General features: G+C 41.9%; 4 protein-coding genes across 6 annotated transcripts in view; 3 read left to right on the top strand and 1 right to left on the bottom strand.

Moving 5' to 3' along the window:
- Positions 1 to 11456, bottom strand: part of kifap3a (kinesin-associated protein 3a) — a 35028-nt gene extending 23572 nt beyond the window's left edge. The window contains exons 1-9 of the mRNA XM_080430058.1: positions 11324 to 11456; positions 9559 to 9690; positions 8944 to 9089; positions 8487 to 8545; positions 7690 to 7831; positions 5173 to 5272; positions 3996 to 4120; positions 3603 to 3701; positions 2468 to 2646 (exon numbers count right to left, since the gene is read on the bottom strand). Of these exons, the coding sequence (XP_080286184.1) occupies positions 2468 to 2646; positions 3603 to 3701; positions 3996 to 4120; positions 5173 to 5272; positions 7690 to 7831; positions 8487 to 8545; positions 8944 to 9089; positions 9559 to 9690; positions 11324 to 11364 (1023 nt within the window). The 5' untranslated portion in view covers positions 11365 to 11456. The remainder of the gene's footprint in view (positions 1 to 2467; positions 2647 to 3602; positions 3702 to 3995; positions 4121 to 5172; positions 5273 to 7689; positions 7832 to 8486; positions 8546 to 8943; positions 9090 to 9558; positions 9691 to 11323) is intronic.
- A 7305-nt stretch (positions 11457 to 18761) lies between these two features.
- On the top strand, positions 18762 to 30411 carry ntmt2 (N-terminal Xaa-Pro-Lys N-methyltransferase). Its single transcript, XM_080431164.1, has 4 exons — positions 18762 to 19171; positions 22262 to 22434; positions 27193 to 27445; positions 28713 to 30411. The coding sequence occupies exons 1-4, from the start codon at positions 18901 to 18903 to the stop codon at positions 29042 to 29044; spliced, it is 1029 nt and encodes a 342-aa protein (XP_080287290.1). The 5' UTR covers positions 18762 to 18900; the 3' UTR covers positions 29045 to 30411.
- Positions 30412 to 57763: 27352 nt separating this feature from the next.
- gorab (golgin, rab6-interacting) lies at positions 57764 to 63943 on the top strand. Of its 2 annotated transcripts, none has more exons than XM_080430235.1 (5): positions 57764 to 57964; positions 58536 to 58893; positions 59403 to 59504; positions 59656 to 59796; positions 62395 to 63943. In XM_080430235.1, exons 1-5 carry the CDS (start codon positions 57910 to 57912, stop codon positions 62855 to 62857), a joined length of 1119 nt encoding a protein of 372 aa, XP_080286361.1. In that variant the 5' UTR covers positions 57764 to 57909; the 3' UTR covers positions 62858 to 63943. The 2 variants fall into 2 exon arrangements, with proteins under 2 accessions (XP_080286361.1, XP_080286362.1); XM_080430236.1 differs by having other exon boundaries at positions 58536 to 58878.
- Positions 63944 to 70965: 7022 nt separating this feature from the next.
- prrx1b (paired related homeobox 1b) overlaps positions 70966 to 72089 on the top strand; it is a 12246-nt gene continuing 11122 nt past the window's right edge. For both annotated transcript variants that reach the window (XM_080431154.1, XM_080431155.1), the window contains exon 1: positions 70966 to 71617. In XM_080431154.1, the coding sequence (XP_080287280.1) occupies positions 71368 to 71617 (250 nt within the window). In that variant the 5' untranslated portion in view covers positions 70966 to 71367. The remainder of the gene's footprint in view (positions 71618 to 72089) is intronic.

Here is a 72089-nt window from a genome sequence, read left to right on the forward strand (position 1 = left end):
GTGAGTTGACAGTAGCTTATTTTTGTATGCTACTGTATGTAAAATCATACAGTAGCATGCAGAGCTTTACCCCCTCACCTCTCCCTCTGCCTGCATTAGGACCTCCCATCAGTTTGAACTGGGCAGTGGTCTACCATGCAATGCACATTATGCCAGCAGTTGTCGAAAGGAGGGAACAATAATTCTTAAACTTAAGTTTCGACATCAAGCTGCACAAAAATGTTGATTGAGCTAAGAGATGAGATTTTTATCCTGCCTTGCTAATTTTGCGTTTAACTGTGGCAAAATCTAGTGACAGTGCATTATGTGAAGTAAGGCGCCCATCTCAGCGTAGATGCACATGACTTACAGGTAGGTGGAGGTGTTGAGCTGATGACACCAAAGGAGGCTCTAAAAACCACATACACATGACTAGCAATCTCCGGCAGACTGGAGATGCTGTCATTAATATATGAGAGTGTGAGTGGCTTGGAAGTGTTTAGGCTACAGCACATCCACATGCTGTCATTGAGTCCATGTGTTTGTGACTGTCTGTCTGTCTGTCAAGTCTGTGAGTGTGACAGGCAGTGCCAGTCCAGCGTTGCTTGTTAACATGTCTGTTTCCCTCTCCTGTGGTCTCTGCTCAGCCACAGCCAGACATAATGGGGACACAACCTGCTCCCAGTTAAAAAAAAAAAAACGACTAACTGCTACTGTGTGCAAAACCAGCTCCAGTCACATCATTACAAACCCAGGCCTCGTGCTGTATAATCAACTACAGCCCATGTCAATTATCATTGACATTCCCATTCCATTAGTGACAGGGGTAGAGAAAAAAAAAAAGCCTTATCGGACTATCTTAAAACCGTTATCTGGTTGTGTGTGTGTTTGTGGGGGGAGGGGGAGGGGGGTGGCCGCAACATGTTTACTGTCTAAATAAAAGCGATGACAGATCGCTATGTAATAGCTTTTTTTTTGGGGTAATCAATTAAACGTTTACAGGCTAAAAAGGAAACCATTTTCCCTGGTGTAAACTGATATACCCGACTGAGTAAAAGTGTTGAAACCACTTTTTCTTCTCTCTTTCTGCTGGACACATGCCCGAGTGGGTCTAAAGCCCTAAAGGCTTCTTTAATCTGAGTCAAAGATACACTAAGGGGGGAACAAGGAGATAAAACTGGGTCCTAACTGGGTCTGGCTTTGATAAAGGCCCACAAACCGGCTGAGATTGGATCCAGGTGGGAGTGGATTAAGGGAAAGTTTTGAGCGGTAAGGTTCCTGTAAGAGCACAGTGGGATACGCAGCTAACAACAGAGCCTCCAGGCATTTGTTTTTTAATTGAAATTTGATAAGCGTGGCTTCAGCTGGTGCCCTGCTCAAGGTAATGGCCATTCTAATAAAAAAGTGTTTTATAAAATGGGTTTGCTTCTATAAAATTTTGACTCTGAGAACACTATGAAAATAATGTTATTATTGTCTTTAAGAATTGAGATTATGTGAATACATAGCAGCTAAGACAGTTTTCTGTCTTGAAATAAATTAATGACATAAGAGGACAACCTGCACACAATGTTGCTTTCGCAAACAGACCTCTTCCTCTTGTAAATACAGTATATACCATCCACTGGTATATCCTCATTTACAATATCCAATTGGTCCTCCTCACCATTATTACTTTTAACAAAAGGTATGATGGAAAAATAAAAAAACTTTCTGTGACAGTTTGGCCCTCAATCTTTCTGTCCTTTGATGTTCCATCCCTCTCCTCATCCCTCACTCCTTCCTTGTTTGTTTGTTGGGGAGGCCATAGCTTAGTGGGTAGAGAGGCCGTCTGGTAATCAGAATGTTGCCGGTTGGCCCCCGGGCACACCTAGTAAACCCTAACGCAGGGGTGGGCAACTTTGATGATGGAGAGGGCCACTATGTTTCCACACTCACTCCAGAGGGACACATTGCATATACTGTCTCTCCGTATTTTAACTTTTTTCGCCATTCTATGTCACACAAAGGTAGCAAAAATAGCAGATCTACAAGCTCAAAACGCGTCGAAGTGCGACGCGTTTTGAGCTTGTAGATCTGCTATTTTTGCTATTTTTGAATTGGAATCCAGAATTTTGTTTTTGCCATTTTTGAATTGGAATCCTGAAAAGTAAAAAAAATACTTCATTTCGTATGCATGTAGTTATACTTTATGAACTTCTAATACAAAAATACATTGGACATAAATAAGATAATAGAATTTTAATACTAGTCATTAAGCTACTAATATGGATTGAAGTAATTAAAGCGGGTGATGTTTGCATGTTTGGAATTGTAACAGCTGAAATCAATAATAGATCAGTATTCTGATATCAACCTGTGGGCCGCATTAAGTGAAGGTGGGGGCCACATGTGGCCCCCGGGCCGCCAGTTGCCCATGTACAGCCCTAACGGCTCCCCCCTGAGCGCTCATCATGACCATCTGAGCATCCATCTTTCTCACTCTCACCATGTCATTTTTGTTCTCCAGGAAGATGGACAGCTTCTTGAGGAAAGAGACCACCAGCACCAACAGTTCCTGGTCCTCCCGGTCCAGGGTCTTCACCAGCATGTGGACAATGTTCTTGTTCCTCATCTTCAGCTCCGTGCGTGTGTCCTCAGCCAAGTTCATCAGCAGGAACAGAGACACTACATACATGTTCACGCAGGAAACGCAGAGAATACAATTGACCTGTGTTCTAATAGGGCTGTGCAGTATACATACAATGCTTTAAATAACAGCTGGGTGACATGAATATCAGCATAGTTATGTACTAAATGTGTATTTAATATGCCTCCCTATTTGTATTATCACATTTCTCTAAAATGTCTTAACACAATTCAACAATGTACCTCCATGCTTTATGTGTCTTTAGTTTAAAGGCCTAATCAGTGATATGAACATAAACATATGGGTAGCACCACCTTCAAACATTTAAAACAGCAGTGGAGAAATTGTTTTTAATCTCTAGTTGATTGATTCAGCACTACAGACAACAGATGAATGAGTCTGAACTGTATTTGCTGTATTTCAGGGCTGTAATAGTTTGTTTACATTTTTAATTCTAACAATTTAGTTTGTAAATATTCGATTGACTGGATTTATGATGGGGTGGAAAGTTCCAAATAGCATATTTTCCCTCTAACAATCCAAACAAATCTGGTTTAGGTCTTCAAAGAGGAAGCACCAGAGGGGTAGAGATGATTTTGTTGAATCATTTTCATTTACACTGTTGAAAGTTAACAAAGTAAGTTTTTTTGACATACTTTTGCTCAATATTGAATTTTTCATACTGTTCGTTAAATTATGAATGATTATATAATGTCAGGCCATGGGGCCTGAAAGTAGCAACTAGCAACAGTAAATGGGGGGTACTTGAACAGTAAGCTGCTGTACTATACATAATATTATAGTTCTAATATTGAGGGTTAGGTGGCATACATCTGCATTGCTTTTTGCTAAAGAAATGGCTCAAAAGTGTAAAATCAACATGTACTGTAAATCCTTGCAGAGTGAAGCTCTTCTACAGTACAGCTCCATTGCAGTAATATACAGTAGGTACAGTACAGTACAGCTCTTCTACAGTATACACTAGGTACAGTACCTCGGAGAAGCTGCTCTTGCTTGACCAGGAGGCTCTGGTATTTTTTTAAAGCTTTTTCCTGGTCCTTCTTCAGATTTTGGTTCTCTGGGTCTTCGTCGCGTAAAATCAGTCAAGGAAATTCCACCAAATACAACTCAAAAGAGTGCTTTGTCCTGTACTATGAACATCATATCCAAGGTAAAACATCCCTTAAGTTATTATGAGACAATAAAACGGCTCAAAACTTAAGTGTTGACTGTGGGCTGTGGCCCTTTTCTTTCTTTGATATCACACACAAAAACACCACAACAACTTGCCGTAGACTTTATATTTCCATTCACCAAAGGTGACAAGAAGTACAGGGATTCCTAAACGTGATGTTGTATATGAACTTTGACTCTCGATAAAGGATATAAGCCTTCTTCTTCTTCTGCAGTTCCTCTTGCCAGAGGTCATACCTCTTCAGCTCATGTTCTATGATATTCATACACAGGGCCCCAATCTTGTAGTGGGTGACCAGGCCATGGAACTGGGAGAAACTGGAGCGGGGGAAATGAGGCGAGGGGAGAAGAAAAAGACCTCCATTTATTCAAAAGTGGATTTTCGATGCCGAAATCAAATTTGGGATCCCAGGTGGGAGCTCTGACTGAAATGACCCTCTCGGTCACCCCAGAAATAGTTCGCAAAGTAAACTGTCAAACTCAAAACATATTCAGTCATCACCATGCTAGCAGTAGTATCTCCTGGTCCAACTTATAATCAGACCAACTTGAGTCGTTTCACAATCCAAATAGCATAACATTGAGCTGGAGACGGGCCAAGAATGACGATCAGTTTTCAGACCTGCACACGTCCTCCTGCAGCCTAAATCGGCCCTGACAAGACGTTTATGTATTATTCTATCGAGGGGTAATTTTAGGGTTTCCGAACTGCCAGTCGGGACGTGAGGTTTCAATACCGAGCGTGCTGACAAAGTTGCATGACTACTGTCCAGAAGGGTGAGAGCTGAAGCGTGGAGAAGAGAGGGAATGTTTGGATGAAGCCGCTGTCTACGGGGTCAGCAGTGTTGCTACAATAGAATCACCGCCGGGGCTTGATGACCCGCTTTGAAAGGACTAACGCTCTAACCTGGTAAGCCGCCCATTGATTGCACAGGATTTGATTTTTGCACACAAAGCTGTCACTCTTTTGCTCTCACCTCCTTTCAGTCCATCTTTACACAGTTAATTTAACCACATTTGGTGTGAACATTCTGCAAAGACAGAAGACCTTCAAGCTCACTTGTTGTGAGCTTGTAGATAGGCTATTTTTGACGAAGAGATTTGGCCTAGTATAGACCCCTGGGGGACTCCGGTCAATGAAGTTATAGGGTATACTTTGTGTGATTAACTCTGAAAAGTGTACAAATGGAAATGAACGCTCTAGATTTTGCTGTGTATATTTGAAAATGGAAGTCAAAATATATCAGTATCAGTAACGATCTGGAAGGGCAAAAGAAAAATACAGATGAGCTACTGACAGATGACTGTCTGTCCATTAAACTCCATAAAAGAAGTAAATAATATTCAACCTAGGGTTTTTGGTTGTATACCTGGAAAAGCAGAAGAAGACATAGATGATTGTGGTTGCCAGGTCAACGCTCTGCTTCCAGTCCTCCCTCAAGACCCTGGCAAGGGCTCCCAGGGCCGTCTCTGATCAGACACAAAGACATACAGAGGAGACCAGGTTAGAGGGAGAGAAGAAAGTAGAAAGGCGGAAGGAAGGAACATACACAGGAAGTGCAAAAAAGGCTGTGTAGGGGAATGGGGGAAGGCAGTGGAGGCTAATCTAAAGGAGCATGGGGGGAATGCAATGAGGTCGGAGGCTCCCGGGGGCCCGTGAGCTATGGGTGATGCTCAACGTAAAGACGTGCGTCCCAGGGTTCCTCTCGTCTTTCCAGGCTGACCCCGGGGTCCTGCGGTTCACATGAGCGCTCGGCTCTTATCAAGATTCGAACCACCTGATCCTCGGCGACAGACAAAGTGTACGGACGATGCGTTGTGACAGTTACAAATGAAGCCGTGCCATCGCACGACGGCCCGGGATGGATGACGGCTCCGCGCTGTTGTGAGAGAAAACATCGGCGTTGTCACGGAAGGGAATAGGACTTTGGGGCTAGGCAGAGGGTTCTTGTGCACGGGGTGGGGTGCTTGGAGAAAGAGAGGATGAACTCAAGTGACAGCGCTCAGAGAGAAGACAGAGATAATTACACAGTTCCATAAAATGAAAAACAACCAAAAAAAGTAAATTAAATCCATGCTACAAAGTCATTTTAAGTTGTTCTTCAAATATACCCGAGTAGGTCTGCATGGCTATTGTGGTTTGTTGACCTGTCAGCAGTAAGATAGGGACTTTAGGCTGAGGTAAACTAAACTATTTTGATCAGTCGAGGGTCCATCACCATTAAAATCCTTTTATCCGTTTGAGTTGAGTATTTGTGGTTTTGGATCCAAATGGCCGTGCAAGATATCAACAACAGCTGCATTTAAAATGTTTAGTACTGTTTGTAGTGTTGCATGATCATAGCCCTTGCCTAATTCTGTAATTAAATCCCAAATGTGTGGAGAAGAACATGATTGTGTGTGCAAATCTTGCTCATGTTATGCTGTGATATGGTATTCCTCTGCCTCTCTACAAGGGGCTAAAAAACTTAAGAACATTTAGCTTTCCATTCTATGGATGTAATCAGGACAACACTAAATCAGGGAAACATGGTGAGGGGAGCAAGAAAACAAAAATAGTTGTGAGTGTGTTGTTATGTTATACTATATATATACTGTATACTAGGGCTGCTATCTCACGATTTGATTCCGATTATTTAAAAATCAAAATGATAAAAAAAAAAAGATTCTCATAGACCAATTATTTGTTTGCCAACATTGAGACGCACAGGTGATTGTTTCATGCAATCAATTCCCAACATATTGTTTCGGGGTGCGCTGTTTTTCAGTACATTCAACCTCCTCTTGTGTGTTGGCTAGTGAGGCGTGTCCTAGCGAGACATGACAGAATGGGTTTCATTTGGTACCGGCCTGCGCACGCATACTGGTTCTTATCAGTGTGACGTCGTCTGTTAGACAAAAAATCCCAATCAGTTTTATCTAAATTATTTCAGTCATTGTTTATAGTGTAATCTAGTTATTTCCAACAGCTCAAACATTTTTTTTTATAATACTAGAGAGGGTCATGTAAAAATGCTTGGCTTTGATAGAATCTTAGATTGCTTTGATGCAAGTAACATTACCGAATGTCAACGAGCGTCAGCTGGGGATTGACACACACACACCTCAGCTGTGCTGAACTGAAAGTGACTGGAGTTAGTTTTTAAAAAAGCCCTTGAATATGACAAGTGATTATGGTAAGCTTACATTTCATATCACAAACACCATAGAGTAAAAACTCCTGTAACTTTAACCAGAAAAAAAAGAAATTTTAAAATCTTTTTTTGGAAATTGGGAATCGATTTTGAATCGTTGATAATAAGAATCGCGATTCTTACATGACATTTTAACACCCCTACTGTATATACTGTGGTATATTAACCACATTGACAATGGCATTCCTATTTTGGGCATGGTATTGTAGATCAGCAATTTTCAAATAGCCAAAATACAGAATAGTCCTTGGTCACATACTCCTATATACTTCGTTCACCGGAGTCCCCATATTAATTATTTTCCTTACCTCACTAATTACAGAAAGAGATTTTGCTGTTGTTAGTTTGGACTCTCTCCTGTGACCAATCCGGTGTGATTAAACCTGTCAGGATCAACCTCCACCAGCATAGGACTCAGGGTCAAGGGCACAGCAAAAGGAGAGGATAGGGGTCCCCCAGGGGTATTTACTTGGTCCTCTCCTTTGTTCTCTAGTCTACAGCAAGTCTCTTTGCCGAAAATATCCGATTTTTGGCACAACACGTGAGCTTGTAGATCGGCTGTTTTTAACAAATGTTTGCGTATGTTTGCTTTATTCTGGGCATGCCTATTATGAAATGGACAGAATAGGGTTAATGTGGTTAAGCTTGATAACAAAAAACCTGAGTAATCCTGAGTAAAGCAGAGGAAGGTACCATTCTGCATGAGTTCCTCCAGGTTATCAGAGGTGCGAGCCAAATGGAGTATAAGGGTGGCTCCTCTGATCTTCTCTGGGATGTCTTCATAGAGCAGTTCCACGTAGTCGTCTATGTTGCAGATATTGGCCTCCTCATCCAGCTAGAGGGGGACACCATACATTTGTGAACCACTGAACTCGGGGTGACGAAGAAATGTCATGGACAAAATCAAATATCACAATATTTTGGACTAAATACATCATCAATATTGTGACGATAATATCGTATTGAGTGCATGTGTACATGGTATGTCTGCTTACAGCATTGTCAGAATGACAATGCTTTATTTTTAGCGCAAGTAGCCTACGCCGGTAGTATGCCACATCATGATATTACGATATCCAAACTCCCTGACAATATCTAGTCTCATATCAAAATAACAAAATAATATAATATTGCCCAGCCCTATGTACAGTATATAGACATACTGTACTGTAAGCAATCATAATAATGTACACATGTATTGTATATGAAAAACCGGCCTAAAACCGTTTTTATTTTGGAAGGCCTTTTCGTGTTAAATTGTTATGTAACAACTGTCAGTTAAACCCTGCTTTTAACTGCTTTTGACATTTTAAACCCAGCTTTTAACCTTCTATGATTGATTATATGTTTTAACCATGTAGCACTCTGAGTTTCCCTGTGAATGAAAAGTGCAAAACAAATACCATGTTTTATTATTATTATTATTATTATTATTATTATTATATGAAGCACACGCACATCCATTGATTTGATCTTCCTCTAGTACCTACCTCCATTCCTGCATATGTTGTGAGGTCTCTAGATGAGATATGTTGCTTCTCATGCTTGTCTGTGAAAGGCACACATTTAAAAATCATTAAAGTTAACAATACTATCTCCATAGCAATTCATTTTCAACCAGACAGTCAAAACCTGTATTTATGCGAGGTGTGCACTTAAACCCTATATAGTTTGTTGACTGGAGTCCCCCAGGGGTCTATACAGTTTTTTCCCCTCTCCAATCTCTGCAGAAAATAGCTGACCTACAAGCTCACAACGTGTTGCGTTGCAAAGCGTTGTGAGCTTGTGGATCTGCTATTTTCAGTGAATGTTAACCTATTATGACATGCCCAGAATATTGAAGCTATGGTTCATGTCGCTAAACTGCAATGCTTTCTGTAAAAGAGAATTATCAATTACTGGTAAAATACTGAACTACATCAGTTTTTTAAGTGTTGTAAACATTACCATTTGTGTGTTTGCGGTTCTGTAGGTAGAACAGAAGCTGCTCCACCTCAGGGAGTTTAGATGGGTGGATCAGCCTACATTCCTCCACCACCTTCCTGGCCAGTGATGTTATATCAGTGTTGGCATGTAAGCTTTTCAGCCGAATGCTGAGAACAGCGTGCAGACACAAAATAACAATATTAAACATCTTTGCAAGGCAACATATCATCATCATCATCATCCATGCAGTACAGTTGAACCAACAACAATATACCATCATTTGGTTTGATAATGTCTTTTTTTTAATGGTTTAAAGTTGCCATTTTATAAAAAATGTTACATTAATATACATACATATATATATGTATCTATATACCTGTACATAGAACACTAAACGTCAGCAGTGTATAATCCTAATAATTAATATAATACAAATAAATAATGACCATGTTATTACAGGCTAATACTACTACTACTACTACTAATAACAATAATAATAAATGATAATCTGCTATACATACACTGTAGTGCGCAACAACTGTCTGGTATCGCAATACGGTCAGACTTAATTTTTTTCAATATTCAATATTTTTCATATATTTATTTATAAATATTTTTAGATATAATGTCACTAACATTTTCTGACACTCCTTGCGCTCTCCTATCATGGGATCCCCCAGTTCTCCCAGGATAGTTGCTTCCACCTCATAGTGAACGACCAAAGCTCTCTCTGTAGGATGGACATCCAGGCTGCCCCCCTTCACTTTCCTGTGGATTAGTCAGCAACAGTGGTGGAAAAAGTATTCAAATTTTTTACTTAGGTAAAAGTATCAATACTGCAATGTAGAAAACATACTCTGTTACACGTTAAAAGTCCGGAATGAAAAAATTACTTGAGTAAAAGTACAAAAGTATTGGTATCAAAATGTACTTAAAGTTCAAAAAGTAGAAAGTACTCATTATGCAGAATGTCCCATTTCACAAGTTTTCAAATGTATAATTATGTTTAAAAATCTTGATGCCACGCACTGTGAGCATTGTGAGATTGGCTATTTTCAAATGGCCTAAATGTATACAGGGCTGAAGTGGTTAATGTGTTTTGTAGTAATAATCAAAATATACAAAGTAACTAATAATTGTAGTGGAGTAAAAGTACAATATTTGCCTCTGAGATGTAGTGGAGTAGAAGTGAAGGCATTGAAAATTGGAAATACCCCAGTAAAGTAAAAGTACCTCAAGACACTTTAGTAACTTGAGGGTGAGCTACACAGATGGATAGCACCATTACGCATAGATATCAGACGTCACGTTATATTACAATAATATGTCATTACAGTCGGTATCGATAACATTGGAGATAACTGGTTGAACAGATGATCAGTGGCTCCTCCTGGCTCAGATCCCATGAGGTAACAGGATAGGTGGGCACCAAGGAAGAGTGGGCTCCTCTGTGTTAAATTGGCAATTTTTTTCCAATATGTAAAAATCATTAATATTTGGAAAATGTTTTTAAGTAAAGTAAAGTATGCATGATTAGTAGAACATGCTTAAACATTCGACAATTAAGGTCTAATATTTCTACAATTGCCACAAAACCTGTATATCCAGTCATTTTGGGGCATAAACAAAAAGTTGAAGGATAAAAGTCTGATAATGATGTACAGTCAGTGCATGTTCACATCATGTATATTTTACATTACTTATAAGGCCATTTTTCAAATATTTTATATTAACATTTTGGACAAAATAGCCAATTTTACATCGAGGTCCCCAGATGTCCCTATAGTGCCCACCTATCCTGTATCCCAGTGGTTCTCCACCTTTTCAGGCCATGATGACCCCCCAAAATAATCATATTAGAACTGGGGACCCCCCACCCTGACAATGACAAGCGCTTGGAATGTAGGAGTTGAGGGATTACATTTAGTTTGACTCGGTTCCACAGATATACATATTGTGAAAATAGCAGATCTACAAGCTGACGCGTTGTGAGCTTGTAGATCGGCTATTTTCACAATTATATTATTTGACCATTGGGCCAATATTTGACCAAAGTTTATAGTATAGTTTGTTGATTACTTTTTGATGTAATAATTGTCTTTTCTTTCTTTCTTTTTTTTTTAAGGTATTAAAAAGGTCTTAAAAGTCCTTAAATTGTCACTTCACTGTCATCTGTGGACCCCCCAAAATCATGTGGGGACCCCCCTGGGGATCCCGACCCAGAAGTTGGGAACCACTGCTGTATCCCATCATGATTCAGCCCGTTCATTTCAATGGCCTGCTGCCAACAGCTGGGACTACATCACAACATCGGATCATCATCAACAGCATCTCTCTCTCATCATCATAACAAAACCCGTTATTATGAGCCTGCACAGCTTTACACAACAGCGATCATTACCTCTTCAGATAGCGCGCCTCCTCCGCCTGTAACTTTTCCATGTTATAAATGTAAACAACGCTCACATTGACGTGTTTAATGTCATCAGAACGCTGGATGTGACGGTGCGGTGCGGATCGCTTCTACTGTGTGCTTTTGGGTTGCCAGGGCTGCGAGGCTAGTGTTGCCATATTCTGTGAGAGAAACAAGCAACCAGGTCTGTGAAAACAACGCGTCGCCATGCGACACGTTGTGAGCTTGTAGATCGGCTATTTTCAAATAAAATGAGGGAGGGGGACATTTTTGAATGTTTTTGAATATTTTAACATTGCAAATCTTGTATGGGGGACCCTGGCACAAAATATTTTCAGATGGGGGTCCGCAGCGCAGACTAATGCATATTAATCTGGGAGGCCTGGACATGAACATGTTTGAGAACCACTGATTTAAACAACATTTAGATTAGAAACAAGCCAAAATAAGCAACCCGCAACAACCAATTTTTACTTTACAGAAAAAGAAGCCCAAATTCGCTTATAATAATCTGACATGGCAACGCTACTGCGAGGATGACAGAATCCCAGCATGCAATATCAGCACACAAACGGACAGGGGGAGATCTAGCGCCATCTGTGGGCGTGGAGGTAATAATAAATGTTATTGTGCCTTATCTTTATTATTAACTTTATTCGTTTATGTATAGACCAATTATTTGTTCACTAACATTGAGACTGGATGCACAGGTGATTGTTTCATGCAATCAATTCTAAACCTGTTGTCCTCTTGTGTGTTGGCTACAATGGCTAGTGAGGCGCGTCCTAGCGAGACCTGACAGAATGGGTTTCATTTGCAACCAGTATGACGCTTGCAACCAGTGTGACGTCGTCTGTTAAGGGGTCTATATTATGTGTTTTGTCCGATTTCTGTGTTTAATGGCATATGTCTTTGTATACTTAGAAAAGTGCTATATACATTTTAGATTATTATTATTATTATTATTATGATATACAGTGGAGATCAGGCCTGGAATTTTATCATTTTAGGGGCAAGGCCACTTGGCCATCAAATAAAACAAGATTTTTGTCCATTGAAATAATGAATTGAATTTAAGGGTTAAGGATAATTTAAACATTATATATAGACTATCTGCAGTGAAATAAATAATGGTAGTTACAATCTGATCCATATGCTCAGCCCTAGCCTGGTAAACCCCTCCTAGCTCAGCCCTGCACCAATCAAAGTCACTGGATTGGTTTAAAGATGGGGACTCAGGGGAGTTAAGAATTCAGAATCTCAACAACAGACACTGGTGTCTACATGACAAGAAAGAGACACTGGTGTCATTTAACAAGAAAGAGACAGAGGAGAAAGTGGTACAGTCAGCTGGGGCATTTAGGCCACTGTGGCCTCAGGGAATGCACTTTTTTTGAGGGACACAAGGCCCACAAGGTTAAGTAAAGTAAAGTATGCATGATTAGTAGAACATGCTTAAACATTCGACAATTAAGGTCTAATATTTCTACAATTGCCACAAAACCTGTATATCCAGTCATTTTGGGGCATAAACAAAAAGTTGAAGGATAAAAGTCTGATAATGATGTACAGTCAGTGCATGTTCACATCATGTATATTTTACATTACTTATAAGGCCATTTTTCAAATATTTTATATTAACATTTTGGACAAAATAGCCAATTTTACATCGAGGTCCCCAGATGTCCCTATAGTGCCCACCTATCCTGTATCCCAGTGGTTCTCCACCTTTTCAGGCCATGATGACCCCCCAAAATAATCATATTAGAACTGGGGACCCCCCACCCTGACAATGACAAGCGCTTGGAATGTAGGAGTTGAGGGATTACATTTAGTTTGACTCGGTTCCACAGATATACATATTGTGAAAATAGCAGATCTACAAGCTGACGCGTTGTGAGCTTGTAGATCGGCTATTTTCACAATTATATTATTTGACCATTGGGCCAATATTTGACCAAAGTTTATAGTATAGTTTGTTGATTACTTTTTGATGTAATAATTGTCTTTTCTTTCTTTCTTTTTTTTTTAAGGTATTAAAAAGGTCTTAAAAGTCCTTAAATTGTCACTTCACTGTCATCTGTGGACCCCCCAAAATCATGTGGGGACCCCCCTGGGGATCCCGACCCAGAAGTTGGGAACCACTGCTGTATCCCATCATGATTCAGCCCGTTCATTTCAATGGCCTGCTGCCAACAGCTGGGACTACATCACAACATCGGATCATCATCAACAGCATCTCTCTCTCATCATCATAACAAAACCCGTTATTATGAGCCTGCACAGCTTTACACAACAGCGATCATTACCTCTTCAGATAGCGCGCCTCCTCCGCCTGTAACTTTTCCATGTTATAAATGTAAACAACGCTCACATTGACGTGTTTAATGTCATCAGAACGCTGGATGTGACGGTGCGGTGCGGATCGCTTCTACTGTGTGCTTTTGGGTTGCCAGGGCTGCGAGGCTAGTGTTGCCATATTCTGTGAGAGAAACAAGCAACCAGGTCTGTGAAAACAACGCGTCGCCATGCGACACGTTGTGAGCTTGTAGATCGGCTATTTTCAAATAAAATGAGGGAGGGGGACATTTTTGAATGTTTTTGAATATTTTAACATTGCAAATCTTGTATGGGGGACCCTGGCACAAAATATTTTCAGATGGGGGTCCGCAGCGCAGACTAATGCATATTAATCTGGGAGGCCTGGACATGAACATGTTTGAGAACCACTGATTTAAACAACATTTAGATTAGAAACAAGCCAAAATAAGCAACCCGCAACAACCAATTTTTACTTTACAGAAAAAGAAGCCCAAATTCGCTTATAATAATCTGACATGGCAACGCTACTGCGAGGATGACAGAATCCCAGCATGCAATATCAGCACACAAACGGACAGGGGGAGATCTAGCGCCATCTGTGGGCGTGGAGGTAATAATAAATGTTATTGTGCCTTATCTTTATTATTAACTTTATTCGTTTATGTATAGACCAATTATTTGTTCACTAACATTGAGACTGGATGCACAGGTGATTGTTTCATGCAATCAATTCTAAACCTGTTGTCCTCTTGTGTGTTGGCTACAATGGCTAGTGAGGCGCGTCCTAGCGAGACCTGACAGAATGGGTTTCATTTGCAACCAGTATGACGCTTGCAACCAGTGTGACGTCGTCTGTTAAGGGGTCTATATTATGTGTTTTGTCCGATTTCTGTGTTTAATGGCATATGTCTTTGTATACTTAGAAAAGTGCTATATACATTTTAGATTATTATTATTATTATTATTATGATATACAGTGGAGATCAGGCCTGGAATTTTATCATTTTAGGGGCAAGGCCACTTGGCCATCAAATAAAACAAGATTTTTGTCCATTGAAATAATGAATTGAATTTAAGGGTTAAGGATAATTTAAACATTATATATAGACTATCTGCAGTGAAATAAATAATGGTAGTTACAATCTGATCCATATGCTCAGCCCTAGCCTGGTAAACCCCTCCTAGCTCAGCCCTGCACCAATCAAAGTCACTGGATTGGTTTAAAGATGGGGACTCAGGGGAGTTAAGAATTCAGAATCTCAACAACAGACACTGGTGTCTACATGACAAGAAAGAGACACTGGTGTCATTTAACAAGAAAGAGACAGAGGAGAAAGTGGTACAGTCAGCTGGGGCATTTAGGCCACTGTGGCCTCAGGGAATGCACTTTTTTTGAGGGACACAAGGCCAAACTGAGGGGCAATGACGGCCATGGCCTTCGTGGCCTCCCTGAAATTCCTGCCCTGGTGGAGATAGACAGGAAACCCGGAGAGAGAGACGGGGAGTGACACGCAGCAAAGTTCATCGGGCTCGGGACTCGAACCCACGACTCGCTGTCAGGCTGCATTACAGCCTATATGTGGTATGCGCCCTATAACTACTAGGCCAGCGGCACCCATTCTGGAATGCTTTTCACAGTGTGAACTCCAGTGAACTCATACACAAATTCTGAACATTCTCCTGAAACTGATAAGACATCTATTATATAATAGAGCTGTTTAATGTACTTTTTTTGTTTTTCTTTTACAAAGCAGTTAGTTAGTGAATGCCAGATTGCCAGACAACTGTTCAGCCTCTTTTAGCTTGTTGTGGTGCCGCCGTGCCACAGATATGATGGATGTCCTGACTGCAAGGTTTAGTCACAGAGGTCATGGGGTTGTGTCAGTCAGTGCTGCTGGGTAACCCTGAGTTCCTGACTGTGTGACTATTTGAGTCTGGAAATAAATATGATAACTTGGGGCTTTGAGTTCACCTATTTGCATTGCATTGTGCAAATTATTGCAGGATTCAATTTCCTGTTTACACCTACTCTGATGGCAAATTACCTAGTTTGATTACATCATCGTAGACCTACTCACTTTTAAGTCTGTAATTTCAGCAGCTTGATCTTCAGCATACTTAAAGCTGCACTATGTATGTAACTTTCCTCTCCTACCCTGGATTTGAACGCGGTTTCCTGCGCAAGAGCTACATTTTTTACCATTGAGCTAATAATAGAACCTGCCTGCTTGCTCAGGGGATACATTGAATCTTGACCTTCAGGTCAAAAGGTGTGTCAGATCCTGTGTCTAGGCGAGACATGACCTTTGACACAACCTAAATGTCTCAATAGAAGAGCAGGGGGACAAAATACAACCACCCCAATTGTAGAAGTTATATTGTATTAACATACTCTGCCATACAGATTGGACAAAATTACATTTTATTTTATTTCATTGTGCTGCTTTAACACCAAATTAAATATAAACTTTGTATATGATTTTAACATGTGACAGTACCCTGATTTTGCCACTTTTAGGCCCAAATGATTTAAAACAATTATTTGTGTTGTACCCTTGAAGCTATTTTGATCTGTAAAATAAAAACAGGTTGACAGATGATTAAAGACAACCTCTAGATATTTCTAGAGGTTGTCTTTAATTATCTTTTTTTTTATCCAACTGGCATTCATAATGCAAAAGTTGAAAACTATGTTCTGAACATTTGTACAATGTGGGGTTGCACCTTGGTGTTCCCTTTCTGGAGGGTTGAAAAAACTAGAAGCATAGACTGTCACTGGACAATGTTTTGTTTACTGGGTGTCACATACTATTTAACACCAGCGTTCTCTCATGTTTCATTTATGCTCCGCTATTTTTGGCCGTATACTTAAAATGCTGTTACCCCATTGTACAGTGGGGTGTGGACCACCCCCACAGTCACAGCAGGTGTGACTCATCACCCTAAAAGTGAACTGAATGGCTAACCATTGACTGGGTGTTTAGAATTACAATGAATATGCAGAGTCCATGATATACCCAATTAAAAACATTTTTTAATTATGATTTATGTTGACTGTTTGACAGTTGTAATGTTTTATATGATATTGTTACTTGTTACCACTGGAAGAATTAGTTTTGCAGTGTAATTATTTATTTTATTTCATCTTGTTTTTGTATTTGTGAATGGGACGTTGACTGGGTGGGAGTCAACTATCACACTGTATAGCTTAGTGGTTTGTTTTATTTAAAAAGGGGAAATCGATAAACTGGACTTACAAGAAGTACAGCTATAGGCATAGAAGTGATAGTAGTGCTATAGAAAAGATGCAATCCATAAGTTTCACATCCTACCCTGGATTCGAACCGTGGTCAAGTTTGATGGGTAGAACCAGTGATGGAAAAAGTACTCACATGTCTGACTTAAGTAAAAGTATCAATACTGCAATGTAGATATACTCTGTTACAATTAAAAGTCCCATATTTCAAAAGTACTTGAGTAAAAGTGCAAAAGTGTTGTACAATGTACTTAAAGTACCAAAAGTGGATCTGCAATTTTCAAATGGCCGAAATGTATATAGGGCTGGTGTATGTGGTTAATGTATGTTTTGTAATAATAATCAAAATCTACAAAGTAACTTGTAACTAAAGTTTTCATGTAATTGTAGTGGAGTAAAAGTACAATATTTGACTCTGAGATGTAGTGGAGTAAAAGTAAAAGTATTGAAAATTGTCAATACTGAAGAAAGTAAAAAATGCCTAAAAAAAGTACAGTACTGAGTACAGTTACTTTACACCACTGGATCAAACTTCTCTATACAAACGCTCTATACTAGTGTCTTTTTTTGGGAAAGCTTTCGCTGGAAATAGCAGATCGACAAGCTCACAACGCAGCGTGTTAAGCTTGTCGAGCTATTTTCAGCGAAAGCTTTCCCCAATACGGATGCTGGGGTTTAAGTGGTCAAAAATGGTTTAAAAAAAGAAGGATTTTTTAAATTATTATTATTATTTCAACCTGCAAATTCTGCACTTTGACTAAACTGCTTGTGTAAGCACCATTCAGTTCACCAAGTGATGGGTGACGTCACCGCTCTAAATTTACACCATGACTTGTTGAGAATATAATTTCAGTAGAGTGACAGAAATATAAGTCTTTGTGGTGATGATTGAACGGGAACTGATGCTACATGCTCATGTGTTATCCTGAGGTCAGTCGTCCAGAAGTTAGTATCTTTGTCACAGAAATGCGAGTCTCATGCATGCCATCTTCATTCTTCTGCTTAAAAAAGATCGTGCCTGTAGAAACGTGCCTGGTATGTACAGTATGACCCTGAACTGACAGATGTCAAAAACGGAGAACCCATCGGCGAGTATTTATGGGTCAAATGTAAACATCAGAGATATTTTTGGAGAGTAATGTGTGATATGTATTTGGCTGTGGACCCCTGTTGACAAGACTTGGTGCCAAAATAAAATACAATGTACTTATGTGTTTAAACTGTTTGCTGGGGGGACCCTGCCTAGAACACCCTCAATAACCCCTTATACACTCATTAGCACAGTCGTTGCTAATGTGTCTCGGGTACTTATTCTGCCTAGTAACAGTGGGGAAATATTCACGTGTTGTTGAGCGAACTTGGGCACGCTATAGATTGCTTGGAATGCATATCTTGCCTTGAGAGAACAGCATGGGATTGGCTGTATTTAAAGCAGTATGTACTATGTATACAAACATGATATGATGACGATGTTAATTATAGCAACGCTATGTACGCGGCAGTAAATGCTGGAGGTCAGATGTATGGTTGTATGTGCTGCTGGTATTTGTGCATGGCCTAAAAGCTCTGATGCCACTCTGCATGTCTTGGTAAAGGAGCCGACAATAGTCCTGAAAAACAAGAGATTTATTTTTTACTCTCTCTCTCTCTCTCTGACTACCAAAGGCTACCTCAACCTACTGGTTGAGGGGTGAAAGGCTCCCTACTCTTTCACCCCTCCCCAAGTCAACATCCCTGGCAGGTGATGTGAAAATGGCACAGCACCACCCAAAGTAAGGAATCTTTGCCTGATCGCCTTTCGTCAAGACTGCCAGTGACTTGTACACCGGACAGGCGGACACAGATATAGCAGCAGCTGGTGCAATAGGGTCCCACACACTCACAGACGCACAGTCTACTACTGCTGTGGCTGAGTCACACACACTCTCTCTCAGTGTGGATAGCTGTAGCTACTAAACCAAAGGAGCCCCAAGGCCATATAGTCAAAATGGAAGATAAGGCTGTTTCAATTCCAGAAACACTGGAAGATAAAGCTGTTTCAATTCCAGAAACACCGGAAGATGCAGCGGTTTCAGAATATCCTGAAGCACCAACCAACATTGTGCTCCAAGCTCAGCAAGCTCACCAAGCCATGAAAGACCGCTGGAAAGGGGCCGATGCCGAGATGGGTAAACACAGCATGTCCTTCCATCTGCAACACACCCTGAGGAATGAGTTCTTTGCCAGCTACCTATACCTCCTGGAGAAGACCCCCATTGGTAAGAAGAGGGGCCAGACAAAGCTCCAATGTTTGTTTCACTTTTATAACGTAAAGAATTCAAATGTTATATTATTTTCTCAATGCTCTATTTTATTACATATGGGGGGAATCAGTGGTAGCACTAGAATAACTCTGCAGGGTAAGTTGTAGGATGTGTTGTCTTACCTGCTGTAAAGATAGGTAAATACATCCACACAAAAAGGAACGTAGATTACCTACAAACATCTCATAATTCTGCATACAGGCTAGATATTTTTGGTATTCTTACCAGTGGGAAATGCAACTCCATAATCATCATACCTGTAGAGTATCAGCAGAGTTCCTGCATAAAGATGTCATGTCAATAATGTGTATGAAATGTCATGTTTCATTTATAAGTACGGTATTGGAATTCTGCTTAAGCTGCTTTAATGCAGCCAATTTTGTGTCTATTATTAACTGTGCATTGACATGCAGTATAGATACATCTCTGCAGGAAAGAATACTGCATGTTGACGGTGCATAGTCTGCAAAGTCAATCATAGCCAATCGGAATGGTGTGAAAATCTGACTGATACATCTTGATCACATGACTCCAGAGATTATGTGTACCGGTTTGAGTTTTGGACCTAATTTGCTGGGGTAGTTGCAATAAGTGTGTTTTGAAGAAAAATGGCAGAAAAAGTTTCACAGGTATCGGACGCTGCATTCATGATTTGTGCGACTTCATGCAAAACGTCTCTCCCGTAAACTTTGAAAGCGAATCATGGGAACGTTTTGATTGTACGACCTACAGTTCAAGAGTTATCTGCCAAATGGTGTACCTGTCCTGTTATAGCGCCACCATGAGACCGATTTGAAGAATTTGGGGTACACTGGTGAATGAACTGCTCATAGACACACTGACACACTGACACCCACATATACAGACATACAGGAGCAAACTGTCCTGTTATAGCGCCACCATGAGACCGATTTGAAGAATTTGGGGTACACTGGTGAATGAACTGCTCATAGACACACTGACACACTGACAACCACATATACAGACAGACAGGAGCAAACTATAGTCTCCAGTCTTCGGCCGCCCGGCCTGGTGGAAACAATTACTTGCGGACCATAGTAGATAGGTGTACGTGACATTGCCTATTTCACTTACAGCATGCAGCCTCAGGATATGTCAAGAATGTGGTGATGTTTTTAATTTGTCCTTTGACATATTCAGTTTTGATGGACATCACATAGGTAAATAGGGGGTTGGGCGTTTGGGGCTGGCTGAAGAAGACTGACTTTATAACCACTAACTTGATCCAGTGGGTAGCATTTCAAACATGAAAGAACTAAATCATGTCAGAAAGTAGGATTCATGACAAGAGCTTCAAAGCCAAATTATTCACTAACAGCAGCTTTAACTCTGATTATGCAAAATGAAATTAATCCTTTATGTCTTTATGAGTGTTCAACCAGACATTGGCATGGAACCATTCTGTCACTGACAGATATGAAAAAAAAAAATGCAACTATACCCCTAATACAAACTGATAAAAGAATAATTAGGCAATTCAGGTGGACATAATGAATAATAGGAGCATAAGCACAAAGTAATCTTGTTCAAGCAGATAGATGGTCAGAAGGTCAGCTTTGGAGAGGTTAAAGGGATAGTGTAATCAGATTGGCACATCTTTGGCAAAGAAGTGCCAGACACACTCTCTCACACGTTTCCCTGCTTCGTGGTCTTTCTCGGCACTTCTATATTTAGCAAGGCTCTCCCTCTGAGAGGCTTGCTATGAGGTCACACGACTGCCATCGGCAGTCCTTCTAGTGCCTATCTTATATCAAAATCTACTCTGTCTGTGCCAAACTTGACACCCTGAGATATTTCACAGCAGAATGAGGGGTTGAAATGGAAAGTTCTTGGTACAGTATGTTCTGATTGTCCAGTTTTACTTCTTGATTGCCTGGAGGCGTCAAAATCCCCTTCTTGGATTTCGGCCCTATGTTATAGTCCATATGTTTATAATGCTGAGGAGCCATGGTTAAAATGAAACTCATGGAGGGAGTGCATTCCGTCATGGATTCTGCCACTGCACATCCTTGACGAGCAAACACATGTTCCCCTGTGACACCCCATCTCCTCTCTCTCTCTCTTTCACACACGCACACACACACACACACACACACACACACACACACACACACACACACACACACACACACACACACACACACACACACACACACACACACACACACACACACACACACACACACGAGCGCACGCACACGAGCGCACGCACACACAAACACAGGAAAGTGTTAAGCCTGTAGCAATGTGATTTCAGTCTAAAGGGATACATTTTTATGAGAGGTCCCAGAGAGACAAAAGAAAAAACCTGTAGTTTAGTGTCAGGTATCAATTGATTGATAACCTTGTCACTCAAGGGACTGTGGTCTTATACATCACATAATACAGCAGTGTTGTTGTTGTTTTTGCTTCATAAGAAAGTAGGTAGCTGATATATTGCACTTTTACCTTAGCGCTAGGTATGCTCTTAGTTGCTTGTTTTAGAAGAGAATGCACTTAAGACTTCTGATGATTAGTAGTTTTCTTGCCTACCTATGTTGAATGCCCTTATTGTAAGTCGCTTTGGATAAAAGCGTCTGCTAAATGACTGTAATGTAATAAGAGTATGGATCATTGCATCTTGCCAACTTCACAATAAACATAACCTTTGACCTTCATTAAGCTCTGCAGTAACCTAAGAACAGGAATGGCCAACAGTGAAGATGAACATCAAAACACTTGTTGCCTTCCCTCATAACAGCTGATCAGAGGGTTAGAATGACAAAATGCTCCCTTATTTATAGTTGCTTAATTATGTGATGGGATTGTAAACACTGATCCTCTTCATAACTGTTTCCCCAGTGCCATAAAAAAACATTGTTGTTGTTCTAGGCTGGGGAGTTATTTTCAACACACACAGATGATTCATTACCTGCTACCCTACACCCTCACATGTCGCCCTCTTCTGCCCTCCTCTGTTCTGTCTCCTCTTCTCACCATCCTAACAATTAAACTGTGTCTGTCTGTCTGTCTGTCTCCCAACAGTCAAGCTGTTTCCAGTCACCTGCGAGTACATCAAGGGTGAGAAACAGTTCTACTACCGCGCTCAGAAATTCTACGAGGATGTGCCTGCCTCAGAGGAGGGCATGATGGGAGATTTTGTGGAGATCTCCAACGTTGATCTGGAAGGCTCCAGGCAGTTTCTGAAGAGGTTTGTGGTGAGTTTAAAGCAGGGGTAACATTCCTAAAAACACTTAGAATGCATCAAAGCACTAAAATACAATAAGCCAATGTGTCTTCCTCTGTCCTCATGCACACGTGGTAGGCTACTGCTGTGGCAGCTCACTACTGTATATCCATATCAATGTCCACTGTATCTTTCTACGCAGAGATCAAATATCATCTGCAAGGAGTCCTCAATATAGCACCGAGTGGCATGTCTGGGTGAACTCCCAAGCAGAGGTTAGTGTTGTAGGTCAGTTGTAGGTCATAGATGTGGGGTAGTGGCTCAGGAGGTAGAGCGGCCGCTTGCGAACCGGAAGGTTTCCCAGTTTGAACCCGGGCTCCCCCCAGAGTTAGTGTCCTTGAGCGAGACACTGAACCCCTAATTGCTCCCGACGAGCAGGTCGGTGCCTTGCATGGTTTCCTCCGCCATGTATGTGTGAATGCAATGCACAATCATTCAAAGCGCCTTGGATAAATGCACCTGTCCTATAATGCACAATTTATCATTTATAGATGCAAAAAGCTGTTTCCTTTATGTTAACTACAAATACACTAATAACTATAACTGATAACGGTTAACTAGGGACAGCATTATATATTTTGTGACTTCCACCCTTTCTGCAGTTGATTTTTAAATAAATAGAGAAAATACTTTTCATGTTCTGGTCTGACATTAGAAGTCCTTTATCAACACTATTATCCAGAACAGGAAAGTGAACTGAAAAGTGTTGATAGCTCTATATTCTTATATTACTATCATTATCATCATTATCATTACTATTACACTCCAAAAACAGCAAAAAAACAACAAAAAAAAACCCAATACAGCTGCTGCCAATATATTCTTATGAGTCTAGTCATCAGGGGACAAATTCTGTGTCCTCTGGACCGTTGGCGTAGCGGTCCAAGCACCTAGGCCAATGTAGCCTGACAGCCGGTCGTGGGTTCGAGTCCCGATACCAACGGTCTTTGCTGCGTCTCACCCCCCATCTCTCTTTCCCCATTTCCTGTCAGCCTACTGCCCTATCTATAATAAAGGCATGAGAAGCCCAAAAATAAATCTTCCATATTCCAGAAAAGATTGCCAGGTACGGTTAAATTTATCACATGAAGCCCTTAAGTCTTTAATCCACCCATTCACACTAGGAGGAGTGACATGTTTCCACTTGAGTAATATCAGGCGTCTGGCCAGGAGTGAGGAGAAGGCTAACACCCGTTGTATGTCTAATGTATAGTGTAATAAACACTATAACATTTAAGCTGATAAATGGGCACTCTCCTGATTGGCTGACATTGGCAACCCACCTGAAAACTTATTTTCCGTTTATTAAACAGCTGGAAAGATGGGGAGACCCTTGTTACTGAACAAGCACTCTATAGCAAAGATTACTATCAGAATAGTGCTTTAACCTTTTAACCCAAAAAATATCACTTACACTACCTTTAAGTAATTTTGATCATCATGATCACAACAACGTGGATATAACCTGTATCCTCTGATTTATATTTAATACCTGTTAGCAATGTAGCTAATACTTGTTCTGGGATAGTTCCAATGAGTAATAATCTTGCACAGTTATATTCTGTGGAATACGGAGAGTCGGAGACAGCCAAACATTCTCTATGATTAAGCGAGCATGGTGATTAACGCAAGCAGCACACATATCTAGTTAGCTTTATATCATTACAAAACCTTCAGTAATGTTCATAGCTAACTACATCAGTTTTATAGAGTGTGTGCGTGCGTGAGTGTGTGCGTGGTGTATAGTAATGGTTGTGTGAATGTAGGTTACTGAGCATTATGGGGCATCATGCCAATTCAGGAGAATGTGTTTGACCTAGGCAGGTTATTTATAGGGTCACTTCAATGAGAGACCTAATAATAAGCTACTAGCATCTGGATGTTAAAAGGAGAGGAAATGCGTGAAGTACTGTAGTATAGTTGGTGGGAAGCATAGCCTCTAATGCTAATGTAAACACAACCAGCCCATATTTAACACAGTTCCGATGACAAAATCACGGCCGTATCGTGTTCACAATCCACTGCCCAGTGCCTGGAGATTGGCACCTCTCTGTCCTGAAATACTGTTGGATCTGTCAATCATAGTGACCTTGACAGTTACAGACACTAATTAGAACCATACATGCACGCTCGTTGCAGCACACATGTTACAACACATAACCTTGCAAGGCCTTCTGTAATCCCATTCCAGTCAGGGAAACGTCAAGGGGTTTCTAGTTTGTGGATATTTGTCTCCGTCATCAGCATATCATCTGACATGTCAAACACAACTCTGCAACAACATACAGTCTTGATGAGATGATCCTTTGAAATGGTATACAGTGTTGCATGCTACAAGGTTTGAGTTGTCTCCCTAGGCACATGGTCCACCTGTTTTCTAGAGATACCATGTCCTTGTTGAGTTTAGACATCCAAAATTCTGTTTCACCAGGCCAGAAAGGATTGTGTGTGTGTGTGTGTGTGTGTGTGTGTGTGTGTGTGTGTGTGTGTGTGTGTGTGTGTGTGTGTGTGTGTGTGTGTGTGTGTGTGTGTGTGTGTGTGTGTGTGTGTGTACTTTAGCGGTGAAATTATTAATGGAATAGTTGATCGACAGCCGCTTATCTGGGTTTAGATAAATTGTTTTTGTTCCAAATTTTATTCCAGAATATGCTTCTTAGAATCTTAAAAAAGTTCAGTTTTTGACTGCTGGGTATATGTATACGATGTATTAAGATGTTTGTTGGGTTCAGATATAATGTGTGATGTGCACCTTATTGTTTCAATGTATGGTCTAACTTAATCACATATATTACCTATGTGTGGTATTGCAGCAAGTCAAAAAACATTATTGGATGGATGCACAATTAAACATTGTGAGGGTGAAAGCCTGGGTATGTCATGGCAGGATTGCGTTAATTAAAATCTATACTAAGCATAGGCGTATATGTGTTGATAATGTGTTGTTAGATGAGGTGTAATCCAGGTGTAATACTGGAGCGTAAAGATGTTGGCCTATAGGGCCGGATTAACACAGTGTGGCGCCCTAGGATGACTACACTTTAAGTGGCCCCTTCCCACAACTGTACACGTAAAAAAGTAAAATTTACTATGGCTTAAAGACCATAGATTTACAAACATATTGCTTAAGGACAGGCTCACCACACACACAGTAAAGTGTCCCAAACTGGGTGGAGGATGCGTTAAAAAGACAGTCCACATACAACCTGCCCTACTCTGTCAATCACTTCCCCTAATGGAAAAGTGTCAGCCTCAGACAGGCAGAGTGGGGAGGCCATCACAAACGAGTGCTGTATACAGTGCAGCGTAGATAGACTTTGCTGTATTTGTGGGCTACTTGCACTCCATAGTCTTGCAGACATTATATCCCATAGCCTGGAGGGACAGTGGGCTGGCGGTAATGCATGCACAAAAAATATGAAATAACAAACAGTAGTTGTCGTTCAAACATTCTGGGATTGTCTTCCTTGAGCTACTGACAGTGTGTACAAACCGCTTGGAGCCTATACAGTAGGTCCAGCAGTTTGCGAGAATAGCTCTGGATTCACGTGTAAATGGTGCATTTACACACACTCTCTCACACACACTCACACACACACACACACACGCACACACGCACACACGCACACACACACACACACACACACACACACACACACACACACACACACACACACACATTCTCTCATGTTTATAAGCTCTCGTCCGCCTGTGGCTAGCAGAGCTAATAAAAGAATAAACAATAATTGACTGATTAATCGATAATGAACATAATCATTATTTGCAGCCCTAGTGTGCTTGTGTTTGTGTTGCGCACATCAAAGAGAGCATAGTTTGTGGTTGCTAGTGTTTCCATATGCATCTTTCCATATGCATCTGTGTGTGTGTGTGTGTGTGTGTGTGTGTGTGTGTGTGTGTGTGTGTGTGTGTGTGTGTGTGTGTGTGTGTGTGTGTGTGTGTGTGTGTGTGTGTGTGTGTGTGTGTGTGTGTGTGTGTGTGTGGGGTTGTATGAGTGGGCGCACGTGGATGCGCTGAAGTGAATGGTCCCTGAAGTGAATGGTATACCAAAAACATGCAGAGACTCCACAAATCATGAAATCCTACTTCATCAGAGTGTAGTCAACTGCATATCGTGTTCTACAAACTTCACCATGGCTGCCTTCTATTGGCTCCTAGCTCCTTAACCTGACATCTCCATTAAAAATGAGCACGGTGGGGAGATTTAGAGTGCATCCAGGTTAAACTGAAGTACATGCGCACGGCGCAATATGGCAGTAATTCACCCAAACCAGGAAGCCACCTCTAACAAGCATAGAGTTCCTCAGGGCCCCATCTTTCATACAATCACACAATGGGGCCCCTGACTCCCCCCCCTACTCCGGGGGGGATGAAGTGAAGTCAGAATACAAAATGAAGAGGGAGTAAAAGCAATGGGATTCAAGTTATGCATCTTTTTGTTCTCTCATGTTAAAGTTCACGGTTCCTTGCCCTGAGGTATTGTAGGCGTGCCTGTCGGTGCTCTGCTCTTTGAACTACGGGAGGTCAGACATCTGGCAAGATAGAAAATAAAGAATCAGGCCTTTTGATAACTTACAGTTATTGTAATAACATGCAGCATGAAAACTGACATTTCAATGCGCTTTTCATGTGGGCACCATATACGCGTACACATGGTATTTATCCGTGGAAACGTTTTATGACACACACCCCTTCTGTTTGTGGACCCCTATAGGGTCCTGGTAAGGCCGGCACACACTGCGCCCTGGACTGCGGCTGTGGCATCGGCCGCGTGACAAAGGGTGTCCTCCTGCCTGTGTTCGAGAAAATGGAGATGGCCGACATGATGGAGCACTTCCTGCTCCATGCACACGAGGAGTACCTTGGCGATGACGCTGACCGCATCGAGACCATGTACTGCTACGGCCTGCAGGAGTGGACGCCTCCTAAAAAGAGATACGACGTCATTTGGATACAGTGGGTCGCATGTAAGTCTGTGAAGCATTTTCTTATGTCAAGTACAGCGTCTTCGTGTGCACGTGGTTTTTCATTGTGTCGATGTGCATTTGAACCTCTGAGAAAGAGAGCACATCTAAGTGTACACATGTGTGCCTGAGTGTATTCATAACTTTAGATACAGTACACTGTACATCTTTCCAGTGTTTACATTTCATTTCAGCTCAGAGGTGGCCTTTTTTCTGTATGAGGGCTTATATTCATATACAGGTGATGTGGAACTATGGAACTATACATTGCAGCTATATGATATAGCTTCAAGCCTACTGTACCTCAGAGTTGCTGCCAGCGGTCCATGCCAATGTGAAAGGGTGGAAGTCCTGACTTACTGCCCGAACCCACATGTCTTATTTTAGACGATACTAGCATTTATTTCTTCTTTTCCTGAAATGAATGACTGCTCAGAGGCAGGATATTCCAGGTAGCGCCTTTCTTGCCTCATTTGACTTTATCCTCCCCCTCCGCCTCCATCTCCTCCTCCTCTTCCTCCCCTCTCTTCATTTCCTCCTCCTCTCCTCTCAGACAGTCACATGCCCCTCATTTCACAGAGTGAACCCTGTCACACTTTCACCAAGCAAAAGAGTACTTTAGAGAGGGTGCTGTATACTCCTTGTTTATCTTTTATTGCAATTAAGACTTTTTTGTTTGAACCCAGCTCTCTTAAAAGATCAATTAAAAACTGTGTTATCACCATGGCATCTCTTACAAAGCCAACTGCCATAGTTCAGATCTGATAATTAGTTATAATATAACTATTCATTATTATAACTATTATTATTGTGAATAATAATAAATAATACAATTCACAATATTATTGTCTCCGCCAGGCCGAAAGGCAGCGTCCGATTGCGGTGAAACTTTGCACGTACATTTGCACTATGTTTAGGAACAAATGCGGGTGGCATTTGTTCCTAAATTTTAACATTATTATAGCACCACCAGGAGGCCAATTTTTGCAAAACAATTGATTTTACGTATATTTTCCAACAAATATTGTCCACACATCACACAAATCGGTAAACATTATCTTGATCAAGTGATCAAGACGGCTCCGTCCGATTTTTCATATTCCATCCTGATTGGCGCATTCCCAACATTGCTGGCCCACAATAACCTACCTGGTTTATCAGTTAGATAGTTTTTTTTTGGTTAAGTTACATTGTGATTTTATTTTTATTGATTTGTATTTTGTTTGGCTATTTGGTCATGCATTGTCCCTGTCTCCCCTGTCTCCACTAGGCCATCTAACTGACAAGGACCTGATGAACTTCCTGTTCCGCTGCAAGAGGAGCCTGCGTCCCAACGGTGTCATCATCCTTAAGGACAACATGGCACGACAGGGCTGCAAACTGGACACTATTGACAGCAGTATCATCCGTCACCTGGACATCATGCGGAGCATTATCGCCAAGGCCGGCCTGGAGGTGTTGGCCGTGGAGAGGCAGGAGGGCTTACCAGAATCCATGGTTCCCGTCTGGATGGTCGCCATGGTGCCGATGAAGCAGACGGAGAAGGAGAAGGAGAAGGAGAGGGAGAAGGAGAAGCCGAAGAAGAGGAACCTGAGGAAGTGAAGGAGATCATCAAGTCAGGGGTTAGGATATTGCACTGTAAAAATGAAATAGTAGGTTATTATTGGCTCCAACTGAAGACTTTTAAAAGGGAAATTCACCCTAAAACAGAGTTCACATTTTATACTGTTAGAGCCTCTATGTACGTACGATACAATTGTAAGATACTGTACCGTACCATATGATACCATACCATATGGTCTACGGTACAAGACCATCAGAAATATCACACAATGCAACTTTAATGTGGATCAGTTCAACTGTGATTGAGGAACAAATCTTTCCAAACCTGTAAGCAAGAGAGCGGGCAGCATACTTCTTGCGGAAACAAAGTTTGTTGAGGTCTTAAGAACAAAATGACGTGATTGCGGAGAAAACGAACACACGGATTCCCTTGCCGAATATTTCTTTCTTGCAAAAACCACATTGAGTATAAAACAATTTCATCCGCAGAGAACTTCTTCGGTTCCGGCATGCCAAAAAAGATTTGACTTCTTCTGAAGTATGCTGCCCGCATTATTGATGTCAGAGAACAGACAAAGCCTGGAGTCCCTGAGTTATTTATTTTTTTACTCTGAGAGACCAGTGTTCAAGTGTACCATTCTGGCTTAAGTAGGATTTCCTCTTTAAACTAAATATTTTCCTTTGGTTTTTAAGTAAAACCAAACTGTGAATAACAGATAATTTATTATTTATATATATTTTTGTATTCTAATTACACAACAAATCATTCTGGACATTTAATCAAATATGATCAATAAGAATCATGGCAGATTTACGTGAAACCTTGTTACTTATATTGCTGAATAGTGCTGTTTTCTTTTTCTTTTTACATTTGATTTGGAGGGGGTGTACTGTACACACTATTTGTGTATAGCCTATTCTGGTACTTTATGTGTACTTATGTGACTGTTATAACAAAAATAGCTAATTTAAAAGCTCACATCAAGATTGTAGATCTGCTATTTTCATTAGGTGACACTGGCGCACAATTAACTATAAATCGAGCATAAAAACAGCTTTGCTTCAGTTGGTCAGCTGTACATAGTCATGTTGTTTTTACATAAGCACTGTATGTATTATATATTTGCCTGTAATATTGCAAATTCATAGACATAGTCTTTTTTATATTATCTGTACTTAAAGTATGTGTGGTGTCTTTCACACAGTTTTAGATGACACGATTTTAATCAGTCATTTTAGCTGATACGCTAAGTTGTCGTATCTAAGTTGCAGTATTTCTCAACTGTAGAAACTCCCAATATTTTTTGTAACCAGAAAAGACTTTGGAGTACGAGTCTTTGGAACAATGACAGCACAATTTGGTGGATGATATATTTGATTTAATTAAATTCAACTGAAGAAGTCTCTCTTAACTGGTGACATTGTCTTTCAATTTCAGGGCTTGGCTCACAACGAATGAGGCTCTACAAAATGTCTCAGTGTAATTGCCAACTCAGCAAGCATATGGATCTAGTTTTATGATTTTTGAAATGTTCTTTCATAAATGATGTTTCTCATCTTGTGTTCCAAACAAAGGCTAATAGGATTTAAGATGGGTAATCACCGTTGGCCATTATAATCAAGCCAGGAACATAAAGACTGACCAATTTTCTCCAAATATTCCTACAGTTCTGCCCATCCACGTCCCTGACGACTACTACACTGCAATCGTCCACAGAGAGAACTAAAAAACTAAAAAGATAATTGAGATCCTCTCAAATGGTTATGATAATTGTCCTAAGTATTATTATTTTCTTCAAACTAACAGTAGAAGCAGCACATTGTTTAGGTTAATGACTTTCAGCTGGGCCCCTGAGGTGGATGGGGGGTGATTATTTCCTGGTTTTGACAGACAGTGCCTGCTTTCATATCTGCCTTGGCTCCAGTTCAGGCCTGTCAGATGTTGTCTGCATAAAACACATCCAGGAGTCGCCTCAAATATTCAGCATTTGCGTGCGTAAGCGCTCGACGGGAATGGTGGGCCCGGACCCTAGGAGAGTGGAGAGCAGTTGTTCCTCCCTGAGCTTCTATGAAAGGATAGTTTGTCAATGAGTGGCCTGGCCCCTGAAAAAGTACAAAATCATCAAAGTGCTGAAGGCACGATGGCGTGAGATGATCTCTGCGGCACGTTGCTCTCGTCAGAATGAGTCTTTTGAGATGTGAATGGACCATACACATTTTCCACATCCCGTATGAATTAAAGATCAAAATGCCCCAAACTTAAACTTGTAGGTATTTTTTTCTCCTTTGGTAAATAGCAGCCAAATGTGCTGTCACCTTTTCAGGAGTGGTTAGCGTCGCTGACAGTCAAGGCTATCATTTCTAATACTTCTCAATGTCCTCCGCAGCGGCCCAGCAGCAGTTTGAATATATTAGCTGAACTAACACTAATTTGTCCAGTCACGTCAGCAGTGCAGAGCTATGGGCCTGGCTCCAGACACGGTATATCTTACACAGCCAGCACAGACAGGAGAAAGACTGTGAACACTGGACGACATAGTGACCAACAGCATGTTCAGGGCAGACTTTGTAACCCAAACACACAAAGCCCTGCTGGAAACGATTGAAGTCACAGCCAGAGGACCGGTTGTGGAGGAAAATAGTGAAATATGGGTAACGGCAGGGGATTGCTTTTCTCCAGGAAATCTTAAGAAAGCTCATTGTAATGATGGCGCACAGGGCTCACGGCAATATGTTTGTAAGCCTAGAGCTTCTATCATCATCATCACCATGTGAAGATGGTAGAACATCCCCAGGAAGCAACAAGTGGGTCGTTTACCAGACCAGGGCCCATGAGGCCAGACAGCCTGGGCTTTGATCCTGAATAGAGTAAGCCTTTGTGGGATGTATAGTTGAGAGAAACCTCAGTCATTCTCTGGAGCCAGGATGGTTTCAACCAGAGAGAGAGAGAGAAAGAGAAGCTAGCCTGCCCTCCTATCCCTGGGAGAATTCAGACCAGAGGAATGCGCTTTCTATTCATCCACAGTTCTCATAGTAAATCATGTTGCAGAAAAGAGTAAAAAACCTGGCCCTGATGATTTTGGGGCTGCTGGCTCTTCCTCAAGTTGACAAAGCACCCCCGTTCAGGCTATTAACGCTCACAGCCTGTCGTCTTGTGTCCGAGGGTGGTTTCATCTCACTCAGCTCTCCACGGGGCAGGGAAGGGCAGGGATTGGTTACCCAAACTTTTTATAGCCCCCCTGGACATTTGATCTGTCATCCTGCACCGTGGGCTGCGAGCCTGTATCAGGTGCTGCTGACTAAAAAGAGTTTAAACCACCACGTGAAACAAACGATGACAAATGACAGCATCCTGAATGACTCAAAGCCCACCGTCTCTTGTGCAGTATTTGCCCTGAATTTACCTCGACCTCTTTGCATTTGACAAGATGAAGTGGAAGCAAATAATCATCAATGGAATGCAACACTCTTCCTGAAATGTTTGACCTCGCTGGTGAGTACATTTATGGAAAGTATTGCTCACAACAAAACAAGGGAATTACTTCCCATCTGGATCTGGTGTGAATGGGCTAGAGAGCTACGTGCTGTGTGTGTGTGTGTGTGTGTGTGTGTGTGTGTGTGTGTGTGTGTGTGTGTGTGTGTGTGTGTGTGTGTGTGTGTGTGTGTGTGTGTGTGTGTGTGTGTGTGTGTGTGTGTGTGTGTGTGTGTGTGTGTGTGTGTGTGTTGAGTGATTCACCATGACTATGGTGGAGTCACGGAGAGCCAGTGTGTTCTTGGCTATACTGTATGTGCAAAACTATACTGTGTCTACAGTACTGGCAGACCTAACCTCCCACCTCCAGTATGTGATCCATAGTGTGTATGTGCGTGTATGTGCGTGTATGTGTGTGGGCATACAAAAAAATATAATTCAACTCTTGATATTTACGTCACACAACACCAAAAAAAATTTGTTTTTGTTTTTGTGCAGCATCAATAGAGCAATTTTTTCGCAAATGCAGCATTTGTTCTGTGCAACAAATTTGGTACACATGTGACCGTATGTTCACATGCTTTCATGTGTATTTGCGTAAACAAATATGTTTATGCCTTACTAAACAATAAACAAAATGCTGACTTTCACCCCACCCAGCATATCACAGCTGGAAGCCGAGAACTTGAGCAATGCTGCAGTATGTATTTGTGTACTGTGTGTGTGCGCGTGTGTGTGTGTGTGTGTGTGTGTGTGGAAAAACGTGCAAGTGCAGAAATTTATTTACTCTAATTTGGTATCACAAACACCTAATTTCATGAGACTGTGTGAGGTTTGACGTTGAAGCCACCCAATTAGATTTCTACTTAGTCCCCCCCCCCCCCCCCCGCCCCTGTGTTGTTCTGGTAGCCTGTTGTCAGAGAACATGTGGAGGTTGCTTCTCGGGCCCTCGTTGTGCTCTTGTTGCCCCTGGAAGCGCCATGCCTCATGCTGGATTCAATTCCATAACCTTTCAGATCACAGCATAATGAGTCAAAATGGCTCACACATGCACATTATGCCCCGACGAATCATTTTTCCACCGAGCCAATTTACTCCCATGATTAAATCTTTTTTTCCACCATGACTCAGTGAGGGGAGCCAGGCAAGGCGGTGTTTTGGAGTGTGTGTGTGTGCGCGTGTGTGTGTGTGTGTGTGTGTGTGTGTGTGTGTGTGTGTGTGTGCGCAAGTCGTGCATGTGTGTGCAAAGTGAGTGTGCATGTATGGTTGGGGTGGAGCGATTGCATGTGCGTGCTCGCACGTGTGTGTGTGTGTGTGTGTGTGTGTGTGTGTGTGTGTGTGTGTGTGTGTGTTTAGGCTGGTTTGGAGCGGCGTTTCAGGCGTGTGTTCTGATGTATTCATGAGAAAGAGGCCAGAATAACAGGCCCTGATGCTGGAGCCATTAGCTGCTCTAGTAAATCTCCCGGGACCTGAGAAAGACGGGACTTTAACGCCAGGTATTTCCTGTCTCTTGATCTTGGGAGGCAGAGCTCATTTCTGCCGGTGGGGGTTCAGCCTTCATAATAAGTTGCGGTTTGATGCCAACAGTTTATTATTGTGACTCTGTGTGTGTGTGTGTGTGTGTGTGTGTGTGTGTGTGTGTGTGTGTGTGTGTGTGTGTGTGTGTGTGTGTGTGTGTGTGTGTGTGTGTGTGTGTGTGTGTGTGTGTGTGTGTAGGTTTGTGGTGGGGAGGTGAGTGGGGCACCCTATGTATGAGTCTGAGTCTTATGTTCTCCTATATACAGTATAATATATATAGTAACTATGAACAAGCAGTTGTAAAGAAAAAGTAAAACACAATTGCCTCCAGCAGTAATAGTGTGAGGTGAGAGAGAGAGAAAGAGAGAGAGAAAGAGAGAGAGAGGTTGTCTGGATGGAGAGACAGTGGCAGCCAATATACACGCTCAGTCTTAAGCCTAATTTATTCGGTGTCGCTCGACGAAAATAACAGTTTTCCAAGCTAACGATGTGACGTGCGCTGCAATATGTTCTCCACTCCGCCCCCTCCCTCCGTCCTCCCACACAGGGCGACGGTGAAAACTGTCTGTAAGCATCTCGGTTTTGCGTTGTGTGTTTTTTCCCCCTCTCTCCTGCTTTTAAGCCAATCAGAGCTCTTTAAGCTCAAGCAGGGGAGTTTGCATTTTGAGGAAAACAGGATGTGAGCTTTTAAGACCACACTAAAGGAGTTTATGATGGAGGGGACATTGTTCAGACATGTTCCTAGCCGTGTATACAAGGGGAACATTGAAACACCCCAGTGGGTAAGATGTGAGGGGGAAAATTTATTGGACTCACATGGGCGACATTTTTTTTGTCAAACCTAATAGTAATTTGCCCCTCATTTAGGCCAACTGCTTTTAGGCAGGAGGATAGTTAGGAGTAATTTAGATACGCCTGGTAGGCAGGACACAGCATTTTCAGGGTTATGGCTATCACTGCAGTAATACAGAGTAAGACTTATTAAAATGCCTCTCTTGGTGGGTAATAGAATAGAATAGAATAGAATAGAATAGAATAGAGCTTATTCTGCAGCCCAGGCCACAGGATTTGTCTTCAAATGCACTGCTCTACAGTGTAATAATAATCTGAAGGTAATCAGGAACAAGTGCACTCAAAGTGCACTTATACTCCAGTAAAGTAGGCCTACTATGCCTAAACCTAACCTTATTCCTAAACATAGCCTTAGTAAAACTATACCTAAACCTAACCTTATTCCTAAACATAACCTTAGTAAAACTATACCTAGACCTAACCTTGTTCCTAAACATAACCTCAGTAAAACTATGCCGAAACCTAACCTTATTCCTAACCTCAGTAAAGCGAATACAAGAATAAAAGAACCACTGGGGGCGAGCGGTCCGTGCTTACTGATGAATGACATCATCTATTCAAATGACTGTTCTTCCCAAATGAGGAAATTAATGTAATAATGAATTACTTAATTTAAACTGTATCTTCATATAATTGGTCCTCACTCATGCTTATTATAAGATACCATTTCTGTCTACTCGCTCTGTGTCTCAGAGGTGGGCAGTGGACAGCCATGCCATCATCCGTGGTACTGTAGGTTTGGTAAATTCAAACAAAATTTCAACCTACTTTTTTTCTACATTGATGCCAGAACAATGGCTTCTATTTCAACATGCTATCCAGGAAGAAAAATACTTCTCTAGTAGCTTCTATTCACTTGGAATCTACACTCATGATGCCATTGGCAGGCAGGTTTCTGAACTGTCCACAGCTGACCTCTGAGTCGCAGAGCATATAGGCGGAAATGGTGCCATGTTATATGGAGCAGTAATGAGGACCAATTATATGAAGATACGGTTGAAAATGGGTGAAGTGCTCCTAATAGTTTATTATTTCGTTTGTTTTGCCCACTCGTCTGTGTCCTTTGTGAAACGTGGGCCCGTAAAGCCTTTTGAGACCGTGATTAAGGGCTAAACGAATAAATGTGACTTGACTTAATCTGATGTATGGTTTTGCTTGAGGCAGCTGTGAAACAATTCCTTGTAAAAAAAAAAAGACGTTTCTTCAGCGCTATGCGTTAACATCTTGACCACCCAAGCCTCGTAGAAATGAAATAGATGTTCTAGTGAGAAACCCAGCACATGCCCTGTAACCAAAGCCTGCGCAGCTGGGCCAGCATGGTACATGGTAAGCCTATATCTGTGCACGCAAAGCCGCCTCGGTCACACTTACAATCTCAATCACCACAGTATTTATGGTGTGAGGAAATTCTCTGTCATGTGTACAGAAGCCAAGACTAAAACTTGAACCCGATGTAAGCCATATTGCAAGTAATCCTGACCGGCAACACATAGGGGCTGTGGCGGCCCGGCCCCATAGCCCAAACTGTGTGAAATCCACCACTCACCCATCATTCTCTCTCTCTCTCTCTCGCTGATGCTTTTCAGGGGGAACCAAGGAGCGGGCAATCCTGCTAATTTGAAGCAAGTCGAGCGATTTTTATGAACTAAGCCATGAAATATGACTTTAATAATGGTTGCAAATGGCAGAGCAGGGGCGTCTGGAATGGCAAGGGAGGGAGAGCAATGCAGCAGGAAGAAAGTGTGGAAAATGAAGAAGTCAAATTCCAAACGCTGCTGGGCCCCACTGCTGCAGCACCGCCACACCACCACTGTGGCCTCCGCCGCCACCTTGGCAAAGCCTGTTAATGAAATGTGAAAAATAGTTGTGGGTGCGGCAGCCATGGGCACAACGAAATCCAGCTCCATAAACTGACGATTAAATCTCTGTCCCTGTGGCGAATGCCTAATTCCATAAAGACGTTCCGTGTTGCTTTGGCGGCTGCGGGGCGAGGCATCGGCCACGTCGGAGAGGAGCAGACGGGAGAGACAACCGCGTCTGACGAGAGATTTAATGGGTGCCACAGTACGGTTTAACAGGGCACCGCGGCACCATGGCAGGGCCCACCCTCACTTAAGACCCCTGTTGCCCTAGCCCTGTGGTTGGGATTTTTCAATATTTAAAGCGCGACCGCATTGTTTTGTGTTTGGATTTTTTTTTTTTATTGTCTTCAACCTATATTTAGAAAGCCTTAATCAGACAGAAAATGCGAACTAAATTGCAGTCACGGTTGTGCTGAGACGTGTTTAAATCAAAGATATTTGTGATGTTGAGGACTGGGTATAACACGAGCGACTCATCAAACTGGTATTAAAGAGATAGCTGACTGCCAACATAAGAAGCACATGTTGGGAAAGTCCCCCCTTTCAGTGCAGCCTCATGAGCCCTCTTCCTGTGGACAGGCCTGCCGTCTGTGTACACAAACACACAATGCCTGCCACATTTGGTCCTAGATTGAAAACATGCGCGCCGCACACATTTCCCAATGAGAAATGAGAATTTAATGACTGCACCACCGCCGGCCGCTTGAATCGACAGCGCGATCCTGGGAAAGAGTTAAGGGATGTTGTTCATTGTCACATGACATTAGGAGTGCCGACGAGAACCTGATAGGCCTCTTTCTTTTCCCTCCTCTTCTCCCCTCTTCTTCCAAACCGCCTCCTCCCTCCATTCAGCCCCCTAAACCCCCCCCCCCACCAAGCCCCAATCACACATCTTGCCTGCAGATGTGGTGAAACCACAAACACTTCAAAGTGCCTCCCCTCAGACCAGCAGCGTACCCTGACGCCAACTGTAAATGTCCTGGACACAGTGCACGGAAAATATTAAAACCCCCCCTCACTTGCAACGAACGGCCATCCTGGGCAGGCAGGCAGGCGGCCGCGCAGGCAGGCAGGAACAGCAGACATCTAAAAAGGCCCCTAAAATGCTTAATGACTCATCATTCTGCTGTGCAACAACATGAGGAGAGTCATCTCCGCTGTCTGTCCGCCTGTCTGCCAGAGAGGCAGGCCAAGCTGCCTCTGCAGCTGCAGCTGCTGCTGCTGCCGGGCACATGTGCAGAAGAACCACTCACATGTCACATGATTACCTGGCCTGTCAGAGTCACTGGGTTAACAACTCCTTGTCCAAAGAAATGAGAATAGTAACAGAATGACGAAGAGGTTGGAGAATGACTGGTGAAGAGTGAACCACGGAGAATGAAGAGTGAAGGGGAGAATGAAGAGTGAACTGCGGAAAACGAAGGGTGAATAGTGGAGAATGAAGTGTGAACAATGGAGAATGAAGAGTGAATAGTGAAGAATGAAGGTTGAATAGTGAAGATTGAATAGTGAAGATTGAAAAGTGAATAGTGGAGAATGAGGTATGAATAGTGAGGAATAAAGAGTGAATTGTGGAAGGAAATTAATTGCGATCTTGGGAGGCAGATCAATAATTGTGTGTGTGTGGTGGCAATGAATGTATACAATGTACAATTGTATTTGGAAAGAGGGTCTCAAGGTCTCTCTATAGCGCCTCCCATGATGAACTTGGTTAAGATAATTATATAATTGCCCACGGCCCCTAAAGAACAGAAAAACAAAAGCAAGATGCTTAGCATAAGCGTGTGCGTGCGCGTGCGCGTGCGCGTGTGCGCGTGCGTGTGTACGTGCGCATGTGTGTGTGTGTTTTTGCATATGTAAGCATGCATGCATCCAATATAACAACAAGGACAAAAATATGCTGGCTTGTGTATATGAGTATGTATTCCCGTAAGTGCTATTTGTTCGTGCGCATCCACAGTTCCACACAGAATTATTACAGTGCGTGGTGGCCCCCGACTGTGCAGCTCATTGCTGTTTCTCATGGAAGATGAAATGCGCTGCTTTCTCTCCCACAGGGGCCGCTGGGAAGCGGGGGAAAAACGAAAGAGAACGCGCAAGAGAGAGAGAAACATGGCAACGTCTCCTCTGATTCCACATCCCAGGGAACTTTGACCTCCAGCAGAGAAACCAAAATAAAAAAAATCCCCCCTCTCACCGCCAAGCCAGCACAACAGGAAGATGGGGTCGGCGAGGAGAGATGGAAGGAGAACAATGAGCCTCTCTCTTCCCCTCCAGATGGGTGCGTTTCTTTGACAGCTCAAAGCTTTTGTTCCGTGAAAATAAGGGGGCATTACTGCACTTTACAAGGTTGCCAGACATTGTATAATCCCTCGTAGATGCTGCTTCTCTCATAGATGATCCTCTGTATTGAGGTTTAATATAACAGGGTACGATCCTTCACCCCTGGGGAGATGTGGTGAGGGAAATATCTCCCCTCAGTGTGATGCATTATTACTAGTCCAAGCCCACATACTGTATTCTCACGCATGCACCCACTGGGACAACCATGCAAACACATGTACACACCAGCATTCATACGGACAACAACTGGTTCACCTTGGGTGGACTGCGCGTGAGGGAAGATGCGAGCGTGTATAGTATGTGTGTTTCAATGTGCGCTGGTCTTGGCAAGAGTGCGAATGCATATTATAGTGCGTGTCTGTCAGTGTGCACGCATAATATTTACCAGTGTGTGTGTGTGTTATGCATGTCTGTGACTGCGCATGGGTCCTTGTGTCTACAAAAGTGTGTGTGTGTGTGTGCGTGCGTGGCATTCCTCCAGGACTTGGATGGATGAGGTGTGATGCTGGTATTCTCCCCCCGCGACTGAGGACCAGCCAAGGGAGCAGGGCAGGGACCCGCATGTCTCCCTCTCACACCATTCCTCACGCTGACTGACTGAGTGGAGGAGGCAAACGGTGACTTAACCTCATTACTGCTCCAAAAATAGAAAAAAGAAAGAGCCACGATTTGTTTTCAATTACAGTCTAATTCAACTCTCCCCACTCAATCTACAATTTATTCATATTGGATAAGAAATGTCCGCCTCTGCAATCGTAAATGTTTTATGGTACAAATGTGAGTCAAATTTGATTTGATTATGCATGGGCCCGAGTGTGTGTGTGTGTGTGTGTGTGTGTGTGTGTGTGTGTCTGTGTGTGTGTGTGTGTGTGTGTGTGTGTGTGTGTGTGTGTGTGTGTGTGTGTGTGTGTGTGGGTGTGTGGGTGTGTGGGTGTTTGCGTGTTGGTTGTATTTTATGTGTTTTTGAGGTGCATGAGTGTGTCTGTGTGCAAGCGTGTGTGTGTGTGTGTGCGTGTGTGTGCGTGTGTGTGTGTGTGTGTGTGTGTGTGTGTGTGTGTGTGTGTGTGTGTGTGTGTGTGTGTGTGTGTGTGTGTGTGTGTGTGTGTGTGTGTGTGTGTGTGTGTGTGTGTGTGTGTGCGCTCGCGACAGAGAGACTGAGACCTTGAACACTGTTAAGCCAACAGATCCTCCATTTATAAATCAAAGTGGATGCACATGTTCTTGTTTTCCTCGTCCTCATAAAGCATATCACACGTTTGACTCCGGGAGGATGCTGTAATCTCCGTGCAAGTCATTCTTCCTGTGACGGCTTAATGTTTGTATGTCTGTTTTCACTAAGCTAAATGCTTGTAATAATCTGCCTGCTGCAGGGCCAGGGGTTAGTAAAGTTGTTGTATGAAGGCTGGTGGTGGATGGGAGGGGGGGCTCATTGCTCTTCACAATAATTCAGGCCATGCACACGCACACACACACACACACACACACACACACACACACACACACACACACACACACACACACACACACACACACACACACACACACAGTAACAGACGTGAATGTTAACAGGTGTCGTAGTTAGGTCTAATCATTATTTCAATCACTGAAGACCTTGTGCCCATTGACTGTGTCTGTGTGTGTATGTTAAACAAAGTGCCTGCATGTGCGTGTGTGCGCGCATGTATGCGTGCGTGTTTGGGAAAGCACTATTTAATTTCTTTTTAATGAAAACCGACACACGCATTTACATCCAGCATGTATGCTTTCACACACACACACACACACACACACACACACACACACACACACACACACACACACACACACACACACACACACACACACACACACACACACACACACACACACACACACACACACACACTCTCTCTCTCTCTCTCTCTCTCTCTCTCTCTCTCTCTCTCTTTCTCTCTCATGCACACACAGCAGGTCAGCGGCCATATCTATTTCCTATACTACAAGCAGCAGATTTTCAGCAATATGACAGTATGTGTAATGACAGCATTAAAGCTTGTTCTGCATATATTGAGTTTCAAGGAAAATGAAGACAGATGCCTATACACGTCCTTCACTGGCCTTACACGTCAACAGAAATAAGGCAAAAAACACATTCCTGGTGGCTGCGCTGACTGTGTGTCTGTGTGTGTTCTGCCTCAGCACTCCGAGGGCCTAAATAACAGGCGATGGTGGATGCCTGACTCCGCACCGAGGTTCCTTGCCATCGTCAGTCGGTAATGTGAGTAATGAGCTTTGTCAGACGCTGGCGGCTGACTGACGCTTTCCACCGCAGACGAACCTCCCTTAGTGCAGACGGCTACATGCTAACGACAGCTCCGTGCAAATGGTGGCACATCTGACCCCTGAAGAGGAAGGTGATGAGATGATTGGCTGATACTGTATAGGTGCGCCCACTACTTTCTCAGCTCAAGGTCAGGGCCTGTTGGAATACCGATATGGTTAAAAAAATAATAACAATACTGTCATGGTTTACTGTATGTTTACAGCATGATTACAGTGTGAAGGACCACGTACACCTTGAAGCCTGAGTGCGCTGTGAATTTTTGTAATTGCTAATTTGAACTCCGTTATGCACAAAAAGCCTGAAGGTGATGACTAGCTGCAGTATAGTACAACCACTACTTTCCCAGGCCATATTGGAATATTCGTTTGATGATTCACTGTGGGATTAAATCAACACCTCAATTTGATGCTTGAAAAAAAAAGGTTTGAAGGTTTGAAACATGGCTTTGAATTTCTGTAACAGGTTTTGAAAGGCTGAAATGAATCTCAGTGGGCATGAATTTGTACTCGCATTAAAATGAAACAAGAATACAACACCCATGTGACAAAGATAGTAGGCTATAGTATGTAGTGAATGAAGACAAACAAGGAATATGTTTTGGGAGATCACAGTTACCTTGACTTTGACCTTTGACCATATCTCCTGAAATTCTTTCAAGGTGTTTCTGAGATATCTTGTTCACAATGTACTATCGGTATAGGTAGGTAGGTAGGTGGATGGGTGGATGGTTGGATGGATGTACGGACGGACGGACGGACGGACGCACATAATGTAAAAAGGGACCCCATTCTTACTATTTATGTTATCTTTTGTCACAGTTCCTCCATGCTGATAACCAGCCGTCCAGTCTTTGAGAATATTGTATGTTTTGCTTGTACCATGCCCATCTATAAAGATGTTTGAACGTGTGAAGGGAGAATTAACCACATGAACACTAGCCTCCCTATTCTGGGCATGTCATAATAGACAAACATTCAGCCAAAATGGGTGAATATTTGGCAAAAAATAGCAGCAAGCTTGTAGATCAGCTATTTTCGGTGATTTGCAGTAGAAGGGAAAAGAAAGGAACCAAGTATTATATAGGTTGAAGATTCCATCCAAGATTCCATCCAAAGAGAGCCAATTCCCTGTCAGGTGAGTCCTGTGGTAAACCTCAGAAATAAAACCAGAATGTATGAAATAATGGACAATCCCAAAATACGTATCTCTGCATCTTGGATCTTAGCTTTTTTTTTTTTATCACTTAACAAAAAAGCCTTAGGTTGGACATTGTCTTTCTGTTATATGACTTTGTTTCCCTTGTTTCTTCTCTATTCTCCACGATTAAAACATTGGGAGCTTTTACACAAAATAATTACAGCCACTTTTTGGCAAAAACAGACCAACATTCTGTGAAAATTGCAGATCTACAAGCGTATGAAATTGCGACGCTTTGTGAGCTTGTAGGGATGAAGTATAGACCCCTGGGGGACCACAGTCAATCAAGTAAATAGGGTTTAAGTGGTCAAATGCCATCCTGGAAAATACTTTTATCGAAGGACTTTCCATAGTATTAACAATTTCAAAATGTTATTGTTTGATTCCGTGTTTTTATTTCTCACTGCACTTAAGATTTTAATGCATTTTATTGTGTCTTTATTCTGTTGCTGATTTAAATCAATAACTAAAAGTGATATGGGTTGACAAATGACAAACTTTATCCCTCACCACACTGTGCTCTAGCCTAATGAAAACATATATTATAATTTTTTTATGCTTGCCATGTGGTGAGCCATCAGACATGTACCCATTAGCCCGTTAGTGTTGGGTATGATCCACAAGAAACTCTGACACGAAAACAGTTTAACAGAGAAGCTCAATCTTATCCACACCCCATGAGATTTCTGTCTCTTAAACTAATTAAGTTTCAGACTGACTGACAACTCGGGCGTTTTGCATCTAGAAAATTAAATAGGCTAGTGTAAATGTTTTCCTATTTGTTTTTATGGTGAGTGATTGTTTCCTTCATTGGGCTGATTGGGTGGAAATATAAAGGAACAAGCCAAACAAACAAAAACAGCATTAAAGCGTTGTGCTTTAAAGAACACACCCTCCGTGTTCCTGACACATTAAGGAAACCTTGTGGCCACTCGTAAAATAAAACGACATCTTTTTCTCTTGGTCATAAAATAAAACAACGTTGGCTCCCTCTGCCAAAAAAACCCAAAAGAAAAACACACACACACGCACATACGAGCTCGCGCACACACTCACGCACACACACACACACACACACACACACACACACACACACACACACACACACACACACACACACACACACACACACACACACACACACACACACACACACACACACACACACACACACACACAGGCAGCACATTTTCCCTGTTTTTCTCTAAGAAGAATGATTGTAAATGTGTAATTAGATTAATAAAATAGTCCTGGATTGTAAATCACTGCCCCTGTGGAAGCCTGATTGTATGTGTGTGTGTGTGTGTGTGTGTGTGTGTGTGTGTGTGTGTGTGTGTGTGTGTGTGTGTGTGTGTGTGTGTGTGTGTGTGTGTGTGTGTGTGTGTGTGTGTGTGTGTGTGTGTGTGTGTGCGTGTGTGTGTGTTATGTGTGTACTATGGTTTAGAATATTAAACAAAAAATGGTAACAAAGGCTGAATGTTTCCTAAACCTCAGGGTATGGCTCTGACATATAATTACCTCTCGTGGTTACTTAGCTAGCAGGGGTGGGGTGGGGTGTTGCTGTATTAGGCCTATGGTGTATTGTGCCAGATTCTGCTGTAATAAAGGCATTAAAAGCTCCTCATTAAACTATTTTGGGCACATGGGTTGGCGTGGTGGGGTATGAGGGTTTGGAGGGGGCATAAACATTAAGACGCTGCAGCATTAAGATGCTGGCTGCCAATGGTTCTGTGCCAGGGCACCTCTATGTCGCTGGTGCCTACAGGGATGTAATTGTTAACACATGCCTATTAATGGGACTTCAGGAGACCTGTACAGTCAATGGATTAGAGAGGGAGAGTAGGAGAGAGAGAAGAAAGACTGAAAGAATTACCTTGCAGAAGATTGAGCATTGTTCAAATCAGCAAATACATTAGAAAAACCAAGGGTTGATGTACAGTTTGACCCTACCTAACTAGCCTGCATTTATAGTGTTTAACACCCTGAGAGAAAGAACAATAGGCATTTTCTTCCATAGCAATGTGAAGTGGGACTTTTTAGGGCGATCTAACTTAATTAAACAATCGTGTTAGTACCTGCATCAAACCGTTAATCAACTGTCAGTCATAAGAACTATTCTTGAATTTGGAATTTTTTAACTAATTTAAGAAATGTTGTTTTGGAGATATATGAGTGACTTAAGTAATGACTACTGTAAGTCATGGGTAGCTCTGGTAGACTGCAGTGGAAACAGATAGATGTGTAACATCTGAGACGGCTGCTGATAATGATGATGATGGGGAAAAAGAGCTGGCACGAATGGGCAGCCTTGCCAGGCTCCCCATGGCAACCCCTCATGTTTATGTTAAATGTGGGATATGTAACAGCGCCAGAGCTCTGATGTGGTGTGATGGTAATTATGTCACTGAAAAAGGGTTTCTGTGCTGGGGAAAAGACAAAAAGAGACGAGTGTGTGTGTGTGTGTGTGTGTGTGTGTGTGTGTGTGTGTGTGTGTGTGTGTGTGTGTGTGTGTGTGTGTGTGTGTGTGTGTGTGTGTGTGTGTGTGTGTGTGTGTGTGTGTGTGTGTGTGTGTGTGTGTGTGTGTGTGAGAGCGAGAGAGAGAGAGAGAGAGAGAGAGAGAGAGAGAGAGAGAGAGAGAGGAGAGAGAGACAGGAGAGAGGGATAATAGAGAGGGAGGCTCTTTGAGATCAACAGCAACAAACTCTCTGATGAAAGGGCTTGGCCACGGTCTGAAATGCCTCATTTGATGAATACATTTAGACGGGCGTGAAGAAAAACTCCTGCGGTGGCGACAGCAGATATATTTTATGAGGTTGTAACTCAAATTAGATAAACAAATGGCAGAAATCAAATTACTGGCCTGCCTTTGGCACTGGACTGGCATTCAATGAGAAGATGGCCAAGGACAATTTAACTAAAGCTGTTCATGGTGCAATTTTCAGTGTCTGCGATATATGCCTCAAAAGGCGAAGCCAACAGCTAATCATCAAGCATCTACCCATGTACATTATTTAGCACTTCAGCCTTTTCTCTCTCAAACGATAATTAAAACTGAATAGAGATAATGTAACACAACTGCTGTATCTCTCGTGCAATTGAATGTCTGGTTGCATAATTTTCATGCTCTGTTAAAGCTTACAGTAAAAGGCAAATGATTGTTTCTAATTTTCTCACAGGGGTTGAGACAACGGGATAAAAACGATTTATTGCTGCATGCAAGACATGAAGTTGGAGCGCTGGTGGCTTCTGCTGTATGAACTCCTCAACATGAGGCCCTTAACATGAACTCAACATGAAGTCCTCAACATACATCACATCAGTTATATTCATTGTCATTTCTACAACATTAAGACAATACACATCATACAACCATGTCCTATAAAGTAAACCGATCATAATAGGGATCCCCTGGAGCTTATTAATAGATCAAGATGTTCACCAATAATATGAAACAACTCCCTGCAATGCAATAAGTTCCACATGTACTGTACACATTGTGTGTGTGTGTGTGTGTGTGTGTGTGTGTGTGTGTGTGTGTGTGTGTGTGTGCGTGCGTGCGTGCGTGCGTGCGTGCGTGCGTGCGTGCGTGCGTGCGTGCGTGCGTGCGTGCGTGCGTGCGTGCGTGCGTGCGTGCGTGCGTGCGTGCGTGTGTGCGTGTGACTCTGTATCCCTGTCCATCTGTGTTGTTGTGTGTATCCCTGCATGTGTACACAGAAATGTGTATTGTCTGTGTGTGCGTGCGTGCTCGTGCATGTATGTGTGTACTAAGTGGCATGAATGGGGGACAATTGCATATCATCTTTGTGTGATTAATTTGGAGGGGACAGGTCATGAAAATATTTTATTCTTTATAAACATAAAGGCCAAGTCAACCTGTGTGTGTGTGTGTGTGTGTGTGTGTGTGTGTGTGTGTGTGTGTGTGTGTGTGTGTGTGTGTGTGTGTGTGTGTGTGTGTGTGTGTGTGTGTGTGTGTGTGTGTGTGTGTGTGTGTTGCATACATGTGGGTTTGTGGTTGAGGCAAGGAGGGGTATGCCTGCAAGAGTGCCTGTATTTGTGTCTGCGTTCATGGCTGCATGTGTGTTTCTGATCTTAGAACTGGTTCCCATGATATCAGACCACCATGTTCCCAGCCCCCCGGTATCAGCTGGCCTGTTGTGGCTTGATGAGCCAGCACAGGAATCTGTCACCCAGAGCATAATGCTTCATGATGTTTATAATCAGCTCTACAAAATATGGACTCGGTTTTTGAGGGGAATAGTTTGGCGACATCGTCTCTGGATCTAATTAACTGTGTATTTGTATGAGGATATGGTGTTCATTGTGTGTGTACGTGTACGCGCGCGAGCGTGCGCACGCACGCACGCACGTGTGTGTGTGTGTGTGTGTGTGTGTGTGTGTGTGTGTGTGTGTTTTTACAATGTGGCCCCTCCACATATCCCTTGCACAATGCATTCACAATCTACGTAAATTAAAGTGTCCCCTACATAAGTTCCAGTGTCTGTTTTGTCATACAAGTGTGTATGATGTGTGTGAGAGGCGGGGCATACTAATTTATTCTGTACAGTCATTAATTCCATATTTTTTAATTATAATGCCATTCACTCCTTAGTTAATCACTTAATACAGCGTCATCTAACTACGTCGGTGCGTCCCTCTAATGATTATGAGATTATGATTAAACTCATTCAAAAGATTTCAACCAGCTGGTTCTCTGAAATAGAAAGAAAGGGCAGATAAACAGCACCAAAAGTCACAACAGATGTTGAAAAAGACAAAACAACATCAGATGTCTTTAACAACTGACTGCTACTTTTATGCGAGGCTTGTTTACATGAATGCTTTCTATTAATGGTTTTGGAGTCATCTTAAAGTGTATGACCCCTCATTTCAACCCACATTTGTATTGTTTCATATCCACAACCAACTGTCTCCAATAAAACTTATTTTTTTTTAACTAATCAAATCAGTTTGATGTAATTGTTTATGAAGATCATAAAAAAGGTCTAACTTGGAGACGGTCATAAATTAGTGTGATTATTTCAAGCTTTGTGTTTGGAACAATGAGCCATTTTGCTCTGCATATCCACAAACACAAGGCATACTTCATATTTAATTAAATTAGCCCGGTGCAGTGTGGGTTCAGCTGCGCTAGGCATTTTGGGACCATAAATCTCTATTTTCTACTCTCAGCGGGGGCTCCTCACCCCCAGGGCTGCCAACAACCCAAATCCATGACTCCTGTTCATTTTGTTCCCCTTGTTTAGCATCTAATTAAATCAGGTAATAAGGGTGTGGCGAATGGGCTGGGATAGAGAGCTCACACACAAAACTACCAGTAACTCCAGGGGAGATGAAGCACTGCTGTACATGGTACACTGATGCCAAAGTGAGAGACTGCTAATAGGCATTATTTCACTCTTTCACTCTCTCTCTCTCTCTCTCTCTCTCTCTCTCTCTCTCTCTCTCTCTCTCTCTCTCTCTCTCTCTCTCTCTCTCTTTCTCTTTCTCTCTCTCTCTCTCTCCCTCTCTCTCTGTTGTCCTTGATTGGGAGCAGATGTGTGTGTATCTCTGTGTGTATGCGGCTGTGCGCATTTGTGTATGTGCGTGTTATACTCTGGGAAATGGCTGAGATGAGAGACACTGAGGCTGCCAGAGCCACAGTAAATCCATGGCAAGGCTAATGAATAAAACAACACCAGATTAAATGTGCCACAGCTAAAAATAATTTGATTAAAAATCTTGATTCAGGGGCCAAATTGAAGGGCCCAAGCTCGAGGCAGCAGCATCTTTATTTGAGCTCTGGTGTATTAGGCTGTATTTCTTACCCTTAACATGCCTCTGTGAGACTTCAATCTAGGCCTATTTAGGGGTTTCTGTGCAAAGCATATGGTCTATTTAATCAGTTGTCATCACATGTGATTGCCTTTTTTAAGAGACCCAGCTCTAACTTTATTTTGGCTGCAATTAAGTTCAGTCTGGGTTGATGTGAAGTCACAACATTCCTTACAGTACTTGGCCAATCAGCTCTCTTTAGCGAGTGTCTATCCAACTCCTTGTCAATTACTCACTAATTAGCTACTATCTCTGCATCTTGCTTTTACAGTCTAGGCCTATTGTTCTGGAGTTATTATTATTATTATTCTCTCCTCTCTCTCTCTCTCTCTCTCTCTCTCTCTCTCTCTCTCTCTCTCTCTCTCTCTCTCTCTCTCTCTCTCTCTCTCAGTGTGTCACTTCCATTTATCTGTTTGCAAAAGTGACAGGGTGATTCTTCCACTGGTTTCTCAAAGAGCAACCTTTCTCGCTCTTGGGTCTATAGAGTTAGTTCTTGGCTAGCCTGGTCTGTGCCACAGGGTAACAGAGGCCTGGATGTCAGAGTCTGGGGGCATGAGTGCAGGGATGGATGTGGGTTTGCTGGGGCTGTTGAAGTCCTGTTGAAACCCATCGAAAGCCTGGGAGCGATCCAAGGAGCTCACTACTAGTGTGTACAAAAGCGCCGCACATGGAGCGAGCTGCCAGGGGAAATAGAGCTAGGAGGCAGGTGAGACAGGGAGCTATTGTTTCTCAACGTTTCTCCCCGTACAGGTGGGACTCCTCAGAGCGGGGAGCACAGACCTCTGTTCAGATGGACGAGGGACACTCTCCAAGAACATTAAGAGGGTTTGGCATGAGGTTGACAGGGCAGAGACAAGGAGCCAAGTCTGGAGGAAATGGTAATGATGGAGGAGGGACTCAAGTGCAGTAGTCGCTCTGAGAGATGATAGTCCTGCTCTCTCAGGTCTCCGGACGTATTGCTGCACACAGAGAAACAGCTGTGTTGAAATGACATGACATCCGTAGCTATGTTTATATGGTTCAATAATCACTGCAGCTCAATGCTGACCTACTCTATGTTCACTGACACTGGAGAGAGAGAGAGAGATGTGGGGCGTTTAAAAGGGAAATGTCAAGAGGTAAATGATGATGTGTAGATAATTGAATCAAATCTCTCTTCATCATCTTCGTCACTAATGTTGAGGGTGGAGAAATAAAGGAAAGGCAAAAAACAAGTGTGAGGAAGACACTGGGGGAAGAGAAGGGAGCGAGTATGAGCGATAAAAAGAAACAGTGTGCGTGATGTCAAGCCGCTGGTTAGTGCTGCAAACTGACTGCAGATGGCAGGACGAGAGAGGTCAGGGATGGAAATTAAAGAACAAATTCAGAACAGCAGCAGGGGAAGACATGCTCTGGCCGAGACGGGGAAGAAGGGCTGAGGGGTCGACGCAGACCAAGCATATGGGCTTTTTAAACAGCAATTAGACGCGCCCCCAGCTTCCAGCCCAGAGCCACGGGGACGGGTTGACCCCTAATCATCCTCAATTTCTCCGGACCCCTCTGACTCTCTGATATGCGTCTCCTCAGATTGGCTGTTTATTTTTCACAGCACTTCCTGTTTGATTGAGCGTGAGCTGCGCGTCTTTATGGATAACAGGGAGGGCAAAGGTGACGCACACACTTGCTACATGCAATAAACCATCCCCTCTCTCCCCTCCCCTCTATTAGCCAATCTCCTATTCAAAACAAATGTATGTCTTAAGTTTCCCATTTCTTACATTGTAACAAGGCGTACATACATGTTAATGGCTGTTACTGTTTTTCCAGGTTTCCTTTCATATACAATACTTTGCATTACAGATTTTGAGGTGGACATTTGGAATACAGTTTTCCACACCTAATTTCTCAAGTTGTCCCATATATCACGTAGAAGGTCAGCACGCACAAACTGCATTCTCTTTAATTAAGTTGATCAAAAGTGACTTTAGATTGATGTCCAGTTACTGTACGTAGGAAGTTTGTCCAAACAGAGTGAGGGAACTTTCCACAGGGATTATGGGACACACCCCAACGCACGTGGGCGGCGAATCTGACATGTTGAACTCCTGAACTGCAGCACAGGCATCGGAACTCTACCCCCACTTACACCACCCCTTCTTAAAGGAGAGTTATAGTTCTCCCACCTCTAACCCTTATGTATCCCTGAAGGTCCTCTCAATAATGAGGTCTTTGGTCCTTGGCAATCAGGGACCCAAGGCTGTCCCATCCTGGCCTGCCCTTGTCTGACACTGCAGCAAAACATGCTTTAAATGGCCAGCCAGCCAGCCAGCCAGTCTCTCACTGCCATCTGGCCCCCATGCCTGGCCCTGTCTCCACTCTGCCCTGGATTTATGCCCTTCTGAGGTGTTTCGCCTTTTAACTCACATATAATTGGCCCCCAGATGCGAAAAAGATGTGGAGGCCAGTTTTTATTAGTTGCCAAGCAGGGGTCATTGTTTTTGCATTGCTTTGACTCCTCGGTGCTGCCAAGGTTAAAAAGACAGACATCATATCCATACATTGACCAGTTTCATCAATGCATCGTATAACTTTGAGGAGCACTATCAAAGTTGTAGATAGTTGCAGGTCATGATAGAATGGAGCAAGCTGTATTGCAATGACATTTTTATTTGTAGGAAGTTGCATGTGTAATGGTAAAGAGAGCTGTAAAATGAAAGCGTTTGGATTCTGTCCTTTCCAGCAGAGTCCTAAAACACCTTCTGTCTTGTTTCCTGACCATAGACCACCACGAACTACCACCATGGATAACTCACCAGACATGACCTGCCACCTGTCAATTTGTGTGAGTTAATAGGCGATATTCATAAGAAAATAGCACAAAACACACCCATACGTTTCTGTTGAGGAAAGCTAAATAGTATTTCTCTTGGCATTCGGGGCGGTTGAATAAGACCTCCTTATTTCAAAGTTATAACCTATACAGTACTAAATTGTGAGACGCGGAATGTATTGAAAAAATGTGTAGAAATAAATAGTGTAAAAAATACAAAATTAAACAAATTTGACACCAATAGAATACAACTTTGGATCAATAATTATATACTGCATCTGTTATCCATCCCAAAAAAAATAAGTGAAATAAAATAAAAGTGTGTATGGCAAAAACAGATTTGAAGCTTAATAATATCTATGTTGAAATGCATGCCTCCAATTTATCTTTTATCATATTTCTACAATAACACAAATGCATTAGCAAGCACAACTACACCAATTATGCCACAAAATCTCTGCTTGAAGAAAAATAAGATTCAAATATTAAGTGGGCTTTCAAATGCATGCCTCTACCCAGCAATGGTTATGGGAAAATGCTCTGCCTTAGTAACTAAACCACTTAAGCTTCTCAATTAGATTTTACAGTGCATGCTTTTCCATGCCTCCTCGTAGCATGAATTGACTTTCTCTCAAAACATTGGTAGTCTAGTACAGGGATACTCCAATTTTGTACCTCAATTCATTGTGAAGAACAAGGACACACACACATGCATTAGACCAGGAACCCCTATTAGAAACAATTTCCCTCGAGAACCCCCACCTAAAAAGGTTTTAGTCGGCATGCATGGTGTGGTTCCTTTTTACCAGTGGTGGAAAAAGTACTCACATTTGTTACTTCAGTAAACATATCAATACTGCAATGCAGAAATACTTAAGTAAAAGTCCAAGTACAAAAGTAGGCTATTGGTATCAAAATGTACTTAAAGTACCAAAAGTAGGGGCGCCTGCTGGCCTACCGGTCCAGGCGCATATATCACATATGTTGGTAATCCAGTTAACAGCGTGTAGCGAGTTCGAGTCCCGATCCCGACGACCATTGCTGTGTGTCTCTCCCCATTTCCTGTCAGTCTACTGTCCTGTCAAAATAAAGGCTTAAAAGCCCCCAACAATATCGTTAAAACAAAAGTAGAAAGTGCTTATTATGCAGAATGTCCCCATTTCACAAGTTTTCAAATGTATAAAATGTTTAAAAATCTTGAAAATAGCCAATCTACAAGCTCACAATGCGTCACATTGTGAGCTTGTACATCTGCTATTTTCAAATGGCCGAAATGTATACAGGGTTGAAGTGGTTAATGTATGTTTTGTAATAATCAAAATCTACAAAGTAACTTGTAACTAAAGTTTTCAAATAATTGTAGTGGAGTAGAAAGTAATAGTACTGAAAACTGGAAATATTCTAGTAAAGTAAAAAATACCTCAAAATTTTACTTAAGTACAGTTGTTGAGTAAATGTACTTAGTTACTTTACACCACTGCTTTTTGTCAACCTCAACAAATGAAATGATGGCAAAACACCATTCACAGATCACTGGGATCCCTCTTTGGGAAAATACTGTAGATGTTGTGTATCATCTTGTGTCACTTTAGTGTCTATTCTGAATGACTTTTCTTGCCAGACAAGTGAATGCTGAAAGCTATGTTTTGCAAAACTATAGTCCTTAGAGTTATGAGTAATGAAGTGAGTAGTGATCTTTGACATCTATTTATCCCTCTACTTTGCTGAGCCGTCATTTAAATTTCATGCTTCTTTAACAGAGAGCGGATCTTTAATTAACCTTTGACCCTTATGACCCCCAGGCAATCCCTGCCAATGAGGCAAGATCTGGATAAGATGTCAGGGGGAAACAGGAAAACACAAATACATTTTAACATATATTTAATTTCATATTTAATTTGGTTATTTTAAACAGAAACGTCTACTATTTCTTAACAACATATTTGTATTATCTTTGCCTTAGGCTTAGAATAACCCAGGCAACAATAAATGAATGAATGAATAAATAAATGCAATTCAGTCAGAGCCGGCCCAGCCAATAGGCAGAGTAGGCAATTGCCTAGGGCGCCATTGGGGGGGGGGGGCGGGCCCACCAAGCCAAGATTTCATTTTTTTTTTAATAATAGAAAAATATACATATTTGGGCCTGATTGTTCGTAAATAGTGCCTAAATAAAGTGACTAAAGAGGTGCGTATTTTCGATAAGCACAAACGGACGTGCGTGCCAACCGGCGTGTAAATCTCTGATATGTGTGTATCGCCGGTCTTCCTCATTTTTGTCTGACAGTCAGAGGCGTTCACATGCAGAATCATTTGCATTGCTCCATGTCCCATTTAAGACCATAAAAGGCAACCGGAAACTGACGGAATACATACTCTTCAAAAGGGACAGATCTACAAGCTGACAAAGCGGCGCGACGCACCGCATGACAAATTGGCTGCGGTTACATGGACAGTTTTATTCCACTTATATTTGGAATGAATGAATTCATTCAGAATAGAAATGCTCATGTAAACACCTCAATTTATCCGGTCTGATCTGAATGAATTTTCATTCGGGTTTGGAGGGAGAATTTACCATATAAACACTTTATTCCAAATGCTCCTCTCTGTTTGGAATACATGCATTCTTTTGTACATGTCCGTGCGCTGTGCTTAGTAGTGCTGTCAGAATTGGCCAAAAATGACCTATCAAATCTCTAATTCGGCCACGGGTGGTGCTGAGAAGCGCTCGCTTCTGCGGGATAAAATGAATGATTCTATTCTATAGCGTCATTTAATAAGCCTGTAATGTTTAAGCCCAGACTTGTCCAGGAGAACTGACGCTCCAAGGATCTGAGCCTGTGATGGAGGAACAATTTGTACCTGTCCTTGACATGAAACGGGAACTTATAATCAAAAGAATCTATTCAGTCAGATGAAACGTTTTTTTGTTTAAATAAAATTAAGGTAGCCTACATGAGAAATGTGACAAGTAGTATAGGCTAGCCTAAGTTTTACTGTGTCTGGTACCAATACAAAAAAGGAAATCGGTCTGAACTCCATGCTACTTTCGCATTAAAATGGCGATAACAAAGGAACGCAGGCTTGCACCGCATACAACGGTGCCTGCCTGGCCAGGAGTCGGTGCGTTGCTTCCAGGCCTGCCTACGACCGACAGACCTCCGCCGCGGAGAAACAAGGGGGCTATTGCCTCCTCCCATGCCCACCAGGGGAAGCTCCGCCCCGGGTAGTGGAGCCAGGCGGCCCTTGGTCCATGCCCGGGCGTAGGCAGGAACCACTTTGCGCATGTCAAAAGTTATATCCCGAATTAGCTCCATTAAGAACCTCTCACTCCGCTATACAGCTCCGAGATGAGGTTCTATGTGGATGTCACCCAGAATCGGTAGAACTTCGGCCAAGGCTCCGCTGTTTACCCTTTTGTATACATCGTGTCCAAAAACTAATGGTAGATTCCAACATGTACAGATGTTTAAAGTTTGGTTGGGTGGAAAATATAATTTAGGTTGGGGCACAAAATAACCGTTTTTTAATTACTTATTTAGTCAGCCTGTGGCCATGTTTCCCATTCAACCCGGAAAACCCCCCTACGTCCGCTGCCAGTACTGCTCCCGGTTTCGCTACAATGGGAAACATGGCCACAGGCTGACTAAATACATAATTTAAATGGTTATTTTGTGCCCCAACCTAAAATATTTTCCACCCAACCAAACTTTAAACATCTGTACGCGTTGGAATCTACCATTAGATTTTGGACACGATGTATACAAAAGGGTAAAACAGCAGTGTGTGTGTGAGTGTGTGTGTGTGTGTGTGTGAGTGTGTGTGTGTGTGTGTGTGTGTGTGTGTGTGTGTGCGTGCGCGCCCAATATTGCCTTCTTTAAAAAAAAGAATCCAGCAAACAGCCCAAACAAAGTAGTCCATTGAAGTAGATAGGGACAACTCTTGTTGTCGAGGCACAACATTTTAGATCCCTTTAGAGCAGGGGTTTTCAACAGGTGGTCCGTGGACCACTTGTGGTCCCTGAAGGTATTGCATGTGGTCCCTGACCTTGTTGCAATATGTTTCTTTCTTCTTGTTCAATGGAACAGTGCATATTATCGACCTGGTGACCTATGATGACATGTCAATGTTGTCAGTTTCTGGGAAGTCAAGTTTCTGGGAGGTCAAGAAATTCCACAGAAAAGGGAGTTAGAATCTCAAGAAGGGGAAGTGTAACGGATTGCCTGATGGAGTCATCATTATTATGAAATGTGGCCATATAATTGCATGTGTCTGTGTAGTCCATGGACCACTGGTTGAAAAATATATATTTTAGTTTGTTCAAGACAGTATATTTAAATGTAATATTTTGTGGTTATTTGGTTATTTTGTGCTGCACCACTAGGCCATAAAGATATTCATTTAGATTACTCGTTTTGAACCAATGCTGCACTAATTTGGCTTGTGATTTTAAAAAAGCCATATAAAAATCACAGCGATTCATTGATGTGAAAAATAAGAAATGTACTTTTACTTTTACTTGTACTTAAGTATTTTTAAAAGCAAGGACTTTTTTACTCTTACTTGAGTAATATTTTGACTGAGCTACTTTTACTTGTAGTGGAGTCAATTTAACCAGGAGTACTCTGCACTCTTACTCAAGTACTGGGGTCGAGTACTCTGTCCACCTCTGTCCACATTGAACCTCATCTCGGAGCTGTATAGCAGAGTGAGAGGTTCTTAATGGAGCTAATTCCGAATGAATGCTTTGGGTCATGTAAACGAGGATACTTTTATTCAGGTTCCATGTAAACAGGTGAGTGGAACAGATTATGAATCTCTATTCGGAATGAGTTCATTCTGAATGAATACATGATGTCCATGTAACCGCAGCCATTGTAGATCAGCGCAAGCGAGTCTCTTACACGATTAAACGTTTATAAAGTAAATAGCCGACTCTCACGTGTAATGAAGAGAATAAGAAGTTTGTTTACAATTTAACCTCACGACCAAAGGCTAATAAAACTTGGAATGGATATTATATTGTTACGTCCCCGTCTAGGGGAAAAAGAGATGCAACATACTGTAAAGTGGGAGTGAAACTGTGAGGGCGGAACACACACGCGTTGCATGATAAACTATATGTAAAAACGTCAGAGGCTTGACATGTTTGACATTTCAAATCCGTTTCAATATGCAAATTTGTACTTCCATGTACTGCCATTCTCATGTCTTACTAAATAAAGTACATCAATCAATCAATCAATAACTCGACCTGTATTGTTAGAAGGATGCATTCCAGATCATTTAAGTGCTGCATTCATCCCTAGGTATATGTGCAGAAACCGGTTTATTAGTTTCATGGTACAGCAAAGTAGAACGTGACGCGAACGTGCGTGCACAATGCACATGCAACGGCCACGTGCTATGTGAATGACAACGACTTGTCGTACAGCACGTTAAGTTACATTTCTTTGATAAGACTTTCAGAGGTCTTTTCTCTCTCTCTCTCTCTCTCTCTCTCTCTCTCTCTCTCTCTCTCTCTCCATGCCAGGAGATAATAAAACACCTTTCTATCTACTCAGATAACGCCCAATACAAATTAATTAATATTAATATATGATAGTTTTGTTTTAAATGTTCTAGCCTTGATGACCATGCAGTCTTATGCAAACGTTAAAATGTAAATTAGATAGCATTTTATTTAGACAGATGCCAGGTCATTGTTGACCTGGCATCCTAAGTATGTGTATAGTTTCAATGTACATCATTTATTTATGTTTCGATATTATTATTATAATGTTTAGACTGATGATAGGTTATTGGTTTATCAATCTATATATATTTATATCCTAGATTACTGAGGCACTACACTTTGCATTTGATGTATTACCTCGAGTTTATCTTGCTTACTGTAAATCACGTCGCTAAATGCCAAAATTGTAAATTGTAATTTGGCTTTTGTAATTTAATCCTAGTTATTTGTGTTTGTGAAATATCCTTATTTATATATAATAGGCTATGGGGGGGGGGGGGGTGGAACAGATAAACCAGGTAAAATGCTGCCTTGGGCCAAATTCCTCAGGGCCAGCACTGAATTCAGTGTTTTTTTTTACAGGAGTAGCCTATGTGAAATTGAAATGAAATCACTTATTAATGAATGAATGAATAAATAAATGCAATAGTGCTGTTGTTGTTGTGTGTGTGTGTTTTTTTTTTTTTTACAGAAGTTGAAATGAAATCACTTATTAAAATGCTCCAAATATGACTGTTTGATAACTAAAACGGAGAGTAAAGAAATAAAGTCAGGAGAGGGTAGTCTTTAAGACCGTGCCGATAAATATGCCTACATCATCATCATGCATGTCTCCAGAATGTACGCTAAGGTACCTGAATTAAATATTTTAAGACATTCTTTCGGCCCCCTTTTATGATAACGTTTGTCCTGACATGGCAAAATCATGTAGATTCTGTCCATGTTTTAGTTCATTTTATTCAGGCGTCATCCGTGACTTCACTCCACCGGTCTTTTCACGGGGGTCCTTGACGTGGCATTGATAAACAAAGATGGCGGCTGTGGGTAGCGTTTGGATGAGATAGTTAGAGTACATGGATCATTTTAATGGTTTTAACCTGAATGGACACGTAAAATAGTACAGATATACATTGTTTTGCGTTGACAATCCACGGAGATCTACCCCCACGGACTGTAGGATGGCTGGGTGGGCAGGGTTCTCTGAAGACGAGCTCCGAAAGATTCAGCAGAAAGGTAAGAATGTTCACTACAGGGTGCAGTGGTGGGAAAAGTGCTACATTTCTTTACTTAAGTAAAAGTCTCAATACTGGTATACTTTGTTACAAGTAGAAGTCCCGCATTCAAAATGTACTTGAAGTACTGGTATCAAAGTATTGGTATCAAAATGTACTTAAAAGTACAGAGAGTAAAAGTACTCATTATGCAGAATTTCCCATTTCACAAGTTTTAAAATGAATACAAATCGTATGAAATAGCAGATCTACAAGCTCACAAGAGCTTGTTGTACATCTGTTATATTCAAATGGCTGAAGTGTGTGTGTGTGTGTGTGTGTGTGTGTGTGTGTGTGTGTGTGTGTGTGTGTGTGTGTGTGTGTGTGTGTGTGTATATATATATATATATATATATATAGAAGTAAAATTATTGGAAATCCTCCAGTAAAAGTACCTCAAAGTACAGTACTTAAGTAAATGTACTCAGTTACTTTACACCACTGCCAACTAGCGTGAAGTATACCTGTTGACAGTATTTATGGTCAATTCACTGGTCTTTGATGATGATGCATATTATCTCTGTTTGAAACAGACCAAGCGGTGCCATCAGCAGCGTTGGGTCGTGGTCGGAAAGCTGCCCCCACAAACCGGAGTCGGCTGCAGCGGGAGAGAGCCTTGCTATCAGCCGTCCCGCAGAACACCGGTACCGCCTCGCCTGTACTTTCACCGGGACAGCAGCTCGCCAAGCCGCCGCCGCCACCCCCACAGCCCACACAGCCCGCGGTACCTGTACTACCTGCTGCCGGAGATGATGCTGAAGCTGTTGTTGCCTCCAAGCCGTTGGTGGAGAAGATGAACGTAGAGCCTGTCAATCATGTTTCTGCTGCAAAAGATGACTCGCCACCTGTTGAACTGGAAAAACAGGAGGTGGAATTGTTAGTAAGTTTTCGGTATTAAACGCTGTAGCTTAAATTGGTCTTTAATTATCACTTTTGATTTGCTAGTTGTTGTGTTCAATTCATCTTTAATCTATTAAAATACAGCAGTTCAAGCCAAGTCTGTTAAACATTTCTGTCCATTAGTGTACCAATTACCAATATCAACTGTCCCCATTGGATTAGTAGGCTTTAAAAGAACTTCAGATTTTCTGACACAATGATAGCATAGGTATTAAGTGTACACTCACTGTCCCTGTAAAAACAGCAGAGGCACCATCGGATAATTATCACCATAGAAGCATTTTGAATGTTGTTCATTTGCATCCACACCTCACACTATTGTTATCATACCCAAAACTCCTGCCTTTAGCAATCCTAGTTTTTTATTTTCATTTTGTATTGCTAATAATTAACGTATAAAAACAGAATAACTCATCTATATTATTATAATTTGTCCTTGAGGTTTTAATTGTAGAAATAGTTGTATGACATAACGTTGTGTCTTTGTTCTTCCATCATAGACGAGAAAAGACTCGAATAGAGCAGCTCCAGCACGAGCAGAAAACGATGGAAGAGAGGAATAAACGTAAAAAGGCTCTTATTACAAAAACTATAGCTGAAAAGTAAGTACGGGTTTCATTACATGCTTATCATTAGAACTCATATTTAATCAAGAACAATGTCATTGCTTAAACTTCACTGGTGTCACTGCGACCATGAATAATGTTACTGCTTTTGGCAAATTGCTACCAATGGCTGATGCTTTGTTCTCAGGTCCAAGCAGACTCAGGCCGAGACTGTGAAGCTGAAGAGAATCCAAAAGGAGCTCCAGGCCCTTGATGACATGGTGTCCAATGACATCGGCATCTTGCGAGGCAGAATAGAGCAAGCCAGTTGGGACTACAGCATTGCTGGGTACAGTATATATCTTGAATAAGGAGATTAAGACCTGAGGCCGATTCTAAAAATGTCTTATAAATCCTAAACAGTTTTCTGAAAAAAAATTATGTTTCTATATCAGTTGTTTTTCATGTCAAGGACCCCCCAAAATTATATGTATTTGCCCACCGACTCTCATCTAAAAATATTTTGTTCCAGGGAAGTCCCAGAAGCAAAGATTTTAGTAAAAAATGTTCGCTTTAAAAAATATATATATTCAAAGATTTTCACACCTTTTCACGATTTTTCCTAAAATAGCAGATCTACAACCTTGAAGCGCGGCACGAAGTGACGCGCTATGAGCTTGTAGATCTGCTATTTTTGAATAGCCAAAGTATCAAATAACGGTTAAAGTGGTTACAATCGAAAATGACACAGATGCTTTCCTGGTTTTAATGGGTTAAGATTAGGGGTGTGCCGATACACTAATTTCACCAAACGATACGATACGATATTTGGCTCACAACTTCGATACGATTTCGATACGATACGATACGCACTTTTTTTATTATGAAAAATATATGGGGGAGAAAAAAAGCAAATGCAAACAAATAATTCTGTTTTTGCATTATTCAGATATGCGAACTTGTAGCTTTTCAGCTACAATAGCCGTTTTGAATCCAAATAGGGCAATAGTGTGACACCTGACCCGAAAAAAAAAAACATGTTGTCACCCTTTTCACCTCGGGGCTGTTTGCATGCCTGATTATTATTATTGTTAAAAAAAAAAAAAAAAAAAAAACTTTTTTATTTTTATTTTTAAACGAATTTTTTTCCCCCCAAAACGATACATATCGTCACGAAAACGTATCGCGATATATCGCGGGACGATATATCGGCACACCCCTAGTTAAGATGTATGCACTTGTTTAACCAATGGAATGATCTAAGTGCATGTCATTGTTTCCATGAATTGCCTTGTGAAGCCCAAATAATTATTTGTGTATTTTTTGTCGGTTGCAGACATTGTCTGAAATGCACGCTGTAAGAGGAGTCTGCATTGACTGTAAATCTTCCACTTTTAAACTCTGGAAACACTGCCCCCTGCAGTGTGTTTTGAGTACTCAAGCAACCTGTTTTACACACAGCACACTTGTAATAATGCACGTGTTGTCAAATGCTTTAAACCACTTTCATCACTACTAGTCCCTTCCAGATGTTCTCGGGTTTTGTGTGATAATCCTGTTTATTCTGCTAATTAGTGCTAATATATATTAGTCATAGATATTATCCTTGATGATTTTGTAGGATAATGATATTGCACGTTTATGTTGATCATTTTGTTAAAGGTAGGGTAAGTGATATTTTTTGGTTAAAACAAAAAGTATTTTTTTTAAAGGTTAAAATACTATATTCTGATCGTAATCATTGCTATAGAGTGTTTGTTCAGTAACAGGAGTCTCCCCGTCTCTCCAGCTCTTTAATAAACAGAAAATACATTTTTCGGTAGGTGTCAAAATCTCAGCCAATCAGGAGAAAGTACCCATTTTTAAGCTTAATTTGTATAGTTTTCAGTTCCAATTTTGCATGCTCATTTCTTAGTGTCATCACTTCCAATTTCACTTGTTTAATCTGTATCCTGATTGAGTTCTCTGTCCTGGTTGGATAAAATTGGAAATGAAACTACAAAAAAAAAAAAAAAACTACAAAATACATTTTCTGTTTTATAAAGAGCTGGAGAGACATGGAGACTCTTTATATGGACAGGACACTCTATAGTAACGAGCACTATCAGAACATAGACCCATTTTGCAATTATTTGAATAATTGCAAATCACTTACCCTACCTTTAAGTAAAAACAAAAAAATCTCAAGTTTCTCTTTCCTATTATGAATTACTATAACAGTAGCATCAATCTCTGAATCAACTTGAAGCTGTTTTCACCCTTATTGTAATCCTTATTCTCATATTCACATATCGGCCCCAGTGTGCCTCACATTGCGGTGATTGCAGTTTCACTGTGGTTGTGGGAGCTTAATAGACAGGGAGACCCAGTGAGATTTACTGTAACACCACAAAATCCGGAGAGTGAACGTAACTCTTAATGTGTAACTTAATGTGTAAAAACATACATGAGGGTTCATCTTAACACTTAAGGTGGCTAACTGAAAGGTTGCGGCTGTGCAATTGGGCTGTTTCCAAGTGGCACAGGAAGATTTCCATGTTCCATGTTCAGACATGGAATTAGGTTCTCTATCAAAACTGGGTCTATCCAGACATTTGGACTCATTCGGTTAGCCCTAATTTTCTTTCCACCCTGAATATCCTGCTCAGCTCAGTTTCTCTCTCTCTCTGTCTCTCTTTTCTGACATGCTTAATCCTTGACTTACATGAGATGAAATAGAATAGAGATGGAAAATCTTCTCACTGTGCTGTACAATGAAACCCTGTAAAATTAAACATTGTTAGCAACACCAGAATTGACAGTCTTTAATCACTGACATTAAAATTGACATAAAAGAGTGGGATGTTCTTTTTTTTACCATTGTTACTCATAGGTTTCAGACACCATTCCCCCTGACCCTCTTGTCCATAATCCTCCTCTCTCCTCGTCTCAATTTCTCTGTGCACAGAAAGCGCTACGAGAAGGCGGAGGCTGAGTACGTGGTAGCTAAGCTGGACCTCCACAAGAAGACGGAGACCAAGGAGCAGCTGACGGAGCACCTGTGCGCCATCATCCAGCAGAATGAGCTTCGCAAGGCCAACAAGCTGGAGGAGCTGATGCAGCGACTGCAGGTCCATGCCAGCGAGGAGGAGGAGGAGGTGGTGGTGGTGGTGGGGAGCCCAAAAGAGGACGAGGAGAAGAACGGGAAGGGTGTCCAGAAAAACGGGGAGACATTGGTGTGTTCTACCCCAGAGCAGGGGTCCACACTGGAGGGACAGACTGCCAAGGAGAGGGTGGCAGATTCCACCATCCATCAAGACCGCCCCCCAGTGACTGAACCACACAGTGGCGACCAGGACTGTAAGATGCTTGACAACTCCCCTCTAGAGCAGAGCGAGAGCGAAGCTTCAGCTTCAGCTTCTGCCTCCTGATTGGTGCTCAGGGGAGGTGAAATATGTGTATATCTTGAGAGATGATTGTCATTTCTAGATTTGCAGTGTCGGTACACATTCAGGGATTTGTCCCTTATTCCTACCATAGGGATTGTAACACTATATACACTAGCAATTACTATTGTTTAACGCTAATAATGTATACCGTTGCAATACATTTAATATGCAACGGCCTTGTGTACTGTATCCTCGGAGACTGCGTGGGAGTATCATAAGCAGTCATTCATTCACGCTGACAAGTCTGGCTGTTGCAGAGTGAATTACAATTGTATTTTGTTACCGCCTGTCTTGGTTATTTGGTCTTTATGTGGCTGCTTCTAAAAATTCTTTTTTTCCCAAGCTCTTCAAACATGTGGCTTTACATCATATGTGAATTATCTCTTCTCAAAGCAAAAGGTTGAACTCAAAGGGGCGACTGTTTTCGATCGCTCCGTCTGTGTGACAAGAATGAAAGATGGCTCGTGTTTACTTCCCGGAAAAAAACTTTTTTTTTGCGTAGCAGATGGAGGGAAGGATTAATCCATTTATGTTATGAACATAAAGCCATGCATTTTATGTTGTAGATCAACGTATTAGCTTGGGTTGGGGTAGTATTTCACAAAGCTAATTCAGTCGAGTTGAAGAGCAGTGTCTGCAACGGGCCTCCTAAATGGTAAGGTGATCTCTTGTAATGTATGGATGGATGGATGTATGGATGAAGCTTACGTTGCCCCTCTGTATGGATTTCTGCATCTACATATTTGTATGGCCTTGGGGGATTTTTTTTTCACTTGCTGCGTATTGAACAATCTGTCCGAACTAATACGACAATCTAGCATGAATATTCAGCATTATATGTTGTGACCAACTGTATAAAGATGATAGTTTGTTATTTTGTTAAACTTTCTATTTTAACTACAGATTGATGAATTAATTGGATGCCAAATACACGTATATAAGGTGTTGGGAGTGGTGTTATTTAAATGGAGAAATACTGTATATTTTTTACGTCTATTTTTAGTTATACTAATGTATGTCTGATCCATTGCATAAAAAAACCAAAATCAGCTTAAGAACAAGTTTTATTTGCCAGTGCCATTCACAATACACATTTGTATTAAGAAAAATGACCGAATAATGTAATCATGTCCAGCGGCCTCAAAGCTTTGTTTGTAACTAGGTATCTTGGTGAAACGGATTCCCTGAAGCTTGTGGTTCCAAGAAAGGAATTTACTGAGAATACTTCTCAGACTCCCATCGCTTTTTCAAGCCATTTTAAAGTGCAGTGAGTGTTTCTGTAAACCGCTTTGAGATTTTACAGCGTTCTGGTCACATCTGGCCGTCTGAATGAGAGCCCATAAAACCAGCTCTTTTAATTAGTGAGGGAGTAGTGACTGACCACCGCATGTCCCAGGCACCTCCAAGGTCAAAGTTTTAAGTGCGTTTGATATCCTGCCTAACTGATGTGCATATTTCAGTGAATTCAGCTATATAGGCCTTTGGTGGACATTATTGAAATGGTCCTATACAACATTGGTTCTCAAAGTGGGGTCCTTGGAAGGGGTACCAGGAGGTCACCAGCAAAATTAGTTAATAGCGTCACAATCATTTGAACCACTTTAACCATATTTTATACTTTGGCTATTCAAAAATAGCAGATATACAAGCTCGTAGTGCAGCACCGAGCGCTGCGCTATGAGCTTGTAGATCTGTTTTTTTTTTTAAATCCCTGGCACAAAATATTTTTGAGGGGGTGGGGTGTCCGCAGCCAAATGCATATCATTTTGGGGGTCCTTGACATGGAAAAAGTTTGAGAACCACTGCTATACAGGCCTATTATGCGGTAGATAGGTCTTACCGTCTTCGGCCTCAGAATTTGGTTTTGATGATGGGAAGAATAATTGTCACGGGCCCTTGAGATAATTCAGCCTCTCCAGGGGGCCGGGCCTCCCTCCCTTTGTGAAAAGAAATATGCTCTTGATTATCTCAGAAAAGTTACAGGACACTGCGGAGATTATGCATCTATACGGACTTAAACGGCATGAATTGGTTACTTTGAAAATACATTTCCATTTATGTTTCTGCGAGGCACCGGGCCCAACTTCAGAGAGCGGCGGGGTTTTTTAAAGCACGCGTGATTTATGTGGCGCTAGCGTCCCTCGACAGGTCGAGAAAGGCCCTGTAACCTGAGAACCCAAGACCGAAAAAAAACCTATAAGATCAACTTTTACTGAAAATCTTACACATCTGGCATGCCTATACGCTTACCTTATTGAATATTGACCATGTCACTATATATAGCCACTTGTGAACAAAGCAAACTGCGGCCCAAATGTGTCCAATTGCAATTAATGGAGTCAGTTTAAATTCGTATCTGTTTAGACTATAATCAGTTTAACGGTAATTATATATCCCATTATACGTTTTGAGCTCCTATATGGTGATATGTAGGCTAATTTGGATTTCTTTAGTCTACATTGCTGTCGTGTAAGAAAAGCAAATGTATTTCCAATCCAATTAATTCAAATGTTGAGAGGAAACTCGCATAACTTTGTATTAGGCTATTTTATCAATTATATTAATTTTCCAACTGAAAACGTACTTATCCAATGGTAAAGGACCGGCGTGATAACTTTCGTTTGAAGAATAAAGAGAAACCAGAATCCAATTAACTTGATCCAAATCATCGTTCCTAATATGTTCAGTTCTTTTATTTTGAAGATGACATATCTTGTGAGTTCTTCAGAGAATAGTTTGTAATAAAAATTCGTAACGGGACATATGTCAATTAGCTTATAACTTAAGTATCCCTATCCCAAATGAGCAACACATTTAATGCGGTGGGCTAGGCTATTCTGCTTCTATCTGCATTCATATGTAGGCCTAAAAGTAAAAGCAATGACTGAAAACAAAAGTTCGCATGCATTTTCTTTATATAGATCTTTTATATATATAGATTTTTTTTTACAGCAACTGAGAGGTAGGCCTACACCTTTTTGCAGTTAAGGCTTAATGGGCCAGTAATACCTTTTGGTCATATTGATTTCAGAGTTTTAGTATAGTCCCACAACCCCAAAAGTTTGTTACAAAACAGCATCATGTCCACCTCCTCAGTGCCATGACAGAAAGTGTACAATGACCCACAAGTTGATTGGTAGTCAGCAGGGTCGGTATAGTTGCTTAATTGATATTCAATAAAATGTTAGATCACCCATGTGTATTGAAAATTATTATGATGTAAATAATCATGCATAATGTGGTGTTGATTTTATTCTTTGACATCTATCAGCAGCCATATGCACATAATATAAAGTGTAGAAACGAGCATGCTAAATTAGAAACCTGCCAGTGCCACCAATTAAATGTTTAACTTTCAAGATCAAATTGTGCTACTGTTTTTAGTTTTTTAGTTTCGTGAGTAGATATTATTATTATTGTTTTTACGGTTCTTCATGCCAAAAACTGCAATAACCAATCATGACAAGAGCAATGGGAAATTACAGTATTGACCGTTATAATTACGGATAACGAAATAATTGTGTCACTCACCAGACTTGCAAGTTTCTAGATGAAATCTCAACTTTTTATAAAGTGATCACATCATATACATATTGCAGGCTAATAGCTGAAACAGAATAAAAAAATAAACTTGTTTGAAATTGCTGGGGGGGGGGGGGTGGGGGTGCTCTGAGTGAGACATGCAGCTCACACCTCTCTGCTCATGTCTAAATTAGCTACACTAATTATATGATCCACCGCCCACTCAAGCTTATAGAGAAAGTGGCTGCTAGTATACTGCAGTGGTTCTCAAACTTTTTCATGTCAAGGACCCCCAAAATGATATGTATTTGGCTGTGGACCCCCCATATCAAAAATATTTTGTGCCATGCAGGGATTTTTCAAAAATAGCAGATCTACAAGCTTAACTAATTTAGCTGCTGACGCCCTGGTACCTCCCCCCCCCCTACCAGGACCCCTGGGGGTCCCCGGACCCCACTTTGAGAACCAATGTGCTAGTACCGTTACCAGTGATAATAGTGTCCCCATTTCCCCTGATGTGAAAGCAAAAGCAGCGGTTAGGTTTTCTAATCAGAATCAGCGGAGCTGAATTAATTTCACACGCGCACTGCTTTGTAAACTCTGCGTGTTGTTTAATCAGGAGCAGATTTCTTTTTTATGTCGGAACACCACAGCCCGTTTACAATTAGCGTTCGACTCTGTGTGTTGAATGAGCAGTGCAACAATAGACGTGCATGCATGCAGGCAACGGCCCAAGCAGACTATCGAAAAAAAGAGCCATAAACCATGTCGAAGAAGGGACAGAGTGGCACTCATAAAGCATCGACATGGCCATCAATCCACGCAACCCGCCGGCTACTAAGTGGAAACATTTTGCACATTTGAAAAGACAACCCCTGTTGCCTCAATATGCCAAATAACTGTAAAATACAAATTTCAAATGTGGATTTTTCTGCTTGACGAAAATAGTCTATGATCTGCTATTTGACTTTGACGGGAGACTGAAGACCCCTATTGAAAGTTGTAATCAGCCCCTCGGTCCGTGCGAAAGGTTTGCAGCTCAACAGGTCGTATACGATGAGAATTCCCCAGTCGCTGCAATCAGGAGGAATGGATGGGGGGAGTGTGTCGGCAACATATGGTTTCCTGCACAGGATGTAAAGAGTCAACAAGGAGGCCATTTACTCCCAATTAGGGAAATAAAACAGGACAGGGGCCAACGTGCTACCCCCAATCAGCACCAAGGGTCACTGGACAGCGGCTCAGCAAAGGCGGGACACACGGCGGCGTTAGCGAGTGATCAACCCCGGGGCGAGACGAGGACTGAGCTAATACACCACTGAGTCAACACACAAAGAAAACACATTAGGTTCAAGTTAGAGTTCTCATTAAATGCGCCCGATTTTTGACTCGCCCTGCGTAATGGCAGAGGGCATCAATTAGAGACAATTAATTAAGCCTGTTTGTTGATTTTGGCGATTTTTATGTTGATCATTATTATTGGCTTTTTTTAAAAAAAGCCTAATTGTTTATTCCTATTTTTTTTAGCAGTAGCCTATCTTTATGATTGTGCGTGGGGTATTTGATGACTCACATGGGATTTGCAGCGCATAGTGATTACAAACGTTGGTGACACACACTTGACTATGACAGCATTTGACTTTTGACAGCGTCTTTTGTGCTGTGTGTCATATTGTGAACTTATGAAAAACATTTGAACATGCCCGTTATGTTTCATGTTGTCAACCCAGACAAATCCTATAAAGCTGGATTATATAATTGCTACTGGCCTAAAGACTGTCACTATCTTACTTCATGGGGTTGTTTCGGTCGTGAATCGTCGCCATATAATAGGCCGAACTGGCCTACTTTGTTTTGGTGATGTTTTTGAATTATTTTTTTTATCTCAGTGTTGCTGTTAGTACCAAATGAAATCACAGGAAAACAAATAACCAGTGGTGTAAAGTAATTAGTGTAGCCTACTTAAGTACAATTTTGAGGTATTTTTTACTTTAATGGAATATTTCCAATTTTCAGTATTTTTACTTCTACTCCACTTCAAAACTTTAGTTACCAGTTACTTTGTAGATTTTTATTATTATTACAAAACATTATTTCCACCACTGCAAATAACTTACCTTAGGCTAATTAAATTAACTACATTCAAACCTTAAATTAAGAAAAGCCTGCGACAATCTATAGGGCCTGGATTTTAGGCTACCTGTCACGGTCTAGTGTGGACACACGAGCCTACTGCAGTGGTTCTCAACCTGTGGGTCGGGACCCCCAGGGAGGTCCCACATGATTTTTTTTGGGGGGGGTCCCCAGACGACAGTGAAGTGACAATGTACTTTTAAGACCTTTTTTATACCTAAAAAAAAAGAAAAGAAACAGATCATTACTGAATCAAAAATAATCAACAAACTATACTATAAAAACATTGGCCAAATGTTTTAATAATATAAGAAAGAGGCAAAAATTGTGAAAATAGCTGATCTACAAGCACACAAAGCCTCAAGGCATTGTGTGCTTGAGTTGTAGATCTGCTATTTTCCACAATATTTATCTGTCCAACCAAGTGAAACTAAATGTAATGACTCAATTCAAATATGTTTTCTTTTTTTGGCCTACTGTAGGTCCTGTCTTGTTGGGTCCAAGTCTTTTCTGCATGGTTTTTATACGGTCCTCGACTCCTCATGAATGTAGTGGTTCAAGACACTGACTCCACTAAAGGTCATCAGGTCAACTGCAGCATGACACTTTGCATGCTGTGGACTTGTTTTGACATTCCCATGATGCGACACACGGACAACATTTTGCAGTCGGTGCAAAATAGGCCACTTTCCTATCGAATGCTGTACAAAGAAAGAATATAGTGGGCCTGCATGCCTGCCGTCTGCAGAAGACTTTGAGGCTGAGAGAGACTTGGGGAGGCTTTCTGCCCTCCTGGCACCGGAATGGGCTTGTAGGCAGGAAAAGAGAATCTGGGGGGAAACTAATGATGAAAAAGTCTACTCTATCCCTGCGCCTTCATTAAATACATGGAAAGAACGAGAGAAGCACATCTGGATTCAATCCGCGTCCCCTTTGATGGCATCAAGTGTTCTTTTCCCAGATCAGGGGCTGGAAGCTACGGGATGTCTATGGCAGCTTGGAGCCGAAAGTCTACTCTTGCCATCTGAACACATGGACCCCCTCCCGGACCCCCTTCACCCTCCCTCCATGCCTTCATTCCTTCATCCCGCCCCCCTGCCTATCCCCCCCGTAAAGACGCACTATGAAGTCGGCCCAGCTAAAAACCTGCACGCCTTAAATCCGGCCTATCCGTGTTTGTCAAAGTGCACCTATCTGTCATATCAGGAACATGTCATCATATGGGTTGATTAAAACAAGAAATCATCTCGACACCTTTTGTAGACCTACTATACAGTCTTTTTTTTATGATCAACACTTTATTTGAGTTTTACCTTTAGCAGAACAAATACTAAAACAAATACAAATAAACATGAAATAAAATTTATATTCAAAGAAAATCTAAGTATAAGACATTTTACACCCAAAAACACAAAACAACAACAATATACAAATATACATAAATACATTAAAAAAAATATATAAAAAAAGAATAGACAGCACAATCTTTTTTAAATTCGGTTATAAAACCCATACGGCTTACGCCATGCCAAATTTTGCCAATATTATTATTTTGTCCCCCCCCAGGACACTGAAACTCTCCTTATTGGAATCATTAACATACAGTGATAATTACAACTCTTATACGGCCTCTTCTGGCTGCCTTCTATTTCCTATAGAGATTCAGTAGGTTTGCCGGGGGAGAAAAAAAGACCCCTAATCAGGGTGTTGATGTTGGTGATGGCGTTGGGTCTGTTTAGGGGGAGGGGGGGGCCTGTGAAACGTCAGACACAGCAGCACAAAGACATTGCCACGTAATTACGGGGCTCCTATTAGAGTCTGTCCGTCCTCCAGCCTCCCAGGGGCCGCGAAGTTTCATTTACTCCCCGGCTGGTGCATGAATCCTATAGCCTGCCAACGTGTGCCGCAGTTTGAAGTGCCAGAGAGAGAGAAAGAGAAAGGGAGGGGGAGAGAGAGAGAGAGAGAGAGAGAGAGAGAGTGGGAAAGAGGGAGAAAGAGAGAGTAGGGGGTGAGAGAGAGGGGGAGAGAGAGAGGAGAGAGAGAGAGAGGGAGAGAGAGAAGGGGGGGAGAGAGAGAGAGAAAGAGAGAGAAAGAGAGAGGGGGGAGGAAGGGGGAGATAGAGGGAGAGAGAGGGGAGAGAGAGAGAGAGAGAGAGAGAGTGGGAAAGAGGGAGAAAGAGAGAGAAGGGGGAGAGAGAGAGAGAGGAGAGAGAGAGAGGGAGAGAGAGAGAAGTGGAGAGAGAGAGAAAGAGAGAGAGAGGGAGAGAGAGGGAGAGAGAGCGGGGGGAGAGAGAGGGGAGAGAGAGAGAGAGAGAGAGAGAGAGAGAGAGAGAGAGAGAGAGACTCTAGTTTCTTGGAGGCGGTGGTTCGGTCCTGCCTCTCAGCGCCTAGCTGCCGCTGAGCCAGCTTTACGCGCACATGAGCTGATGTGCATCTGTTCGGCATCAGCAGCAGCTCTAAGCTCTAAAGCTCAGTCAGTTGCGATCGTGACTCAACCAGAGTGGGAAGTGAAGTGGGAAGAGAACTCTTTTTTTTTTAGAAGACTTCTTTGAAAACGCGCACAGAGGACGAGGGTGTTTTACGGCGATATTTTTTGTTAATGGATTGAATGGATTGGCTAGTAGGCTTTTGATCGGGAAGAGCAGGCAAGGAGACATCTTTGTTTCCCCCCTGTCTGTCTGTAGAAGTTTATAGTCTGGATGTGAGCAGATCTGTTGTTTTCTTCTGGGAGGAAAAACAAGATTTTCTCTGGCTGGTTTGGATGCGCTGTTCGTGGATATACTTGGCTCGCTTGTTATTATTGCTCCATTCCCCCCACTGTATCCTCCTGTTTGCGTCATGACTTCTAGCTATGGACATGTGATGGACAGGCAAGCGACGCTATCAAACCGCCTGGAGAGTCCGATCACGTCCAATCTGGAGAACCTGCAAGCCAAAAAGAACTTCTCGGTCAGCCACCTGTTGGACCTCGAGGAGGCCGGGGGGGAAATGGTTGGGACCCAGGCGGACGAGAGCGTCGGGGAGGCGGGGAGGAGTATGCTGGAGTCCCCGGGGCTGACCAGTGGGAGCGACACAAATCAACAGGAGAGTAAGTGAGAAGAACTCTGGCATGTAGAGATCAGTTCTACACAGTGAGACCATGCAGCGTTGAGAGCAATATTTTGTTAAGTGCACTGATGTGATCAAAATAGTATTTCATGTGAATGAAATCAATCCCATATTATCCTCATTAGTGTTAGTGTATAATCCATGGCGTGCATGTTTGGGCCTCGCTGAAAAGGCGCTTGGGGTTATCAGTGAAAATACGCCTGACCTCTGAAGACACAGAATACAGAAATACAATGACAAACACTGAAGTCATTAATTTTCATAATGTTTTGGCCTGTAGACTGGCGCTCTGTTGAAGCTACAGAATCCTTCCTGAGCGCGTATGTATGGCAATGCATCATTCTTGACGCCTTCCCTGAACATGCCCATTAATTTACCATTAACACTTTGATGTCAGTGAGGTATGGCCATGTTGGTCGATATGGTCAGTAAAGTAACCTACAAGTCAACTT

Source organism: Gymnoscopelus braueri (assembly GCF_963280865.1).
Source record: "Gymnoscopelus braueri genome assembly, chromosome: 6".
Lineage (NCBI taxonomy): Eukaryota > Metazoa > Chordata > Actinopteri > Myctophiformes > Myctophidae > Gymnoscopelus > Gymnoscopelus braueri.

Coding starts and splice junctions, on each gene's coding strand:
- ntmt2 (XM_080431164.1), top strand. CDS start 18,901: ATGGAAGATAAGGCTGTTTCAATTCCAGAAACACTGGAAGATAAAGCT. Junction 22,435..27,192: donor AGTTTCTGAAGAGGTTTGTG/GTGAGTTTAAAG, acceptor GGACCCCTATAG/GGTCCTGGTAAGGCCGGCAC. Junction 27,446..28,712: donor TTGGATACAGTGGGTCGCAT/GTAAGTCTGTGA, acceptor TGTCTCCACTAG/GCCATCTAACTGACAAGGAC.
- gorab (XM_080430235.1), top strand. CDS start 57,910: ATGGCTGGGTGGGCAGGGTTCTCTGAAGACGAGCTCCGAAAGATTCAG. Junction 59,505..59,655: donor ACAAAAACTATAGCTGAAAA/GTAAGTACGGGT, acceptor CTTTGTTCTCAG/GTCCAAGCAGACTCAGGCCG. Junction 59,797..62,394: donor TGGGACTACAGCATTGCTGG/GTACAGTATATA, acceptor CTCTGTGCACAG/AAAGCGCTACGAGAAGGCGG.